Source organism: Gopherus evgoodei, chromosome 1, assembly GCF_007399415.2.
Source record: "Gopherus evgoodei ecotype Sinaloan lineage chromosome 1, rGopEvg1_v1.p, whole genome shotgun sequence".
NCBI lineage: Eukaryota > Metazoa > Chordata > Testudines > Testudinidae > Gopherus > Gopherus evgoodei.
The window spans coordinates 193,928,764-193,989,711 of record NC_044322.1 but is presented as its reverse complement, the minus strand read 5'-3'; the positions used below and the strand labels follow the sequence as shown (position 1 = coordinate 193,989,711).

The 60,948-nt window shown below is 43.9% G+C and overlaps 1 protein-coding gene across 1 annotated transcript; it reads left to right on the top strand.

Moving 5' to 3' along the window:
• The first annotated feature begins 22,423 nt into the window (after positions 1 to 22,423).
• On the top strand, positions 22,424 to 53,460 carry NSUN3 (NOP2/Sun RNA methyltransferase 3). The gene is made up of 6 exons (XM_030581646.1): positions 22,424 to 22,511; positions 29,690 to 29,793; positions 32,682 to 33,025; positions 35,257 to 35,411; positions 36,048 to 36,169; positions 52,386 to 53,460. The coding sequence occupies exons 1-6, from the start codon at positions 22,434 to 22,436 to the stop codon at positions 52,645 to 52,647; spliced, it is 1,065 nt and encodes a 354-aa protein (XP_030437506.1). The 5' UTR covers positions 22,424 to 22,433; the 3' UTR covers positions 52,648 to 53,460.
• Positions 53,461 to 60,948: the final 7,488 nt, after the last annotated feature.

Here is a 60,948-nt window from a genome sequence, read left to right as displayed (position 1 = left end):
TAAATCAATTTTACCCTGTGTAAAGCTTATACAGGGTAAACTCATAAACTGTTCTCCCTCTATAACACTGATAGAGATGAACTGTTGTTCCTCCCCCTTCCCGCCCCCGGTATTAATACATACTCTGGGTGAATAAGTAAAAAGTGATTTTATTAAATACAGAAAGTAGGATTTAAGTGGTTCCAGGTAGTAACAGACAGAACAAAGTGAATTGCCAAGTAAAATAAAATAAAACACGCAAATCTAAACCTAATACAGTAATAAAACTGAATACACATACAATCTCACTCTCAGAGATGTTTCAATATGTTTCTTTCACAGACTGGATTGTTCTGTTCCCACTTTATAACTTTTGCATAAGACGAGAATCCTTTGTCCCTCTGGGTTCCCACCCCTCCTTCTCAATGGAAAAACACCAGGTTAAAGATGGTTTCCAGTTCAAGTGACATGATCACATGTCCCTATAAGACTTCGGGCTTGGCTACACTGGAGAGTTGCAGCGCTGGTGGTGGCTTTACAGCGCTGTATCTCCCTGGCTACAGCACTGGTTGTACTCCACCTCAACCTGAGGAATAACGACTATAGTGCTGCTGATGTAGCGCTGCTGCGCCAATGTGGCCACCAAAAGCGCTGTTATTGGCCTCCAGAGGTATTCGGAGGTATCCCAGAATGCCTGTTCAGCCACTCTGCTCATCAGTTCGAACTCTACTGCCCTGTCCTCAGGTGACCAACCATCAGACCTGCCCTTTAAATGCCCCAGGAATTTTAAAAATCCCCTTCCTGTTTGCTCAGCCAGGTGTGGAGTGCAATCAGTGAATCTTTCCAGGTGCCCATACCTCCACGCGGCAAAAAAGCCCCAGCATGGAGCAATGGCGAGTTGCTGGACCTCATCAGTGTTTGAGGGGAGGAAGCTGTGCAGTCCCAGCTGCGCACCAGCCGTAGGAATTACGATAGCTTTGGGCAAGTATCAAAGGCCATGCTGGAAAGGGGCCATGACCAGGACGCCCTGCAGTGCAGGGTTAAAGTGAAGGAGCTGCGAAGTGCCTACTGCAAAGCCTGCAAGGGAAACCGCTGCTCCAGCGCTGCCCCCACGACCTGCCGTTTTTACAAAGAGCTGGATGTGATACTTGGGGGTGACCCCACCTCCACTTCAAGGACCATGATGGACACTTCAGAGCGGGGGGAGGAGGAGGAGGAGGAAAGCGAGTGTGAGGGTACTGGAGTGGGGGGAGACACCCCGGAGTCCCTGGAGGCATGCAGCCGGGAGCTCTTCTCAAGCCAGGAGGAAGGTAGCCAGTCGCAGCAGCCGGTACTTGGTGGAGGACAAACAGAGGAGGGGGTTCCCAGTAAGCAGCTTTTATTTTCAGGATGGAAATTTTTTGGGAGAGGAGGGAGGGTTAGGGCTGCAAGCATGTATGCCTAGATGCGGAACAGCGCATTGATGTGGTCTATCATGTCGCGGTAATCAGCCTTGGTAATTTCTTCAAAAGTTTCAGCCAGACCGTGGGCAATGTGCTTGCGCAAGTTTATTGAGAGAGCCACTGTGGTCCTTGTCCCAGTCAGGCTAACGCGGCCGCGCCACTGTGCTGCGAGGGGTGAGGGGACCATTGCAAGACACAGGCAAGCTGCATAGGGGCCAGGGCAGAATCCGCATTGCAGTAGAAGACCCTCCCGTGCTTCCCAGATGACTTGCAGCAGCGAGATATCTTCCAGGTTAACCTCCTGTGGAAAATGTTGAGATAGTGTTCAGAGTAGGTGCCCCCTGCAGCTGTTTGCTTTCCCCAATGCACAGAAACCCCAGTACAGCCCTGAACCAGTCCCCTTTACTCACCATTTCAGGGCTCCCGTGGGTTATGTGCGCTCTCTTTAGTATGGGAAAATTATGCTATTGTGAAGACTGTTACTGTGGGGGAATAACTCTGTTTGGTATAAACAATGCTGCCTCTGTTAAGTGTTGCATTTTGGCTTTACAGATGCAACCTTGAGATCTTGGCTGTCCGTGTTATCTCCAGCTGAGAGACTACAAAACTTCCGGAAGAAGCTGCGAAAAAGCAAAGAAGATATGCTGCAAGAAGTTATGCAGCAATCTCTCGCAGAGAATTAAAAAGCGCGGGACTGGAGGGAAAGGGAAAGCAGGACCTGCCAGAAAAACACAGTGAACAGGAAGAAAAGCACGAAGCAGCTGATAAGGATCCTGGAGGGCTAAGCGGACTCTATCCAGGTGCTCATAGCCATGCAGGTGGAGCACTACCGCGCCCGCCACCCCATCCCAAAGCTCTTTCCCTTCTGCCCCAATGTCTGCTCAAAACCCCCTTCCCCAGCATCCAGGTTCTTACCACCACCAGCTGCCTCCAACACTTGTACGTTCACCAACCAGCCCTGAGAACTATGACCCCTACCTTCTGCACTCAGCCCCCATCACCATGCAGTACAGGCATCCTGAAGTGCAGCAGTCATTGCACAGCAATAGGACATATTCAAGCCTGTGACTGTACAGTTCCCCACCGCACCCCCTTGCTCTTTTAGGTTCCCAAAAAGTTGTGTGTCTGTCAATAAAGTAATTTTCTTTTCAATAAATGAATTCTTGGCTTTGAAAACAGGCTTTATTATTGCAGAAAGTCAAAGATACCTTAGCCCAGGAAAAAAACAGGCACTGTAAATCAGCTTAGGAAACACAGATTCCTACTAACATTGTAACCACTGCACTTCACTCCCGTGCAAGGCACCAAACATTACTGTTGGTTTTCAGCCTCAAATTCCTCCCTCAAGGCATCCCTAATCCTTGCAGCCCTGTGCTGGGCCTCTCTAGTAGCCCTGTTCTCTGGCTGTGCAAATTCAGCCTCCAGGCGTTGAACCTCGGAGGTCCATGCCTGACTGATCTTTCACCCTTCCCTTCACAAATATTATGGAGGGTACAGCAAGCAGATATAACCGCAGGGATGCTGCTTTCTCCCAAGTCCATCTTCCCATACAGCGATCGCCAGCACCCTTTTAAATGGCCAAAAGCACATTCCAAAGTCATTCGGCACCGGCTCAGCCTGTAGTTGAACCAGTCCTTGCTGCTGTCAAGGCTCCTTGTGTACGGTTTCATGAGCCAGGGCATTAACGGGTAAGCAGGGTTTCCAAGGATCACAATGGGCATTTCGATGTCCCCTACTGTGATCTTCCGGTCTGGGAAAAAAGTCCTGGCCTGCAGCTTCCTGAAGAGGCCACTGTTCCAAAAGATGCGTGCATCATGCACCCTTCTGGGCCAGCCTGCGTGAATGTCAATGAAACGCCCACGGTGATCCACAAGCACCTGGAGAACCATAGAGAAATACCCCTTCGGATTAATGTACTCGGATGCTAGGTGGGTGGTACCAGAATAGAAATATGCGTCCCATCTATCGCTCCTCCACATTTGTGGAAAGCCATCCACAATGTCCTGCACATTCCCCAGAGTCACGCTTCTTCTTAGCAGGATGCGATTAATGGCCCTGCAAACTTGCATCAACACAATTCCAACGGTCGACTTTCCCACTCCAAACTGGTTCCCAACTGATTGATAGCTGTCTGGAGTTGCCAGCTTCCAGACTGCAATAGCCACCTGCTTCTCCACAGGCAGGGCAGCTCTCAATCTCGTGTCCTTGCACTGCAGGGTGGGGGTGAGCTCCTCACACAGTCCGATGAAAGTGGCTTTTCTCATCCGAAAGTTCTGCAGCCACTGCTCGTCATCCCAGACTTCCATGGCGATGTGATCCCACCACTCAGTGCTTGTTTCCCGAGCCCAAACGTGGCTTTCCATGGTGCTGAGCATGTCTGTGACTGCCACAAGCAATTTTGTGTCGTACGCATTATGTGACTCACTATCATCGTCGGACTCCTCTTTGTCATTTTGGATCTTAAGGAATAGCTCAACTGCCAAACATGATGTGCTGGCGAGACTCGTCAGCATATTCCTCAGCAGTTCGGGCTCCATTTCCCGCAGACCAAAATGGAACACAGAATCGCGCTGCACAGAAACCGTTGAAAGATGCAAGATGGTGCCAAACGAGGGAAAAGCAGGTATTGCTGGGATGTGAAGTGATGTATCACGAGGCATTGGGACAGGAAGCAGAATGACCCGCACCCTCCGCCCCCTTCCCACAACCCATGGCTCCAGAATAGGAAGAGGTGCTCTGTGGGATAGCTGCCCATAATGCACCACTCCCAACACCGCTGCAAATGTGGCCACACTGCAGCACTGGTAGCTGTCAGTGTGGCCACACTGCAGCGCTTTCCCTACATAGCTGTACGAACACAGCTTTAACTCCCAGCACTGCACACCTGCAAGTGTAGCCAAACCCTTCATTACGCACTTGCTAGCACACAGGTATACAGGAAGACTTCCAAGTAAAACACACCCATCTGCAGACAACTGTCCTGGTTAATGGGAGCCATCAAGATTCCAAACCACCATTAATGGCCCACACTTTGCATAATTACAATAGGCCCTCAGAGTTCTACTTTATATTTCTAGTTTCAGATACAAGAGGGATACATTTATGCAAATAGGGTGACCACACTCAGTAGATTATGAGCTTTGTAATGATACCTTTTGCATGAAGCGTATTCCAGTTACATTATTTTCATACTCGTTAGCATATTTTCATAAAATCATAGAGAGTGCAATGTCACAGTAAGATTCCAAAAAGCCTGTCTGTTTTTAAAAAGTTAATGTATTTTAACCAAACTGCCTTTCTGACATCCTGAGAACTGTGCTGCAGACTTCCTGGTGTTTGCCACAGTAAGTGACATCAGCACCATACACTAATGAACTGATACATGTTTAGAGTGAGATGGTTCTTGCAAAATGTTTATGGTATTTGTTTGACCAGTAAAGTAAACAGGAGATCAGTTCTCTTCTGGCAACAATCATTGACTTTAATGAAGTTACACTGCAGAGAACTTGGCCCTGTATGATGTTCTTCAAGTGATTGCTCATATGCATTCCAGTTAGGTGTGCGCGCGCCGCGTGCACGTTCATCGGAAGACTTTTTTACCTGTCAAAGTTAGAATCAGGACTCACAATTTGTCAGACCACTCTGTTTTATTAGCGCAGCGCTCCGCCAATAACACCCAGATAATGTGAGCACCATGCAAGACACAAACTATCTTATTTATACAGATAAAAGGGCGAGCACTTAACAAGATAACAAAAGAAGCAGAATCTGATACGTTTACCTGGGCTAGGTATGCATATCTTATTTCCTTACTAACTATTACCGATCTTCTGTTAATGTTTCGCCATTAGCACCTTTGTTTATGCCTAATGTTTCTTTTCCTGGCACCTGTATTTCAACATTTCTTATTTCTGCTTAAAGGTACATACAACATTTCTTTAATCCATTCTTATTTTTACAATTTAATTCATTCTACTTTCACAATCCCTCCTTTTGGTCAAGCTCACGCCATGACCAAAATTTTACTGGTTCCACAAATCAATCGTTCTTTATTTCTTCATCAGTGATATTTAAAATCATCATATTAGCACTCTGGTTTGAGGCAGCTATCTGTGTGGCATGTCTTACACCATTTTGGATGCAACAGGAGATTAACTGAAAGCATACAAAAATCACTAAGATTCCAAACAGGATAGTTAGGGCTCCCTGAAACAACTAGTTTCCTATGCCAGAGAAATTGAACAGGTTACTTAGCCACTTCCCTAAAGAACTCGACTCTTCATGGGGAAGATATGCGATTTGTTCTAAGCGGCTGTAGCGATCTATTACCTCATTGATATTGTATAAACACACAAGATTGTTTTCCAGTGAGAGCACAGGTCCCTCCTTTGGCCGCCAGCACTATGTCCAATGCCTGACGGTTTTGGAGGGGCACCTGTCCGATCGCCCCTGTTTCTTTGGCCAGGGCTCTTAAACTTTCTCTGGTTTTATTTGCCATTATTTTAACTACTGATTGTAACCTTAGGAGCCTTTTTGCCTGGTGTATTGCTCCCCCAAGTGGGATAAAGGAACTGCCAATAGCCTCTTCCCAGGTGTCATTACTGTTCCATATTGTGTTAAACGGACAAGGTCTTTCAGTGAAGTCTGGGGAATTGAGTGGGATAGCCAGGACAGGAACACCAGTTTGAGAGTGGGCTGGGATGTGGCTGCAGACCTAGCATTTAGAAATAATAAGGGTCTGAGCTATTTACACTTGCTGCTGGATAAAAGAATTGTCATTGTGGACTCCCCAGACCTTAAGACACCAGCAGCCGAAGAACAGGCACCACCAGAGGCGCATGTTGGAGGCAGGGCCCTTCTGCTTCTGACAACCTCAACTGAGGGAACTGCAGTCACAGTTTTATGTCCACCAGGCAGCAGGCGCTATGCTCACTACTGCTTCTTCTTGGGGCTTGCTTCTGGCAACCCTTACGAGAGTGTAGATTGTAAGGTATTGCAGGCTGTTCCTCTACGTCTTCTTCTGGAGTCAAAAAATTGACTCTGCGTGGTCCTGAGGTGGTGGTTGGTTCACTGGGGGTGGTGCATTCTTACACTGCGAAGCATGTATCCAGTCTGAGTTGCCAGACAGTTTAACAGCCGTCCCTTGACTCTGGCTATAACAATGGCCTTCACACCTTATCTTTTCCTGATGCATACATTCCTCATTCACACAAATAGATTGAGAATACAAACAGTAGTATTTTATATCAAACAAAAAAGCATTGCAAATTAAACCTTGCTAAGTTTTACAATTGATAACTGAGGGTATGTCTACATCTACAATTTTGTAGCGCTGGTTGTTACAGCTGTATTAGTACAGCTGTATAGGGCCAGCGCTGCAGAGTGGCCACACTTACAGCAACCAGCGCTGCAAGTGGTGTTAGATGTGGCCACACTGCAGCGCTGTTGGGCGGCTTCAAGGGGGGTTCGGGGAACGCGAGAGCAAACTGCGGGAAAGCAGATCTCCTTCCCCGGTTTTGCTCCAGTGTTCCCCGAACCCCCGAGCAAGCAGGTCTCCTTCCCCACGGTTTGCTCTCGCGTTCCCCGAACCCCCGTGCAAGCAGGTCTCCTTCCCAGCGGTTTGCTCTCGCGTTCCCCGAACCCCCGAGCAAGCAGATCTCCTTCCCTGCGGTTTGCTCTCGCGTTCCCCGAACCCCCCTGCAAACGGCGGGGAAGGAGACCTGCTTGCTCGGGGGTGCGGGGAAGGAGACCTGCTTGCACGGGGGTTCGGGGAATGCGAGAGCAAACTGGGGAAGGAGACCTGCTTCCCCGCGGTTTGCTCTCGCGTTCCCCGAACCCCCCTGCAAACCGCTGGGAAGGAGACCCGCTTGGGGGGGGGGGATTTGGAGAACACCGGAGCAAACCGCGGGGAAGGATACCTGCTTGATTACCAGAGAGGCTTCCTCAGGTATGCTGGGATACCTGCTTATTCCACGGAGGTCAAGAAAAGCGCTGGTAAGTGTCTACACTTGATTACCAGCGCTGGATCACCAGCGCTGGATCCTCTACACCTGAGACAAAACGGGAGTACGGCCAGCGCTGCAAACAGGGAGTTGCAGCGCTGGTGATGCCCTGCAGATGTGTACACCTCCTAAGTTGCAGCGCTGTAACCCCCTCACCAGCGCTGCAACTTTGTGATGTAGACAAGCCCTAAGACAATTTACATTGAGACCCAGGCCTTCAATGTTTCTCTAATTTACTTAACATAGACACAATAGAGAATCCTGTCTCTTACTACCTAAATCTTAAAACAAAGAGTTAGAGGGGGCCCAATTTGTAATGCATATGGGAAAACAGAATCTTATAGTCTCAGGGGGTCATTTCTTTCTGCTATTTAAAAAAAGTGGCTAGCAGGATGAAATCAAATTATACTTTAATTCGTATGGGACATTATAAAATCCTGCTCCTACATATCCCCTTTTTGACACTAAGATTATTAATCGCCAGTGTCACTTCTTATTTAGTCCATGTAATAGAAAATACTGGGAGGTGATTTGGGCCTGTGGCTTTAGCTTTGCACACATTTGTTTTATCCACCAGCACATTTTAAACATTTCAATTACACACATACAATTTAAAACCAAAAACACAATTAGGGGTAGTAACATTAGTATGCCAGTAGTTGTGGGAAACCATCCAGAAAATATGTTATACCAATGGTAAGCTGTTATGTTTTTCTGTAGTGGCAATTCTTAACACGTCCCCATTTGTGTGTATAATATGAATGGTCCAGTTTTCCACATCTTTTTTTTTTTTTTTTTTTAGGAACTATGTTACCTTTTTACCTTTTAACAGATGATTGGTAACTGTTTGCCATTCAATGCCAAGATTGATAGAGAACTCAGCTAAATCAGTGCTTACAGTAAGCTGAGACTTTCTTTTGTTGTTGTTGTGGCAAATAGTAAATGTGAGTATTGGTAAACACAGTACTTATATTATATTTACATTTGTCTTCTGGTGGGTTGCTAACACTTTTTTAAACACTTTTCCCCAAGAATTAACACATACACATAGCCCATTATACAGTACTTTGGATTATCTGAAAGACAAAAATAACATTTTTCTACCCCTTTTGGGGTGGCATTGATTATTACTTAAAAGATTCCTTTCTTTTACAAATACCCTTGCTGATTGCAGGCAAAACAGAGGAATTACCCCCATATTTTCTTGTGTTTTTTTTTTCTATAGGCAGGCCAGGTTTTAATGGCTTCTACTTTTTAAGGGTTATGCGGAAATTATTCCACTGTTTAGTTATTAAATTCATGAGGTGGTGTACCTCAAGTTTTTCCTCTTATATAGCAGACCAAGTTTGTAATGTTTTTCCTGCTATGTTAAGCTTTAAGTTTATTCACAGGTAATAGCTGAGAAGCATCATTACCATATTACTTTAAAGGATTTTTCCAAAAATCATACACACTACAAGTTGTTACAGGGGTACTTACTAACATTAAAGTTATTTTAATGTTTAATATTAACAGTAACAGTAGCATCAAATCTATTAAAGATATCTTGTTATACCATGCCTTTTATGTAGGCAATTTGTTTGTTTGCTGACCAGGTATGTTCTTTATTTGCAGCTTCTTTTGTGCTGGCAGTTCTCACCTTTCTTTATCAGTTAGGTAATTTGCATCAACACAGGCTTGGCTTTTGGATTCAAAGCCATCAGCAGAGCTCAGAGACTCTCCAGCCTATTGCGGCTCTTTTTGGAGCCCTAATAGGATTTTAATTCAGCAGCACATTTCATTTGCATTTTTTTACCCCTTTCTACAATATAGGCACATGTCCGAGGGAAAATGCCCATTCCTTCTGTACTGTAACTTTTTAAAAACATTAGCCATATCAATTTTTACATAAGGTGTAACTGTTTCTTTTGTTCTTACAGAGTTTTCATGTATCCTTATCAAAGTGACAGTCTGATTACACAGAGCCATTTTAAGGCTCAGTGTTTTTAACGTTGCTTCTTTTTGTTTTGTGCACCTCACCTCTGCTGTTGCTTCAGAGGGTCACTGTTAATTTCTTATTCTTTCATTACAGCTCTTATCTGCTATTGTTACAAAACAAACAAACAAACAAAAAGACTTCAGAATCTCTCCCTGTTCTCCTGATTTTGACTGCCCTATTGCAGCCATGACTTGGTCTTTATTTAAAAACATTTTAATTTTTGTAAACAATCAAGTTACCCCTTAAGGGTTAAATGCTAAATCCCAAAGCCAAACAACACTAATTACCTGTTTCTTGCAAAAAGGTCTGTCAGTTTTGCAACTTTGAATTAAAGAGTCAAATGAATTTGTAATGGCATTAAAAACAAAAACAAAATCAATTTATCTTACCCCTATAAAACAGGAGTTTTACAAACCAGATATGCTGGTTTAGATTCTTAGAACTTTACATATTTTCACAGACAAATAGATACATACACTTTCTTTTCCTTAACATTCCTTTACACTGCTTTGTTTTTACATAGCTCTATATATATATTTGGATCATTTACAGGCATTCTTCTGGAAAAGGGCCCATTTTCCCTTCAGAATGGCTGCAAAGAAACCAAGAATTCTCTCTTTAACATGGTCCTTTTTAACATTTTCCACAAAGTTTAACTGCTTAATTCTCTCCAGCCTCTGTAGAGTTAACTTTTCACTCTCTTCCCTTAAATCACTTGTTTATGTCCCAAAATGACATCTTTATCACCTCAGATTTCACCATTTTAAGTATTGTTCCAGGGGTTCATGCCTGCACTTACTGTTTTTCTTACTCCTGACACTATTCCCTTAGGGCTTTCAACCTGTTTCTTTATCTGTTGCTTGCCTGCTTGTCTGGGCCCGATCCTGCTTTTTCCAATGAACCGTTTGTGAGTGATATTGTGGTCATTTCACAATTTAAAAAGAAATGTTCAAGGAAAGGGACCAGGAAGGGTGGCGGCTAGTTGAGGAGCCCACCCTCCTTGCTGAATTGGTAGTGGAACACTAAAGAATCAGTTTTTGAGGCAGACAACAAAGGGGAACAGAACAAGGGGCTTTTTGGTCATTTTTACAATGAGATGGGAGTATGAAGGGGGTTGGATCGATCCGGGGTTTGGAGAACGGGGTAAAGGGGAACGCTCGGTCTAGTGGTGGGAGAGGAGGCTTTTAATAAAGCTTTTAACTTATTATTTGAATAATTGAGAGAGGCCAGTTTTGATTTTGTCCACCTATGATTTGCCTCTTGCCACTACTGCATGAAACAATTAACCTCTCCTTTAGCCAATTTAGTTTTAGGTTGGCCGAGTTTGTCCTTTAAGACGTCCACTCAGTCTTTGTTCCAAGATTTTAACAGTGGCCACTGAGTTTTGGGATCCCCCTGAGTTAGCCTAGACCATTTTTCCAGAAATTTACCGGAGTCTGGACCCTTTTTACAGGAGTCCGGACTCATCCTAAATACATAAAATGAGCCGGCTTTCATTTAGGGAACGGTCCCGACTTAGACGTCTGGTTACCAGTACAGGAGGACTTTCACACACCAATCACACAAGAAGGAAATTCAGGTTCGTCAGAGCGATGCCTGCTGCAACACACAAAAGGAGCCCACAGGCTACTGCCTCAATTGCCCTTGCTTTCACACCAGGGGTTTTACCCAAAGTGCAGTGCGGCTGCAATTGTGCAGATTCCACTCACTCAGACCGCGGGGACAGGAACCCCTTGGTCGGCCGATCCCCAGACAGAGACGGCACCCAGACTCAAACACTCCACAAGAGGACAGACAGACACAGAGACAGGACAGTCCTCAGTCTGGACAAAACACAGAAATAATTACCTGACCAGATTCCTGATGTCAGATCCCGGGATCCCTATCAGAACAGAGTGGGAACCAACAGGTTCGATGGCGTAGACTTCACTGTGGTTGTGCACCTTTCCGCCCTAGTGGAGGACCGCTCGGGCCAAAAGCCCAGGTGCTGGCTGCCACGGTCATCCTACAAAAACGGTCAGGAATCACACAGCCCCAGTGAAGACGGTTGCCATCTCGGTGGAACCTCCAAATTGTCAAAGTTAGAATCAGGACTCACAATTTGTCAGACCACTCTGTTTTATTAACACAGCGCTCCGCCAATAACACCCAGATAATGTGATCACCATGCAAGACACAAACTATCTTATTTATACAGATAAAAGGGCAAGCACTTAACAAGATAACAAAAGAAGCAGAATCTGATAAGTTTATCTGGACTAGGCATGCATATCTTATTTCTTTATTAACTATTACCGATCTTCTGTTAATGTTTTGCCATTAGCACCCTTGTTTATACCTAATGTTTCTTTTCCTGGCACCTGTATTTCAACATTTCTTATTTCTGCTTAAAGGTACATACAACATTTCTTTAATCCATTCTTATTTTTACAATTTAATTCATTCTACTTTCACATACCCTAGCAACACTCGGCGGGTCGGCTGGGTGCCCCCTGGAGTGGCGCCGCTATGGCACCGTATATATACCCCAGCCGACCCGGCCACCCTTCAGTTCCCTCTTACCGCCCGTGTCGGTCGTTGGAACAGTGGAGTGCGGCTTAGCTGACCTCCACCTTCCCTAGCTACTCGTAGTTCTCATCGTTATTGTGTATATAGTTATTGTTCTTATATATATATATAGATAAACTCAGTTATAAGTTCTTACTTAATAGTATAGTTAGTTTAGTATTACTTAGTGGGGTTTGGGGAGTAGCCCCTTCCCCACACCCGGCACCGGAGCTCATGCTCGGCTAACCGGGTTTCAAACCGTGCTTGGCCTGTCACAGACCGATGCCAACAGGAGACCCACATGACTCCTGTTTAAAGTACCTTGGGGAATCGCACTTAACAGCTAAGTGCCCTATTTGCAAAGCTTTCAAGCCGCACACTAAAAAGGAGCGGGACATCAGACTAAAACAGCTCCTCATGGAGGCGGCCTTGACACCGCCACCTTCGGCATCGAGCGCTGGTCAGTCGGTGAACAGAGGCACCCCACGGCACCGGATCGCACCGGTACGCCTAAGGACTCTCGGCACCGGCCGAAACCGGCACCGAAGTCGACTCCGCATAGCTCCCTCTCCCTGAGGTCGAAGAAGGCCAAGACTCCTGCTGCCTTGGCGCCAACTACATCAGAGAGCGCGCCCAGTTCGGACCGCCCGGCGCCGATACCCGCCGTAGCACCGACTAAATCGGCACTGTTGATTCCAGTCACGCAAGGGTCGTCGAGTCCGGTTCCTCATAACTCCCCGGCGCGTGCCACGGTAGAGCTCACCATGTCATCCACGCCTGAGGCGTATTCGGCGGCGAGAGACTTAATCGTCTTGATGGACACAGCACTGCCTCTACCCCCGGCACTGCCAGTGTGGGTAATCCAATCTTGGGGCAAGCCGACCCTGCTTAGACTACTGTCTGTCGGCACAGCGGACCTGCACCACTCAAGATCGCGGTCCCGTAGACGCTCCAGGTTGAGACAACGCTCCCGCTCTCGACGCCGCTTGCAGTCCCGGCATCATTCCCCTACACTGCACCGGTCGGACTCGCGGCACAGGTCAGACTCCCACTCTCCGCCTCACTATTTGCGGCACCGGTCCAGCTCTCGGCGTTGATCCAGGCACCGTACCTCTCGGAGCTGTTCACACCGCAGAGACTCGAGATCTCGGTCGACCTCCTGGCACTGGTCTGTTCGCAGGTCCCAATCTCGATCCCGGTACCACTATGCATACCAGCACCGGTCCCCATTAAAGAAGGGAGCAAGGTCCATCGGAACCTCAGCCCAAGGTTTCTCTGCTCCTCCATGGCCGTCCAGGCAGTCGTCTGTGTCCTCCCACACGGACAGTTACTACGACCAGGAGCGAGATACGGAAGTGCCTACCGGGGTCTTCCAGGAGGTCCGGTCTCAGGACCCGGGACCTCACCAGTGGTCCTTTTGGGCACCCTGGCCGTACCATCAGGCCCAGGGTGCCCCATTGCTCCAAACCCGCTCTGCTTCCCCAGAGCATCGAGCCCCAGAGGCCACCATTAGCTGTCCCCCTCCAGCTGGGACAGAGGAGCTGATATCCCATCCACCAGGTTCCCCGGTACCGCTGGAGCAGGAACCGACCCAGGAGCAGGAGGCCATCCAGGACTCCCTCATTCCCGGTCTATTGTCCTCTTCCTCCCCAGACAAGGCAGTGGCAGGGACCTCATCATCAGGGCCCCCGCCAATAGACCTCAGAGCCCATCAGGACCTACTTAGGAGAGTGGCACTCAACATCAATCTTCCCGTAGAGGAAGTCCCAGAGGTTGAGGACCCAGTGGTCAGCATCCTGTCGGGAGATACCCCCACTAGGGTGGCTTTGCCTTTCATCAAAACCATCCAGGCCACTGCTGACACCTTATGGCAGTCCCCAGCCTCCATTCCCCCTACGGCAAAGGGAGTTGAGAGAAAATACATGGTGCCCTCTAGGGGGTACGAGTATCTATATGTTCACCCTCCTCCCTCCTCGTTAGTTGTCCAATCGGTCAATGAGAGGGAACGCCACGGCCAACAGGCACCAGCCCCCAAATCAAAGGAGGCTAGGCGGATGGACCTACTGGGCTGCAAGGTGTATTCGGCAGGTGCCCTGCAGCTCAGGGTAGCCAACCAGCAGGCCCTCCTGAGCCGTTACAGCTACAACACCTGGGCGGAGGTGGGTAGATTCACAGATCTTCTACTGCCGGACTCTCGCCAGGAATTTGCTGCATTCCTTGAAGAAGGTGGCTAGAACCTCCCTCCAGGCTTCTCTCGATGCGGACGACTCGGCAGACAGAAGTCTGGCCTCAGGTATCACCATGAGATGTATTTCATGGCTACAGGTCTCCAACCTGCCACCTGAGCTCCAATATACCATCCAGGACTTACCCTTTGATGGCAAGGGTCTGTTCTCTGAAAAGACTGACCCTAGGTTGCAGAGTTTAAAGGACAACAGGGTCATCATGCACTCTTTGGGCATGCATACACCTGTGACCCAATGCAGACCCTTCCAGCCCCAACCTCACCGGCCTTACTCTGTGCCCCAGCACAGGCAAGACTTCAGCAGAAGGTGTGGGAGCGGTGGCCATAGGTGCCAGTCCGGACCCCAAGGGGGTCAGAACAACAGCCCCACAAAAGCACCTCCGGGTCCCAAGTCTACCTTTTGAAGGTACGCACGAGGACGGCGTACCAGTTTCAGGACAGGATCTTTCTCCTCCCTTCTCCAACTGCCTCTCCTACCTCCTCCCAGCGTGGTCCCAATTGACCTCAGACATCTGGGTCCTACGGACGGTGAAACAAGGATACCGCCTCCAATTTGTTTCATCCCCGCCTTCCCACCCCCCAACCCAGTCCCTCTTCAGGGACCCCTCTCACGAGCAAGTCCTCTTACAAGAGGTGCAGTCTCTCCTCGCCGCAGGAGCAATAGAGGAGGTACCACCAGACGAGAGGGGAAAAAGGTTTTACTCCCGTTACTTTCTGATACCCAAGTCCAAGGGAGGCCTCAGGCCCATCCTAGACCTGCGAGGCCTCAACAAATTTATGGTCAAGTTGAAGTTCCGCATGGTCTCCCTGGGGATTATTGTCCTGTCCTTGGATCCTGGAGACTGGTATACCGCCCTCGATATGAAGGATGCATACTTCCATATAGCCATCTTCCCTCCACACAGGAGATATCTTCGCTTTGTAGCCAGTCACCGGCACTTTTAATTAATGGTCCTCCCCTTTGGCCTCTCTACGGCCCCGAGGGTGTTTACGAAGCGCATGGCCGTCGTCGCTGCTCATCTCCGCTGGCAGCAGATCCATGTATTCCCGTATCTGGACGACTGGCTCGTCAAGGGAACCTCCCAGACTCAGGTCAGTCAGCACATGAACATAATCACGGACCTATTCTCTCGGTTGGGGCTGCTCCTCAATGCCGAAAAGTCCACACTGGTTCCCACACAAAGGCTGGACTTCATAGGGGCAACCCTGGACTCCACTCGAGCCAGAGCCTACCTACCTCAGCCACGCTTCCAGACACTGACGGCAATCATTCGAGGTCTGCAGAACTCCCCGGTCACCTCAGCTCGCACGTGCCTCCGCCTACTAGGCCACATGGCCGCCTGCACTTATGTGACCAAATATGCCAGGATCCGCCTCCGGCCCCTTCAAATGTGGCTCAACTTGGTCTACTGTCCGGGCAGGGACCCAATAGACACTCTGGTGACCGTTCCTCTGAGCACCTTACGCTCCCTCAACTGGTGGCTGACTCCCTCCCTGGTGTGTGCAGGGCTACCGTTTCATCCACCACAGCCCTCGCTGTCCCTAATGACAGATGTGTCATCTCTCGGTTGGGGGGCTCACCTTGGTCACATTCGCACCCAGGGCCTTTGGACATCACAGAAGCTGTCGCTCCACATAAACGTCCGGGAGCTGAGAGCAGTCCGCCTCGCATGCCAGACGTTTCAACAACGCCTTCATGGCCGTTGTGTTTCAGTGTTTACGGACAACACAACGGCCATGTATTATATTAACAAACAGGGAGGGACTTGCTCTTCTCCCCTGTGTCAAGAGGCCATTCGACTCTGGGACTTCTGTATAGCCCATTTGATAGACCTGGTAGCATCCTTTCTCTCAGGGGTTCGGAACACTCTAGCGGATCAGCTGAGCAGATCCTTCCTTTGTCACGAATGATCGATAAGACCAGACGTTATTCATTCGGTCTTCCGGAGGTGGGGCTTTCCCCTCATAGACCTGTTTGCCTCTCGCACCAACAGGAAATGCCAAGCGTTCTGCTCCTTCCAAGGTCTTTCGCCAGGATCGATCACGGACGCATTCCTCCTGCATGGGAGCACCATCTGCTCTACGCCTTTCCACCGTTACCTTTGGTTCACAAGGTCCTAATAAAACTCCGCAGGGACAGGGCGCATCTGATCCTGATCGCGCCAGCGTGGCCCAGAAAACACTGGTACGCCACACTGCTCAACCTGTCCCTGGACAGCACGATTACCCTACCTCTCCTTCCAGACCTCATAACGCAGGACCACGGCAGTCTTCGCCACCCAGACCTGCAAGCCCTTCACCTCACGGCATGGCTACTGCATGGCTAAACATATCGGAGTTCCGCTGTTCCTCTCCGGTACAGCATGTTCTCCTAAGCTGCAGAAAGCCTTCCACTCGATCTACGTACCTGGCCAAGTGGAAACGTTTCTCCTGCTGGTGTGCAACGCGGAATGTTGCTCCTTCTGAGGTCTCAATCCCCGCTGTTTTAGACTACGTCTGGTCTCTTAAGCAACAGGGCCTGGCAATATCTTCTCTGAGGGTGCACTTGGCGGCTATCTCTACATTCCATTCCGGAGAAAGTGGCCACTCCGTGTTTTTCCACCCCATAGTTTCTAGATTTCTTAACGGCCTGGAGCGCCTCTACCCCCCAGTATGTCGCCCTGCCCCCACCTGGGACTTCAGCTTAGTCCTAAGCAGACTTATGCATCCGCCCTTTGAGCCATTGGCGACTTGCTCGTTCCTACACCTGTCGTGGAAGACAGTCTTCCTGGTGGCCATTACATTGGCCAGAAGGGTCTCTGAACTCCGGGCGCTTACGGTGGACCCACCGTATACTGTCTTCCACAAGGACAAGGTACAGTTGCGACCTCATCCGGCGTTCCTCCCTAAAGTAGTGTCGGCTTTCCATACCAACCAGGACATCTTCCTCCCGGTCTTCTTTCCAAAGCCCCACTCTTCTCGACGGGAGCAACAGTTACACTTCTTAGATGTCCGTAGGGCGCTCACTTTTTATATTGAGCGGACAAAGCCCTTCCGGAAATCTCCCCAGCTGTTCGGGGCAGTAGCTGAATGGATGAAAGATCTACCCATCTCCTCCCAGAGGATCTCCTCCTGGGTAACGGCGTGCATACGCACGTGCTATGATCTGGCTCATGTCCCCTCGGGCCATCTCACGGCGCATTCTACCAGAGCTCAGGCTTCATCAGCCGCCTTCCTGGCCCACGTGCCTATCCAGGAGATACGTTGCACAGCGACCTGGTCATCGGTCCACACCTTTGCTTTGCACTATGCTCTGGTCCAACAGTCTAGAGATGATGCAGCCTTTGGCTCAGCAATTCTGCATGCTGCTACATCTCACCCCGACCCCTCCGCCTAGGTAAGGCTTGGGAATCACCTAACTGGAATGCATATGAGCAATCACTCGAAGAAGAAAAGACAGTTACTCACCTTTGTAACTGTTGTTCTTCGAGATGTGTTGCTCATATCCATTCCAAACCCACCCTCCTTCCCCACTGTCGGAGTAGCCAGCAAGAAGGAACTGAAGGGTGGCCGGGTTGGCTGGGGTATATATATGGTGCCATAGCGGCACCACTCCAGGGGACGCCCAGCTGCCCCGCCGAGTTTTGCTAGGGTAAAAAAGTCTTCCGACGAATGTGCACGCGGCGCACGCACACCTAACTGGAATGGATATGAGCAACACATCTCGAAGAACAACAGTTACAAAGCTGAGTAACCATCTTTTTCACCATGACTATTTTTATCCACGTTCAGTATCTTACAGAAGTTGATATTTAAAAAAAAAAAATCCCCAGACCTTTTGCAGTTGATATTTGAGAGTGTATATATAAAGCTTTATTTTGACTTCTGGCTCTTTCTCTGGGGTTTGGCTTGACTAATCTTAGACAAGCTTCTAAATGTGGTGACAGTATTTTGTAGGAGGCATGCTCTTAGTTTTTTTATAAAGCTAGTCTCCCTAATGAAAAAGATGAAAATAAAGGAATTTATTGCAAAAGTAATATATTTTGAAAGCCAGGTACTGTACCAGACTAATGCAGCTCTTTTAAATCAATCCTATCAATTTTTAGAGGAGTTGTTTAACCTGTACTATTTAATATTTTCATCTTGCTTGTTTTTGTTGGTTGGTTGACTTTTTTTTTCTGAGGCTGGATTACCTGAAAGCATCTTGGATTTTTATTTTTTTTTTTTTGGCGTGGTATGTGTAACCAGCACTCATTTTAATATACAGTAGAACCTCAGAGTTACAAACACATTGGGAATGGAGGATGTTCATAACTCTGAAATGTTTGTAACTCTGAAGTTTTGAGCAGGGGGTTGGACTAGATAGACTTATAGACTTTAAGTCAGAAGGGACCATTATGATCATCTAGTCTGACCTCCTGCACAATGCAGGCCACAGAATCTCACCCACACACTCCTGTAACAAACCCCTAACCTATGTCTGATTTATTGAAGTCCTCAAATTGTGGTTTGAAGACCTCAAGCTGCAGAGAATCCTGCAGCAAGTAACCCGTGCTCCATGCTGCAGAGGAAGGGGAAAAACCTCCAGGGCCTCTGCCAATCTGCCCTGGAGGAAAATTCCTTCCCGACCCCAAATATGTCAATCAGTTAAACCCTGAGCATGTGGGCAAGACTCACCAGCCAGCATTCAGGAAAGAATTCTCTATAGTAACTCAGATCCCAACCCATCTAACATCCCATCACAGACCACTGGACATACTTACCTGCTGATAATCAAAGATCAATTACTAAATTAATTGCCAAAATTAGGCTATCCCATCATACTATCCCCTCCATAAACTTATCAAGCTTAGTCTTAAAGCCAGATATGTGTTTTGCCCCCACTACTCCCCTTGAAAGGCTGTTCCAGAACTTCACTTCTCTTACGGTTAGAAACCTTTGTCTTATTTCAAGTCTAAACTTCCTAGTGTCCAGTTTATATCCATTTGTTCTTGTGTCCACATTGGTACTAAGCTTAAATAATTCCTCTCCGTCCCTGATATTAATCCCTCTGATATATTTATAAAGAACAATCATATCCCCCCTCAGCCTTCTTTTGGTTAGGCTAAACAAGCCAAGCTCTTTGAGTCTCTTTTCATAAGACAGGTTTTCCATTCCTCGGATCATCCTAGTAGCTCATCTCTGAACCTGTTCCAGTTTGAATTCATCCTTCTTAAACATGGAAGACCAGAACTGCACAGTATTCCAGATGAGGTCTCACCAGTGCTTTATATAACGGTACTAACACCTCCTTATCTTTGCTGGAAATACCTCGCCTGATGCATCCTAAAACCGCATTAGCTTTTTTAACGGCCATAGCACATTGGTGGCTCACAGTCATCCTGTGATCAACCAATACTCCAAGGTCCTTCTCCTCCTCTGTTACTTCCAAATGATGTCCCCAATTTATAACTAAAATTATTGTTATTAATCCCTAAATGCATGGCCTTGCACTTTTCACTATTAATTTTCATCCTATTTCTATTACTCCAGTTTACAAGGTCATCCAGATCTTCCTGTATGATATCCCGGTCCTTCTCCGTGTTAGCAATATCCCCCAGCTTTGTGTCATCCGCAAACTTTATTAGCACATTCCCGCTTTTTGTGCCAAGGTCAGTAATAAAAAGGTTAAATAAGATTGGTCCCAAAACTGATCCCTGAGAACTCCACTAGTAACCTCCTTCCAGCCTGACAGTTCACCTTTCACCTCCTGAGGTCCTTTCCAAGCCTGATATTCTATGAACAAGACGTCATAGTTCTTTCAAAAGTTTACAATGGAACGTTGACCTAATACAGCTTTGAAACTTTACTGTGCAGAAGAAAAATGCTGCTTTAGCTTTTTTGTTAGTAGTTTACATTTAATACAGTACTGTAGTGTTTTTGCTTTTTCATTTATTTTTGTCTGCTGCCCAATTGTATACTTCTGGTTCCAAATGAGGTGTGTGGTCAGTTCATAACTCTGAGGTTCTGTTGTACACCACATCATGAAACACGAGAAATAGAAGCTGAACAGCTGCAGTGTGAGGCCAGAAATCTCAAATGGCTAGGAGCTTTCCTAGCTCTGATTGTCCATGAGATAAGGCCTCAACCTCACATTTTTCTGTTTACACCCTTGCCTTCGCTGCTTGCACCATTACAATTTAGAATAGTAGTGGCCACTTATTTTTGGAAGAGACAGCTCTGTAAAGCTATAGGGCTGAGGTTGCCACCATGAACCCCCAGTCACTAGGATTGCTGATGAAGGGCCCTGTGTTCCCAAGAGGATCTGCTGCTAATAAGGGAATCAACCAAAGCAGACACAAACGAAGCTATTCAGAGAGACACCACAGACCGAGAGCCAGGTTCCAGCCAGGTTATAGGAGGAGCACCCTGTGGGAGGCATATTGTGGGAAGACGTGTTACCAAGTTACCTATTTTGTCACTAGATTTAGTGACTTTTTGGTTTCCCTAGTGAGAAAATTAGTGTCAAAGTGATCACTGACAAATCTAGTAACTTTTACTGCCCATTACAGTGACACTCAGAGAAAGAAGTCACCAATATGTATAGTTACAAAATCATTCACAAGCAGCTCAATAGTGTTAATAAAATACATTCCATGCTCTTCTTACTACATTCTGTTGCACATCCAGCCATTGTCATTACATCTCGAGCGAGCATGTCCTCAGAAGGAAGCACGTTCTAGGGCTTCTTGGGCTGAGATCACTATAATCTACAGATGAGGAAAAGAAGTTTGTGGAGGCTAATTAAATATTTTGCTAAAGCCAGGTGCACTTTGGAGAGAGCAGCACATGAGCTGGGGCTTGTTTTCACCTAGTGTAAAAGCAGCAAAGAGTCCTGTGGCACCTGTGACAGATGAATTGGAGCATGAGCTTTTGTGGGTGAATACCCACTTCATCGGATGCATGTAGTAGAAAAACCAGATCCAGACTAACACGGCTACCTCTCTGATATTTACCCAATGTGTTCTTTTTCACTGCGCCATAGTAGATGGCACAACCTGTGATGCAGAGAAAGATGGCTAATGAAGCAGTCTGGGTGGGGGAAGCAGGTTAGCCAGAAAGGAGAGCCACATGGAGGGAAGATGGGTTGGGATGAGACAGGGCCATGTGCCTCAGTGGGGGGCGGGGGGCACCATGCCCCCAGGAATTAAGCCCTTACTGCAGGATCAAAGGTGGAGCTAGCTTGATTTCAGTTCCCCTTTCCTCGGCTTGGCCTGGGTTACCTGCCCAGCTGTTTTCAGAAATGAAACCCTGGAAGCAGGGCGGGGGGTGGGGTCCAGCTAGCAAATTCTTGTTTTTAAATCTACTTTCTTGGCTCCCTACAGAGCTGAGCTCAGGTCAGGCGACTGTCCTTTTACTCCTGGCTTGGGCCCTTCCTTTCACTAACCTGTCTACTCAAATCCAGGCTGGCAAGAAAGGGAGGCTCAGCTGAAATGAACCAACTGCGGCCTCAGTCAATCTGGGCAGTAGTGTACAGAGTGCCCTTCCCAATGAGCAGAGGGCTGCAGTTTTCTTCACGCAACAGAATATAGTAAGAAGAGCATAATAGATACTAACACTGTTGACCTTCTTGTGAATGATTTTGTGACTATACTTGGATGTGTGTATGTTGAATTCTCTGGAAGCTTTGTTCGGTGACATTTTTGACTTTCTTTGAGTGCTTAAACAGCTACATCTTGTGACCTTTCAGGGTTTACCTGGTGCCTTCATGCTATGTGGAGTTGGCAGCCGGGACTGAGAGGTCAATTGATTGTAGTGGTGGAGAGGGAAGATGTTTGCATGCTGGGTGGGGAATTCCTCTTCCTGTGAGTTTGGAGGGTGAGGGGAAATTGCCCTGTGAAAGTGAGTGTGGCAGACAGATTTTGACAGCAGGAATGAGAATTCAGTTGTGCTGCTTCCTGCAAGCAAGGACAGTAGCTTGGCCAGGGATGATGACACACCACCGGGCAGCTGCGTGTGCAAGGGCGCCAGGAGGGGAGGTGCTCAGTGAGATGCTCTGTCAGTCAGCTTCGGCACTTGGTGCCCCAGCCGGATCAGTGCATCACCGCTGCCTTTCTCCTGGGCAGAGGCCACGCGGCCCGTGCTCCGCAGCGCCCTTGACCGAGCTCAGCTGAGCCCCGCCCCGGCCCGCCTCTCCCCCTACGTGGGGGCGGCTCTGGTTGGCTCTGAGCCCCTCCCCCGAGCTGCTGCGCACACGCCGGCGGCCCCGGCGCCCCTTCGCCATGTGGCTGCTGCGCGCTGCAGCCCGGCTCGCTGCCTCCTGTGGGCTGCGTGGGGGCCCTTCCCTGGCGCAGGAGCAGGTGAGAGGCGGGGGGCCGGGCCGGGCCGGGCCGGGCCTTGTGCAGCCAGCAGAGACAGGAACAGCCGGCCTCCTCCGGAGCAGCTGCTGCGCGGGGCGGTAGCGAAAGCTATTGGCTGGCAGTAGACAAACAGCCCAGGAGATTGGGGAGGGACCCAGGCCCCCTGGCCATTGGGAAAGAGCCTTTCTTCCTGACCCACTGCTGCTGCCCCATTGCAACCCTAGGCTGGCAGGGGACACCGTCTCCTCTCTGCAAAGAAGCGCAAAAGAGCCAAGAGTCAGGAGTGAATTGGGGGGGAGGGGGGTAGAAATCACTCAACCCAGGGAGATGTTCGTGGGGTTCAAGAGAGGAGAGCAGCAGGAGGGCACAACACCACTTCTCCCCCTGACTTTATCCACCTTTCCCCTCTTCTCCATGATTGCTGTAGTGAGAGCTCCTTCCCAGGGTTGCCATCTCCACTGCCAGACTTGCAGAATATTTGGTGGTTTGTTTTATTTTTAAAGTGCCAGATCCTGGGGTTGACACAACTTTGATGTTCATTTCAGTTTTTTTTTCACGGCCTTCATGGTTAGGGCCCAGCCAAATTCACGGCTATGAAAAATGCATTAGGGACTGTGAAATCCAGTCTTTTTTGTTGTTTGAAATGGTTGTGGGTTTGGTAGGCCACTTTGATGATTTTTTAGAGGTTGACTCATGATTTTTGAATGCTGTATGTTGGCAGTGCTACACCGGGTAAAGGTAGCTGTCTTAAACATCACATGATTTTGCTCACAGTTTTCCTGTGAGCGGTGGTTCCCAACCGTAGGGACTAATCTGGGGTTAGTGGGGGTGATATCACTCAGTTTGAGAACTGCTGCTATAGTTACAGACTCAGACTTAAGGTCAGAAGGGATCACCATGATCATCTAGTCTGACCTGCACACTGCAGGCCTCAGAACGTCATCTGTCCATTCATGTAATAGACCCCTAACCTCTGGCTGAGTTATTGAAGTCCTCAAATCATGGCTTAAAGACTACAGTTACACAGAATCCAGAGTTACTGTCATACAGAATACACCATTTACCAATGTAATTCCCTGGGTGGTATTCTTCTTGCAGAAAAAGAATGTCCACACAGAAAGTCATAATGGTATAATTATTATAGGTATGCTGGAAAATTTCCCTGTGTAGAGAAGCCCTGAGAAAGGAGGTGGAGAAAAAGCTACTTGAAACTAGTGGTTCATTATTTTTTAAGACAGTTTTATGGCTTTGGAGGGCCCTGACTTTTGACTCCTGAAGGAATTCTGCGCCAAAAAAATAAAAATGATGCGTACAATATTTTAAAGTTCTGCAAAGTTCTGCAAATTTTATTTGTCAATAAATAAATATGGAGGCTCCAGCATGGCAGTGGGGAGCACTGATCACTGGCTGCACTGAGGTGAGAGAGCGCCCTGAAGGCCCCACATCCCCCTGCACAGGAATTCGGCAGTGGGGCTGCACCCAACCCTAACATAATGCAAGGGCTGAGCCTTCCCCAGAAACACCCCTCGGCTCTGCCGCTCTGTGCCAGGTGCAACAGGTGCAGGTGGGCAGGCTCAGCCCAGCAGGATACAAGTGTGGAGGGGCTTAGTGGGGGAGGATCCAGGTGTGGGGTGAGAGGTTTCTGTGTGGGGCAGTCTGGATGTGGGCAGCTCAGTAGGACATCTGGATGCACAGGGGCTTGTTGGGGGGGGTTCTCGGTGTAGAGGCAATGGGACTCTGCAGGGGATCCAAGTGAAGGTGGTTGGGGCTCAGCAGAGGGGTCTGGGTGTGGGGAGATGGGGCTCAGCGGGTGGGGGGTAGGTGGTCTGAGTGCTAGAGGAGTGGGGTGTGATTGGGTGGGGGTTCAACTGCAGCTGGTGAGGGCTCAGCATGGGGTGTGTGGGGAGATGGGGCTCAGCGGCTGGGTCTGGGTGCTGGGGAAGTGGGGTTTGATTGGGTGGGGGTCCAGGTGTAGCTGGTTGGGGCTCAGTGGGGAGGGGATTGGAAGAGGGGAGCCCATTGTGGGAGGGGGTCCTGTATAGGGAGGTAGGGTTTGTCAGGGTCAGGGTTCAATGGGCCTTCTTAACAGGGGAGCCCCAGGTGCTGCCAAGGGGACGCAGCATGCTGGGCTCCTGCTTCCCCCTGAGATGCCCCTATCACCTTCCCATCCCCTTCCCCTCACTCCCACATTTCCCTCCCTGCCCTATTCCACTCCCTCTTCCTTCCCCACTGCCTCTTCCCCCCAGCCCCTAAATTAGCTGTTACCACTCAAGAGAGAGATCTTAGTCATTGTGGATAGTTCTCTGAAAACATCCACTCAATGTGCAGCGACAGTCAAAAAAGCGAACAGAACATTGGCAATCATTAAGAAAGGGATAGATAATATCATATTGCCTCTATATAAATCCATGGTATGCCCACGTCTTGAATACAGTGTGCAGATGTGGTCTCCCCATCTCAAAAAAGATATATTGAAATTGGAAAAGGTTCAGAAAAGAGCAGCAAAAATGAGAGGTATGGCTTCCATATGAGGAGCGATTAATAAGACTCGGACTTTTCAGCTTGGAAAAGAGATGATGGGTGATACAATAGAGATCTATAAAATCATGATGGTGTGGAGAAAGTAAATAAGGAAGTGTTATTTACTCCTCGTAACACAAAAACTAGGGTCACCAAATGAAATTAATAGGCAGCAGGTTTAAATCAAACAAAAGAAAGTATTTTTTCACACAATACACAGTCAACCTGTGGAACTCTTTGCCAGAGGGTGTTGTGAAGGCCAAGATTATAACAGTGTTCGAAAAAGAAATAGATACATTCAGGGAGGATAGGTCCATCAATGGCTATTAGCCAGAATGGGCAGGATGGTGTCCCTAGCCTCTGTTTGCCAGAAGCTGGGAATGGGCAACAGGGGTGGATCACTTGATGATTACCTGTTCTGTTCATTGCCTCTGGGGCACCTGGCATTGGCCACTGTCGAAAGCCAGGATACTGGGCTAGATGGACCTTTGGTCTGACCCAGTATGGGGCAGGCCCGCAGAATTTCCTCAGGAGTAGATTTTTGAATGCTTGGGGTTGGCAGTACTGAGAAGTGCAAGAAGATTAAAAAAACAGCAGAAGCAGTGAAAGTAAACTACTCATTTGTGGACTTTTTAAATGTAAGATATTATTAGTTAGCCTTCTAGGTTCTATTTTTATGTGTAATTTTTGTTTATTTTTACTTTGATAATGCCTATAAGTATTCGACAATACAAACAGAAGTCATCTGGCTTTATTCTCTCTCTCAATCCACCCCCACTCCCCTTCCATTTTTAATAGTTGGCCAGAAAATAGAAAAGGTGGTCTTGACAGGTTTTGGTCATCTAAACTTCTGTGTGCTGTCAAAAATATTCCAATCAGCTCTGATGTTGTGGGTCCCATATCTGCATAGAGCACCCTGTGGACAGACCCACATTGACTTCAGAGGCACTGTGTAGGCCCTGTGGTCCACCCACATGCAGGACTGGGGCCTTAAGCTCTAACACCACAGAACTAGCAGGTTAAGAAATACAGTAGGTGTATCCCAGCTCCTGTGGGTATCAGGGCACTTCTCTCTACCTGCAATTTGGCCCTAAATTATAGCATCTAAAATCTAATCCAGCCCACTGGGTACAAAGATTTGCAAACGGTAGCCAGTTATTATAAACCAATTTTGAGGATTTCAATAACTCAGTCCTGGGTTAGGGTTGTTATAAAAGTGGATGGGTAGGGTTCTGTGGCCTGCCTTGTGCAGGAGGTCAGACTAGATGATCATATTGGTCCCTTCTGACCTATGAGTCTATGAGTAAATGATTGTGTTTTTATTCTCCTTGTTCAGTACTTCAGGGCTCCTATGCTTGGTTTTCATTGGGTACTTATAAGTACATTTCTACCCTGAAAAGTGACATAATAAAAATGGTTTCAGAGTAGCAGCTGTGTTAGTCTGTAGCCGCAAAAAGAACAAGAGTACTTGTGGCACCTTAGAGACTAACAAATTTATTTGAGCATAACCATATGCAGTATGCCACCCTGATTTTAAATAAGACTTAGTATGCAAGTAATTTTTTCTCCCGACATGCCAGTCCCACATAGGTACTTTATGTTCTGAGGAAGAAAAATCTGTAACAGTTTTCCCATAAAAATATAATTGCATCATTCCTGGAAACAAGTAAAACCCTTTCTAGTGTCGATAAATAGCCTGACACTCAAACTATGCTCTTTTGTATTATCACCAGTGATAGAGATTCTGCTGGCCTAATTATGTTCTCAGCTATATTTGTTAACTTCAGATTATATTTTCAGTGATGCATGTGCAGCCCCAATACCTTTCTCTGTAAAATAATAATAATCTGAAAAATTTGGTTAGGGTAGTTCCATGGTTCTGTCACTTTTCCCACTTAAAGATGATCTACAAAGTGTGTGCGGGGAGGGGAGGCCGGAAAAAGAATATGTTGGTGCTGATTTTTATTTTTGTATCTTTATGAGATATGAAGAAGACCTGGAAAAAATGAATTTTTTTCTTCAGTTTATTTTCTTGGCTTTTTTTGTGCCTTAGAAGTATCAAGTTTTGCTTTCTCGCTTTTTGCTGGAGGTCTCCTTGCTGAGCTGCAGAACTGGAAAGAGAAGTTTTCATATCTGTTAATTGAAGGCGCAGGAGTATTGACACTTTCGCCAAGAGATTTTTCCTCCTAATTATGTGTTAGATGTTTTTGTTAACACACATGCTTAATGAAGGTCCACAAACAAAAGCAACATTATAAACAAGCTGTCTAAAAATCCCTTCTCCTTTCAATTGCTCAAGCATCATTGCCATCATAGGTTTAATTTACTAATCCAACTAGTTCTCCAGTCATCTGTAGTCTTCCAAGTGAAATGGAACACAAGACCTATTTTAAAAAAACAAAGAATTCCACCAATCCTTCCTCTTTTAAAAGCACTTTTCCTTCCAACCTTTTAGTCCACCTCTTTATATAGCCTAAAGAATACTTCAGGGGGGAATTCTGCACCAGAATTCATGTCCCTGGCACATTTCTTTGCTTCCCCACATAAAAATGCTGGGGAAGCAAAGGGAAGCTGTAAGAGTGCTCATGCACCCCGCCCCCCCCAGCAGTGTGGGCATCTAGTTTCATGCCCCTGGACCAGCCCGTGTAGAGGTAAATCACTGCAGAGAAGGGCTCATCTACTTGTCCCAGCTGGGCTTGGGGTATGGTAGGATGGGACTTCCTCTTCCCCTGCAAGGAGTGGCCGAGGAAACCTCCCCCAGCTGCAGGAAGCTCCGTATACCCCCTCCCCCGCTTCCTGCCCCCATCGCTCCTAAACTGCAGGGGGAGGAGTCACTGTATGGGGATCTGCTCTCCCATCTGCCCAACCCCCATGCATCTGGACCCCTGCATACCCAGACCCCCACAACAAACCTCAACCCCTCACACCCAGAATCCCCCCACCAAGTCCCCCAGCCACATACTCCATCTAGCCAAACCCCATGCTCCCGGACCTGCTCTGCCCCCGGCCTGTCCCCACCCCACCCCCGCTGAGCCCAAACCCCTGCATCCAGAGCCCTGTCAAGCCCTTTCTCCCTGCATCCAGACCCCCAGCACTTCACCCAGACCATTCCCCGCTGAGCCCCCAGAACCTGAACCCCCATCCCGACAAGTCCCACTCTCCTGCACCTGGCCCACCCCAACAAGCATCCCACACCTGAACCCCCACCCCATTGAGCCCCACCCAGCTGCACCCGAACCTCCTCACTAAGCCCCGAGCACCTGGACCAGGTACTGAGCCCCTTCCCAACAGACCTCCCCTGCTGAGCCCCAGCCACCTTTTCTTCGACCCCCCTCGCAGAGTCCCATTGCCCCATGCATCCAGAACCCCACAATGAGTCCCTGTGCATTAGGGTTGCCAATTTTGGTTGGCTGTATTCTAGGAGGTTTCATCACAGGACATAATTTTTAATTAAAGATTAATCTTTTAATTCCTGCAGACTGCAGGACAGTCCTGGAGGGTTGGCAACTCTACTGTGCATCCTGATCTTGCCACCTCCCCCACCCCCCAATGAGCTACCCACATCTAGATTGCCCCACACAGAACCATCTCACCCCACACTTGGACCCCCCCCACACACTAAGCTCCTCCACACTTGGTTCCTGCTAGGCTGAGCCTGCCTGCCCCATACTTGGATCGGGGGCCAGGGCTGGGCATGCGTGTGAGATTCTGTCCCTCTCGCTTGCTACCTTGGTGCACCTGGTGCAGAGGGACAGGGCCCCAGGTGCTTCTGGGGCAGGCCCAGCTCTTGCACTATGTCAGGGTTCGGTGCAGTCTCACCTCCGATTCCGTGTCTTGGAGGGCGAGGGCTGCAGGGTGGTCACCCACCTTCATGCAGCCAGTGGCCTGTGCTCTTCACTGCCATGCTGGAGCCTCCACATTTATTTATTCATGAATAAAATATGCAGATTTTTTATTGTTTTGGCACAGAATTACCCAAAAAAGCAAAGAAGAGCACAAACCCAGTGTTTTCCTTTGCAGATCTTCTTTAAATAACTTAATCTGGTATAGAAGCCCAAATATCTGTCTCAGTGGATTGTTTCTGCAGAATTAGTCCCTAAATATTGCTAGGAATTTCCTTTGTGTATGTAAGTAAAACAAACAAAACATATAGTTGAATTAATTCTATCGTTCTTATTCACTCCCAGAAGAAAGCAGTTGCTATAACTCTTCAAAGCGGGATAGGATTCCATATGACTTGCAGAAGGATACACTTTAACTTCTATCTTTTAGTTAGATACATTGAGAGGGATTCCTTTGCAGACTCGCTAATTTTCTAGGGCTATAATCTCCTTAATGATGGTTTGTTTATTTTGCTCCTGGTATGTTGGTGGCCCAGGATCCTTTTAATGTATTTAGTAGTCACAGGGAGGGAGCATCATGAGCATACAGTTTGGATGATTTGCTCACAGGTCAGGAGAGATAGTATTCACACATCTTATTTTACAGAGGTCTCCAAATTTCCTGTTGCCAGCCCCGAAAACATGTATACTATGCCCATCAGTGGGGTACCCGAGCACCTTAATGTCATTAATCCAAACACATGTCTTTAAAATCTGATGTACTGCAATCTTTGGCTAATAGTTTTTCATGGCGACTTTTGCCCCCCTCTCTCTCAGGTGAAATCAGAAGGGAAGCGTCAAAAACAGATCTGCCAAGTTGTTCTGGATCACTTTGAGAAGCAATACACGCAGGAGCTGGGAGAGGCATGGAGCACAGTCAGGTTATTTTTTCTCTTTTCATTACCCCATAAAATAACTGCAAAGAACTGTATAGAATTCATACAAACTGGACATTGTGCTTTTGATTATTTTATGGATAAACTAAGATAACAGGAATGATAGATGAGCACTGTCTTCAATAATTCCAGTTAAGCATCTGGGAAATGAGGGAATGTGCAGGAAAGATCACATTGCCTGATGTAGAAACACAGTTTAGGTGACATGCCTCTTTTATTAACATATGGAATCTTATCTTTTCATTCTTGATGGGACATTATCCCACTTGGACAGACCCCTCAAGGAATTGAAAATATAAAGGCTGGATGTCTTCTCCATAACCGTAACTCACTCAGTTTCCACTTAGTTGTGGAAAGAAAAAGAGACAACGTTATGAGCTGAAAGATAAGTATTAGTCATAGCCTTGAATTGCTTCATCAGTGAGTGTCATGATGATCTTCAAGTCAGACTTACAAACTGGAAAAACAGTTAAAATGAGGGAATATTTCATAACAAAATAGCTTTTATTATTTTTATTTTTAGGGGTTTTAACATGTCTGAATAATGTCAAAAAAGCAAAACAATTGTGAATACAGCCAGTTTTAAGAAAAATAAGACAAACAAATCCTTAGTCTCTGTAACATTCCACGATAAGTAAAGAGAAACATATTTTTTCCGTTTCTCCTCCTCCCTCCTGATTTCCTTTCTTCTTTCTGTTCTTTCTTCCTCACAATACTTAGGGCCAAATTATGGTCTGGCTGAAGTCAATGGGATTTTTGTTTTGACTCCAGTAGCACTGGGATTTGGCCTATGGAAAGCCTTTAGGGTTAAAGGAGGGGAGGTGCATCAGTGAGTTTCATATTTTATATTTCCTGTAGCCGTTTATTGAAAAATGAGGAAACAATAATTATATCAGAGACAGTAACCAAAAAAAGATCAAATGAACTTCAGAAGTATTCACAGTATAAAGGAGAAATCACTCCATTTACAGAACAAACAGTAGCTTGATTTACCATTAATTATACAACTCTACCCCGATATAACACTGTCCTCGGGAGCCAAAAAATCTTACCGTGTTATAGGTGAATTTGCTTTGATCCGTGGAGCGCGTCCCCCCAGAGCACTGCTTTACCATGTTATATCCGAATTCGTGTTATATTGAGGTAGAGGTGTATTTATTTCCCTGGGTACTTTTCTAAGCTCTGCTTGATTACAATAACATTCTCTCACTATTCAGCTTCTTCTCCTGCTACATCCTTGGGTGAGATCATTATCCCTATCTTACAAACGGGGAAACGGAGTCACATAGAAATTACGTGACATCTCCAAGATATTTCAACAGAGCTTTCACAGTTTACACAACTGAAGATCTGCCCCTTAGAGTTGGAGAACATTATTTTCTAAATTGGCAGGATGGTAATAGTTCCCATTAGATAGTTTTCTAGTAGCGTGTGGGCAGGACCAAACCATGATGGGATAGAGCTGCAAAATATTTTAGAGTAAGTCGGACCCTGTTATCAAACATTTCATTTTCAAACACTTCAAACTCTCTGTCCTCATTGGCTAGTCAAATTGTTAAAACACAGATCCTTCTGAATTGTTTTCTAACTGTTTCAAAGAATATTGGGGAACCTAATAAATAAACAGATTTGAATCTGATTTGTTTGGTAACTTTCCCTAGTATTAAAAGACCATCTGTAATGTTTATTTTTTGTTTTGTTTGCTTGTTTATTTTCAGAAAGCTTCTTCAAAGAAGATTGTAGTGGATGTTGGATTAAGTGTGTTTATTTTGGTGCCCATTTGATCTGCTCTTGGAGTCACTTTTTAGTTTTATGGATTCAGTTAGTCAGTATCAGTCAGATGAGCCCATGGTGTGACTTACATCTCCCAAAATGTAAATGCTAACAAAGCCCTGTTGGGTTTATTTTTTCAAAGACTGCAAAAAGGGATTCCAAATCAGCAAATACTGTTATCCTTTTCAAAGAAAACCAAACACATTAAACTCCTCTTCCTCCCCCAGTCCCCGATTTCAGACATGAAAATTTACAGAGACCATTTACCATGTGATAAGTTTTATATGCAGTAAAATACCTTTTATTTCTGAGGCCAAGTCCAGACTAGGTATTAAAATCGATTTTAGATACGCAACTTCAGCTACGGGAATAACGTAGCTGAAGTCGAATTTCTAAAATCGAGGTACTCACCCATCTGGACGGCGCAGCATCGATGTCCAGGGCTCTCCGTGTCGATTCCGGAACTCCGTTCGGGTTGATGGAGTTCCGGAATCGATGTAAGCGCACTCGGGGATCGATACATCGCGTCCAGACTAGACGCGATATATCGATCCCCGAGCAATCGATTTTAACCTGCCGATGCCGCGGGTTAGTCTGGACGTGGGTGAGAATCACAGTATTATATAATGATTATTGAAGAATACATGAAGGGTTGATTTAAAAGAGCAAGGTGAAAGATTAATTGGGAGCAGCGTTTTTTTGTTTTGTTTGTTTCTCTCTTTTTTACAAATGAGTTCACAGCTTCTGTATGTTTGTATGCTCCTGAGTTCCTGTATATAAAAATAGTGGAGGTGAACCAAGTGTTCCCTCTTACCCTTTCTCTTGACACGAGAACAAAGGGATATTTCATGAAATTGAAAAGTAACACATTTAAAACTATAGAAGAAAATACTCTATTACATAATTCATAATTAACCTGTGGAAACAGACTCAAACCACTAGAATACACTTAAAATATCATAACTGGGCGAGCACAAAACCTAGCGGTGGTGTTTGCTTTAATTCCCTGAGATGACTGGCTTGCTACATTATGGAGACTTAACTGTAACTACCACTTATTAAATATAACTCTTATTTGTTTTTCCTTTTTAAACCTCCAGGGAGGTGCTCACATCACCATTGTGCTGGCAATATGCTGTTCTGCTTAATAAATTCAGCTATTCCTCTGAACTGGAGAACAACTTGCATTTGAAGGGGTATCGTATTCTCTTTCAGGAAACCTTACCCTATCTCCCAGGATCATTAAAATGTTACATTAGTAGAACTCCTGGGAGATTCCCTGCACAAAAACACCAGATCGGTAAACTCAAGAAGTATTATCTGCTGAATGCTGCTTCCCTTCTGTCAGTGCTGGCACTGGAAATAAAGGATGGGGAAAGGGTTTTGGATATGTGTGCTGCTCCAGGCGGTAAATCAATAGCAATGCTGCAGTGTGCTTGGCCAGGTAATGTATTTTATTGTTATGCAATTAAAATACAGAAATCAGGTTCTAGATGCAGTTATCAAAGTTATTTGAAGGCATGTTTGTGTCTGTCATGATATTAAAATTCAGTTTAAAGGGGACACTGTACTGAGTAGAGTCAGTTTGTCTTAGTATTAGTGAGGACAAAAATCTGGACTTGTTAATATGTAAATTGGCTTCATATTAAAGCAGATTAAAAAAACATAAACTGAGTGGTACTGCTTTTTCTTCCTCTCTAGAATGCACTCCATGTATCGTGTACTGCTGCCAAGCATGTTACTGTAACTGTAAATTAATCACAGAGCTCTTAGCACAGGAAAACAAGCTTTTTCCAAGTGTCAAATATTTTTACCCCTTTGTGATAATACGATATGTTAATTGCACAGAGTTGGCTAGACAAGAACATAAAGCAACCTCAGGATGTGTAGATGGTGCATAAAAGGGATGGGCCCAGGTTCATTAAGCAGAGTGAGAATCTTTAGAGAAGGGAGTACCTGTGCCAGGGGGTTGTTCTACACCTTAGCTGTGAGGGGATCAAATTGTTGGCAAAGGAAATGAATAAGCTTTAGGAGGATGATTTCAATCAAAAGAGAGTGACTGTTATGGTATACATAGGTCATATACACAGCCCGCTATGGTTCTTGTGGTGTCAGGAGGTCCTAAAGGCAAGGAAAATGAATGGGAGTGTCATAAACAGATAGTTAAGGGTTAATGTCTCTTTTACCTGTTAAGGGTTAAGAAGCTCAGTAAACCTGGCTGACACCTGACCAGAGGACCAATAGGGGGATAAGATACTTTCAAATCTTGGTAGAGGGAAGTCTTTCTTTGTGCTTTTTTGTGGTGTTGTTCGCTCTTGGGACTAAGAGGGACCAAACGTTCATCCAGGCTCTTCAAATCTTTCTGAATCAGTCTGTCATGTTTCAAACTTGTAAGTAATCAGCCAGGCAAGGCATGTTAGTCTTATGTTTGTTTTCTCAACTTGTAAATGTTTCTTTTTGCTGGAAGGATTTTTACCTCTGTTTGCTGTAACTTTGAACCTAAGGCTAGAGGGGGTTTCCTCTGGGCTCTTTGAATCAGAGTACCCTGTAAAGTATTTTCCATCCTGATTTTACAGAGACGATTTTTACCTTTTCTTTCTTTAATTAAAAGCTTCTTTTTTTTTTTAAGAACCTGATTGATTTTTCCTTGTTTTAAGATCCAAGGGGATTGGATCTGGACTCACCAGGGATTGGTAGGGGAAAAGGAGGGGGGATGGTTAATTCCTCCTTGGTTTAAGATCCAAGGGGTTTGGATCTGTGTTCACCAGGGAATTGGTGAAGCCTCCCAAGGCAACCCAGGGAGGGGAAAGTTTGAGGGGGACAGGGAGTGCGCCAGACACTGAATTTCTGGCTGGTAGCAGTGTTACCAGATCTAAGCTAGTAATTCATCTTAGAAGTGTTCATGCAGGTCCCCACATTTGTCCTCTAAAGTTCAAAGTGGGGGGGAAAGTCTTGACAGGGAGTATTGAGTATCTAAGGGCAAGAGCAGGAGGAAAATGAGATGCTGTTGCTTGGACCATTTATGGATCATCTTTTAGGAGCATTGTGACATTTTATTAAGGTTTATAAAAATCCATTAGAATTGTAAAATGTGCAGTAACATAAGCACATACATTATAATCTCTGACAATCCCAGGGAAATACTGAAACGTCTGTAATTGTAACTTCTTTACATAGCAAGGTTTAATCTAAATGGGTAATTGTCATGGGCATAGTGCTAAAAATAAAAAGAGCAAGTGTGTTTATGTCAATACTAGTAGGTTACAGCCTCTGGTAGGCGAGGAATTGAAAAGCTTTGGGAACATAAGATGAAGACCAAGCTTGTGATGAATTAAAAAATGACATGTACATTATCCTTATAGCAGTAGAAAGATCTCAGAAAAATACTCATACCACTGCTCCTTGAATATGGGTTACTGTTTTAAGTTTGTTTTACTGTGAAAGTTTTTCACTCTGTAGGTACTTATTACTAAATATTTATGGATCATCTTTTAGGAGCATTGTGACATTTTACTAGGGTTTATAAAAATCCATTAGAATTGTAAAATGTGCAGTAACATAAGCACATACATTATAATCTCTGACAATCCCAGGGAAATACTGAAATGTCTGTAATTGTAACTTCTAATATTTATAGAAATGTAAGAGCACTGATTCTAAGTAATTTGTATTTAGGTCATCTTCACTGTAATGAGTATGATAGTCTGAGATCAAAGTGGTTGAAACAGACACTAGAATCCTTCATCCCAGAGCCCCTGATGAATTTAATTACTCTCTCTGAACTGGATGGGAGACAGATTGGAGACCTCCATCCTGAATTGTATGACAAGGTAGCACCATTATGTGTTGGCAAGCTGATGGAATTAAAGTGATACTTTTATTGTTCTCCTCCTTCCTTTCCTACTGTAACCTGACCTGGTCTGTAGCTATTTGACCATATCCTGTGAAATGCTCATGAAGTGAAGATGAAACTTTTTATTTTAATGTTAAAACTTATTCTCCATTTGATAGTCCTTCTGATTTGTCTGGGAGGAGTCTACTGAGCTGACCACATGTTTTCTGCATACTTTAATCTTGAACTGAGACTTTGTGCATACGTTACATGATGTTGCTTATTGACTCATCCCACTGAATTATGAATAATACACAGCAGTTAGTACTCTAACATTTAAATAGGTGAATAAGCAAGAGGGATCAAGGGTGGGAGTTATTCAAATGGATGAGAATTATTATAATATTGATGGTATTCATGGTGCAGTAATATAGGGGTGGGGGGTTTCTGAGAAATGCACAAAACAGTAAACATTTTAAATTGTTTTTTTTCATGCATCTAAAAAGCAAAAAATGATGCTTTAAATTTCTACAGAAATTATTTTCCAATACTTTCCAATCAGGTGCATTGCACAGATAGTTAACTTCTTTACAGTTAAAACTTTTGTTCATTCTTTTACTCATTGGCTGTACAGGTACTGCTGGATGCTCCGTGTTCAAATGACAGAAGTTGGTTATTCTCTTCTGATATTCGGCAGGCTACACTTAGACTCATCCAAAGGAAGGAGTTATCTGCCCTACAGGTACAGCTACTAAGGTGAGAAGTGGAAAGAAAAGCTGTTGAAGCCTTCTCATGATTAAATTAAATAATATTGTGGCAAGATTTGGTAACAACCAAATCCAAGTTTCATATACAGTACTCCTTCCACTCGGTAAGTGCAGAATGTAGCATTGTTAAATTTAAAGGTACGTAAGAGTTAATGTAGAGCTATTTAAATGAGAACTGCAATATAAACACCAAGGTTCAATTCTCAATTGACATACAGCCATGCCACTCCTGTTGACTTCATTAAGAGTGCATCTTCATGTAATAATTGGCCTCAATTGCAGAATGATTCAAAACATCCTGCTATGATACAGAAACAAACACAGGGAGCACCTTAAAAGTTCATTGTGGCTTTAGAGGTATTTTTGATTCTGGCCGTATTCCACATTTTAAGCGGAGGTTTGAGTTTGGTTTATAATTGTTTTTAAAAAACATTTTCTAAAGCCTGTGTACCCTGCAAGAATCCCTTTCAGTGAAGTGGTCCGTACCCATGTCCAATAGTGGAAGTTCTGATCAGGCATTTTTCTCTGTTACTTTTCAGCAGAATTATCACTTGAAGTTCACTTTTAGGCTAATTTGATGACAAAAATGGCAGTCAGTGATGGTTACCACTAGAGTTGTCACAATAGATCTAAGATTGTTCTGCCTCTCTGTGTTATTTGGACTGTTTCCAGGAGGAGCGTAAGGGCCCAGTGTTGTCCACACTTACGCACACTAACTCTGTAGCTTTACCCATGTGAGCAAGTGTGTTTGCAGGATTGAACCATAAGTTTGTAGCTGTCTGTGTTGCTGCTGCAGAATTGTTACAGCTTTGCAGTGTTTGAGGCATATGCCTATAAATCAGAGGTTAAGCAGCAATACAAATGGTAGTGTTTATCACAATTTAATCCAAATCAGGCTTGTTATATATTTTACTTGAAAAGGAATTTCATTCCTGTACAAGGTTCTAGGTCAGCAGTATTTAAAACTGAAGCCCGTTCTTTTTCCAGAGCATGCGAAACAGCAATGCAAGCTTCCCCACAATACCTGTGATACATGGGGGGTGGGAGGGGCGGTGGTAGCTCCCTTTGATGGACACCCACCCAGCCAGTTAGTTGTAAAATCCCTCCTGGTCTGTTCTCTGCTTGCTTTACCCACAGTTAAAGAAAAGGAGTGGGCACCTGACCAAAAGAGCCAATGGGAAGGTAGAACTTTTTAAAATTGGGAAAGAAACTTTCCCTTTGTCTGTGGATCTCTGGGCTTCAGGGACATGGAGCAGTAATGCTGTAAGAAGCTTTAAGCCAAGTATGCTTATAGATTTTCAGTTCATACCTGGAACCTACTTATCTGGAGCCTCGGATATGTAAAAAAATTAGGGAATGTCTAAAAAGACGCAATTAGGGTTATTTCTTATTGACTTGTGGATTTCTCTGTACTAACCCCAGATGCTTTTGTTTGCTTATAACCTTTAAGATGAACCTCCAAGAAAACTAGTTTGAGTGCTTGATTTTCGGAATTGCTCTTTTAAAATCTATCAATAGCCTAAGTTCCAGATGTATTTTCTTTCTTTTTGTTTTTAATAAAATTTACCTTTTTTAAGAACAGGATTGGATTTTTGGTGTCCTAAGAGGTTTGTGCATATGTTGTTTGATTAGCTGGTAGCAACACCTAATTTCCTTTGTTTTCTTTCTCAGCTCTTCCCGGTGGGGTGGGGTGTGTGTCTGAAAGGGCTTGAGGGTACCCCACAGGGAGGAATTCCCAAGTGCTCCTTCCTGGGTCCAAGGGTGTTGGGTTTTTTTGCATTTAGGTGGTGGCAGCGTTTACCAACTCAAGGTCTGAGAAAAGCTGTAATCTTGGGAGTTAATACAAGCCCAGAGTGGCAAGTATTAATTTTTAGAATCCTTGCTGGCCCCCACTTTCTGCACTCCAGGTGACAGAGTGGGGATTCAGCCTTGACAATACCTTTCAGATTCGGTTTGACTATATTTTGTTGAAAAAGAAATAGTGTTGAAAGTTTATTATTTAGTTTTTGCCTCCAACCACATGAAAATTAGTATTTTTTTTCTATTAAAGCCTTTTGGTTTACTATTAATACAACTGTTGTCCTTGTATATGTGTTATAGAAAATAATTTTTAAAAGTTGGAACAAACAATTAAATAATGCAATACGGTATAATAAATGAACATGTTTTTGGAGATGGGTTAAAGAAGAATTATTTTTCTTTCCAAAAAATAGTTTCTGCAGCTGTATGTTGTTTTATAACTATTGAGCAAACACTAAACTTTTAAATGCGCACAATGATTCGCTTCAGAAGTATCCAGCTGTCAAGGCAAATTGAGAGAGGAATAAAGTAATGTTTTTTTTTAAAGAGTGTTTTTTATGGAAGGCTCCATAGGAACAGTGTAAAATACTTTTGCATGACTTCCAGAGAAAAAAGGCCTCCCAGAAACCTATGATTGATAACAGAAATATGAGTGTCTTATTGCAGTAATGCATCATGTCACCCATTTCCTTTGAAGAAATCAGTCACATTTGAAACACTGACCTCCTTCAGTTTTCTCTTTTCAATATTTGACATGTAAAATCTAATTTGTGAACTTCTAGCAAAAGGAAGCATACATCATTCACTAAAATTTTCCAGATTTGTATAAATCATTCTGGATTATAATCCTGATGTAGGAAACTCTTGACAGCAGGAACCTGGTTTTTAAAAAGGCAAGCCAAAAAAGTGCCTGTCACCCCAAATAATATTTAATACAATTATCCTTAAATCTAGAAGAGAAAAACATCACATCTGCTGAGTGTGCGGTGAACTAGCCTCAAACAGTAGAAGCAACAAAAATTTGGATTTGTGAGGACAATATATTTTTGATCTGAATGTAATATAGCTTTCCTTCCAATGGGCTCAATAAGACTGTAAATTCAACAACGTATGCGCTGTAATTTTTCACTTGTCTGGATTTTGGAATTTAGGGAGTAAATCGTTTTTATTAGGCTCCTGTTGTCAGGAGTATGTCAAGGATTAAGATTCAGCGATGTATTTAAGCATGTGCATAGTCCCAATGAGTTCAGTAAATGGTTTAATAATGCTTTGGATTTCTGTAGTATCTTTTATCTCAGGATGCTTTACAAACACGAATTCTCACAACACCTCATCAAGAAAAAGGATGAAACAGTGTCAGGGAGAAGCTAAGTGACTTGTGCAAGGTGGGTCAGCAATTCAGTGGCAGCAATAATAATAGAATACAATTCTACTCACTGTCAGTTACTGCTCTGATGGCCTGTACGTGGTAAGATTGAGGAACATAAGAATAGCCATTCTGGGTCAGACCAAAGGTCCATCCAGCCCAGTATCTTGTCTGCCGACAGTGGCCAATGCCAGGTGCCCCAGAGGAAGTGATCTCTCTCCTGCCATCCATCTCCATCCTCTGACAAACAGAGGCTAGGGACACCATTCCTTACCCATCCTGGCAAATAGCCATTAATGGATTTAACCTCCATGAATTTATCTAGTTCTTTTTTAAACCATGTTATAGTCCTAGCCTTCACAACCTCCTCAGGCAAGGAGTTCCACAGGTTGACTGTGCGCTTTGTGAAGAAGAACTTCCTTTTATTTGTTTTAACTGAGTTCAAATCATGGCTCTAACAGAGATTTTACCATTGATCTTGAGCAACTTGTTTAAAGTGTCTACCTCAGCTTCCCTAACTGTAAAACAGGGATAAATACCTATCTACTTCAGAGATTTTATTAGGATTAATTAGTTCTTTGTAAAGGCTGAACGTTTACTTTGTTTAGCTGTAATTCTTAGATATAGAAGGAAAGAGAATAACAACAAAATGGATGAAATGCAAATGAAATAAATTAATATTGTCAGTCAAATTTGGCCCAAAATTTGTGATTTAAAAAAAAATCAACTTTCAAGTTAAGGTATAGAAATGCAGAACCAAACAATTGTAATTCCTCCTTGTAGTAACAATTGTGATGACTGTACAATTATGATTACTGTATAATAGTGTTTGCAGGCCCAGATTAGATTGAACTGGTTTTTTAAAGGCAAATTTGATATTTTTCCCTCTTTTTTGCTTTATGATGTCATTGCACAGCAGAGCTAAGGTGGTTTGGACCAAAATTGATTGGTAATACTTTAAAAAATGTAGCCAGTGCTCAGGATTTCAGTGCATTTTAACTAGATCGGACGCGTGAAGAGTCTGCATTATTCTGATGGTTTGATACAGAAAAACGTTTTGACACAGAATGCTAAATTTCTTAAAGGCCTTATTTTAATTTTAAGTCACTCATTGATTTATTTGTAAACTTTTGGAATATTCATCTTTTACTCAGAGTAAGAGGTGAAATTTTGGAGAGTACACACTGTATTCTTTGTATGTAATGAAGGGCTTGAATTGTTGTACGCAATTCAACCTTAACTATGGAGCTGTGACAGGTACTCCATAATATGTATTTTTATTATTACTGTTGTGCAACTGAAGTGCTCTACTGCAGTATTGTGTATGTGCTTGTGTGTATATATAACTTCAATTTTGCTATGAATATTGGTAATAATACGGTAATTGAAATGGTTTCGGTTAGCATCTCTTTTTGTAAGCCAGGAGGCTTATAAAAAAATAATAAAAATGAGTAAGTGAATTCAGAAAAATAGGGAATTAATAGCATTAGTTAAACCCAGGTGCAAATAGGTAGCTGCTGCACAAGCTTCCTCAGAAAGCTTCTGGTCCATGTTACTCTTGCTGCTTCAGTCCTAGGCTTCTCCTGAGCAGAAATTGCTGATCATGCAGCCGCACTACATGATGGCTTAGAGATCTACACAAATGGGTGGACTAGGATGAGCTCACCATTTGCCCTTGTGTCATAAGATAGGCTTTTCAGCGCAGTTCTCCAGGTGACTAGCTAATACGGTAACCTAATATGCCACCTAACCTGCACTGTCCCCTTGAGTCCAGCCTTTTGAAAATATTCCAGAGAGTGAACAGACTACTGCTTGTCAAAACACAGCTATTATATGTTTATCTACTTTCGCCAGCCGTTGAAAAATAGTGATGTGGTCTCACTAAAGAATTGATTCATTTTTAATGAAAAATGGCATTTAATATGTAGTAAATGTTGTACATTACCAGATATATTTCCCCCTCAAAATTTCTAGGTTATTTGCACATTTCCATTGAGGTGGTGAATATGCTTAACCTGATTGGAAATAAACTGCAGTGCTTCTTTCCATTCATTTTCATTTTTTTATCATGATTTCCTTTCAGACAAAGGAGAGATGGATTTTCTGTCTCTATGTGAATAGGTAAAATACCTTATTTTTTACTAGAGCAGCATCCAGTAATGCAGAAAAGACTGTTTTAATTTCTTACCTTTTTTTCTGGGAGTTATAGTTCACTCATTTTATTGCTTTGGGCAGTACAAGGTACACAGATCACTATACAAGGTCCTAACCCAGGTGAATTTTCTCTTGATGCTTTCTTTAAACTTAAGAGAAAAACAAGACTCTTTTTTTCACTTTCACATTTTTTTTTGAAAGCCTCTTGTTTAAAAAAAGAAGTCTTGCTATTTATTGCTGCCTTCTGGTGTTTTCAAAGACAGATTGAACTCTTCTTCCATATGTTGCTAAAGAGGGTCTGATTTCTCTGATTACATGTTCAGTAGTACAGTAGAACCTCAGCATTATGAATGCCTTGGGAATGGAGGCTGTTTGTAACTGAAATATTCTTTCCAAAGTTTACAACTGAAGATTGACTTAATACAGGTTTGAAACTGCCATGCAGAAGAAAAATGCTGCTTTTAACAATCTTAATTTAAATGAAACAAGCACAGAAATCGTTTCCTTGTCTTGTCAAATGTTTTTTTAAACTTTTCCTTTATTTTTTTAGTAGTTTATGTTTTACACAGTACTGTACTGTATTTGCTTTTTTTTAATCTCTGCTGCTGCCTGATTGTGTATTCTTGGTTCCAAATGGGGTGTGTGGTTGATTGGTCAGTTTGTAACTCTGGTGTTCATTAACTCTGCGGGCCTACTGTATCCACTTCACACAAACCTTTCCTCGCAGTTATTTGTCCCTCTTTAGTCAGATGATGGCTGTGGTCCTCATACACTAAGACACTTAAGCATGTCCTTCATTTTAAGCAAATGAGTAGTCCCCTTGAAGTCACCTTTCATTCAGTTAACCAGATAAGGTCTTATCGCCAGTGGGGATTTGCTCTTATTTTAGCCATCAGCAGCAACCTGTCATCAGTGTGTTTGCACCAGCAGAAACCCCAGTGTAGCCAGGGTAAAACTCCTATAAGTAACAATTAACAGTAGTGAATTTACTCCAGAAAATAAATGTATTTCACAAAGTCTGTATCTCAGTGGTCTGAGTAGCTCAAGAGAGCAGCAGTTGGATACAGGGCTCTTCACCTTTAGCTCTTCCATTCAAGTCCAGCTGAAGTCAGTAGTGACCGTACACCGCTACCTCGATATAACGCCACCCGATATAACACGAGTTTGAATATAACGCGGTAAAGCAGTACTCCAAGGGGGCGGGGCTGCGCACTCTGGTGCATCAAAGCAAGTTCGATATAACGGTTTCACCTAGAACGTGGTAAGATTTTTTGGCTCCCAAGGACAGTGTTATATCGAGGTAGAGGTATATTACTATATAAAGACCTCAGTGATGTGCGTAAATAGGAATTGGTTAATTCCCTAACGAACAAGTGTGTGTTTATGTCACAAAAATATCGTACTTGGCATTAATTTGACACTGTTGTTAGTCTCAGCAGAGAGGCCAAGAACTGGGGAGTGAACAAAATTTATGGGGTATGTCTACATAATTAAAAGCTCGGGGACCCTCCGACCTCGCAGGGTTCTAGAGGCCAGGTTTCAGCTCAAGCCTGAATATCTATACCACAGTTAAAGAGCCCATGAGCCCGAGTCAGCCAGCAGGTGCCAGCTGCAGGTTTTTAATTGCCATGTTGACATACCTGTGGTTGTCAGCGGTGGTGTTTCAGTGCACGGATAGGGCACATGGGCAGGATTGTACTGTGGAGTTTTCAGTCTTCTGGGGTGTCAGTTTGCTGCTTTTCACCAGTCCTACGTTTAGTAGAAAAAGAGAAAAGAATGGAAGGTTAGCATCTTTGTTTTTCAGTATGAAAAGACTGAAAAATCTAGTTTATCTTTATAAACCGTAACTTTCACTGTAAGTGAAAACTGACTGCATAGCTAAGTGGTTACATATGAAATTTTCTTATAGAAAACCGTAACATCCATCATTATAGAGTGGGGTTTTCAAAGGCCCTTATGTGACTTAGAAGCATAAATAACAAGTAGATTTGGTCAAGAGTCGGCATTTCTCATCTGTGGGAAATTCGAAAGGGGAAAACTCATTTCATTTTGGAACAAAGGGTAAAAAAATTAAAAATATCTGATGGAAGGGAAAATTCCCCCAAATTTCATTTTGAAATAATTAAAACTGTTTCAAAAATTTCTAAACAAAATTGACCCTCGGCGCCCAAGCTCAGATTTCTGACTCAGCTGCTGTTCTCAGGGCTTCTGTGCTCCAGTAGAGGTGCCATGGAGCAGGGAGCCTGGAAGACCTGTGGTCCCTGAGTCCAGGGAAGTCCATATGGCAGGACTACCTGGAGCTGGGGACCCTGGCAAGAAATCAGACAAGTTTGTGGCAGAGCCCTGCGCGTGTTTCATTAGAATTTCATTGAAATTGATGTTTCTGTGAAATATTTTGTTTTTGACAAATTGTCATTTTCTGAGGAAAATCTGTTTTGTCAGAAAATTCCTAACCAGCTCTAACTCCCTTTGGGGCTTTTTAATATCCCACCTGTAGTACTGCCTGGGATAATTAGGGCTGCAGGATGAAGTCCTTAGGAGATTTTGAGAGTCTTTTGTTCTCCCTTCCCTCGTAGAGGAAGTGCTGCTTGGACTGTAGACAAACATGGTGTTTTTTAATTAGTGAACTAAGTTGTTGGCATAAAAAAGAACATTCATTCAGCTCAGGCATTTGCAAGTTTGCAAGAGAAGAAGCCATTTCCATTACGATTACATGACTAGAGTATTTAAGTTTTGTGACTGCGGCATATGTGGAATGCCTCCTGCTGGTGGAGTGTGTCTTGCTAAAAATAGCATTGCCACTTGTAATAATGGCAGCATGGAAACTCAGAGTGGGAACTTGCAAACCAGGTGCAACATTTAATATGGAAATAAAATATATCTGAATGTTACACAGCTGATTGTTACAATTCTGATGGCTAAGCCATCATGGGAACAAGAAGGAAACTGGTAATAGCTTCTGTATTTCTGGTGTTGTAAATGACATACAGTAGGTCTCTGTTAGCAAGAGGATCATCCCCAGGTCTTGCCTCACAGTAAGAGGGGCCTGTTGTCTTTCAAAGTGTTCAGGCTGCAGGGGAAAGCAAAACAGGTGAGATTTTCCTTTAAAAAAATTGCTTGATATAACTCCTTTTTTAAAATCTTAATTATTGTTTGGACTGACATTGTCTCTGTATGACAAGAAAGCTCACTATGATAGGGAGAGAGGAAAGCATAATGCTTGGAACACAGAGAGAATATTTGTACTGATGTCACACCATCCCCATGCCATGCTGTCATCACAATATATTGTGAATTAGGTATTGTAGACACAGGGAATTCCCCTCACCTTGACAGCTTGATTTTGGACATGACTCTGGGATGACTGGGCTCAGTCTGATTTTTAAAGAAGGGGAGGGGGAATTCCATGATCTAATTCATCTCAAATGAGAAGAGGTGTGGATGAAAGTAAATGTGACTTCAGATTCTTTGCTGCATGAATGCTTTAGAAAGTTTGCTTTTTTTTCCGGATCAAATCCAGAAAAATCCATTTTCTGCTTAGTAACCAAAAGATGGCACTGTTGAAATGTTACATTTGTTTTGTAACTTGCCCTGAAACCCATATAATCTTTCTTTTAACACTGAAAATGGTTAAATTAGTGATATAATTAATGCTGACCCTTCCAAAAAGATGTAGAACATATAATCATGCACATAAAGAGCCGTCTGGGGACGTGGGATTGGTAATACGAAATACTATACCGGTATTGTTTTGATATCCACTTATATGTCTGTTTTATAAAAGGCTGGGTTTGTAATGCCACTTTTTAAAAAAGGGATAAAATGGCAACCTATCATGTTGTTTAATTTACTTTTACTGTGCAATACCCACTTTTTGGCATTAGTTAACTCCAAAGTTTTTGTGACATTTAAGTGTTTCAAAGTCATTGAATGCATGTCTGTACAACAGATCTTTTTATTTTTTGAGATACTGAAGTAATCTTATTGCTCTGTTTTTCTTTTTCATTTCTAATTTAATTTTTAAGTGTCAGTTTCCTCTCCTGTTACATTTAATGTGACTCTTGAGACTTCAAACAAAGAAAACATTAAGTATGTGTTAGAATACGTTGTAGTTTTTCAAAATCACATCCAACAACCCTGCCTGGCAGGGGGTCAGATTAGATGACCTTAATAGGACTTTTCCACCTCTGACTGCTGTAATTCAATATGCATGTTAGTAAATCTGTTCCCAAAGAGATATTCAGTAAAAAATGAGTGATAATGAATTCTTTGTAAATGCATAATTTCTGCTATAGGGAAATTTACACGCCTCTTAATTGCATTAGAGTTGTATCTGGGTTTGCTAAACATTCATCTGAAAAATGGTATACAGCTATGCCCTGACTATTACATATGTCTGTCTTGGAAATATTTTAATTATTTAAAGATGAATTTAATTATCCAAAAGTGTTGATATCATTATTTAAGCCATGCATAGTGTGGGCAAACATCATGCAAACTTCCACAGACATATCTACCAGTCCCCCTCAAATCTAATTTGCCATGTCCCAGTCCTTTAGTGATTGAAAACATTATTAAACAGTTGTGAGTATTTGATATCACAGTGAATCCCATAAATTGTACTAATCCGATATCTCGTAAAGTACCACATGACACCCAGGGAAGGATTTATTTTTGCTTTTGAACATTTTATTTTCTTTCTCAGTGCCTCTCTTCCCTTCCTTCTTGCCTCATCCTCTTCCTGTTATAAAACCTAATGGCATTTTTTGCAGCTTCTTTTCCTATACACATACAGATGTGCATTATCTGCCTGAAAGTCCTAGCTACCTGGAAGAGGATATCTCGAAATAGGCCTGGAAATTGTGAATGAAGCCTGTTAATGGATAAAATCGAGCCTCAGCAACTTACCATACTACTTTTTTTTAGCATCCTAAATATAGGTACATTTCCATGCTCAACAGCTTGTTAGCCTGTGAAGCCCCCAAAACCTGATTCTTCTGAAGCGGTGTAATTATTTTAGGCACCTACTTGGCAAACAGGGAAGCTTCTTTTGCAGGCTGCTGTGCAGGTCATCTTTTGATAGCAGTGATTTGTTAGTAGGCATTTTAATGTTAGTACTACTAACAGTTTCTCATGTCTATAAAACAAAAATGGGGATTATGTGCATCAAAAGTACTACAGAGTCTCCCGTTAACAATTGCCCATACTTGTTAATAAGCAGTCACAGGTGTCTTTCTTATGACTTTTTAAACAAATAGTCTTACAGGAATGTATATTGGATTACTTTAAAGTTTAGGTCAAAATAAGGCTTAAAGTATCAGTTGCTCCTGTACTGACCTAGGGCTTCAATATAAAGAAGTAAAGCTTTAATTCCAAACCATTTCAATTGTGTGCAAATTACTACTACTTTTAATCCAGTATGGTGAATACATGAACTTGGATTTAAATTTTTGAAAACACATTTAGTGTAACTAGTTTTATCTTTTAATAGTTAAGTTTTACTGAAGATTGACTTATGATGCATTAAGAAATATAATTAAAGGAAATTGCGTTGCTAGGAACAAATATGGTCACAGTTTGATGTTTTAAAGCAATGTACTTCAGTTTCATTTTCACCAAAGTATTTTTAGGGCCCTTCAGACACTGTTTCCATTTTAATCAGACATATTTTGAAATAAGTAGTAGATGTATAAGTGAACTATGCTATTACGTTTGTAGATATAGAGCCCATTTCTTAAATGTGCAGAGCACCTCATGACAAGTGACAAGTGCCGTCAGTGCCTTATTTTTGATCAGCCATCGATTGTATCAGGAGTTGAGGGCACTGAGCATCTGACAGGACTGGATTTTTAATGACTGAGTTCTACGTGAGCAATTATAGGCTGTATCAATCTCCCTTTAACCTTATGGTGTAAAGAAATCCTTTTAGATTCTTGAACCTAGATCATGATGTAAGAATTAAAAAACTTTATTTATTTTGCAGTTTGACCACCAATCCTGTCAAAATTCAGAAGCTAAGAGTGCTCAAAGCTGGTTTGTTTTTGATGTGAGATTTCCAAGACTTGCTGCGGGAGGTTATGTTGGTCATTCCAAAGGTGCTGCTCTTTCCTTTGAATCATCTTTGAATCACTGCTGCAGCCTAATATTCTAGGGGCACTGTGCTTTTTGGCAAGGTCCTGACCATTTGCACTTGTGAAAGGTGTTATGGGATCTTTAATAAGCATAGTAGTGGTAACCCTGTAGTTATGGCCAAATCCCTATTTGATATTTGTGTTTTATCTACTGTAAATTCTTCCTGCAATTTCAGCCACTTATGTTTTTTCCTTTCCTAAATTGCAGTGTAGTGTTCTTGCTGTACTGTTAACAGCTGGTGTCATCCCCTCATAGCTGTCTGCATTTCTGTGCTGGGTGAAGAGATTTCTGCATATTTAAAGTTAGTGAGTCACTTTGGGATTCTCTAGGAAGAGAGGTGCTATATAAACGTAAGAGACCCTGTATGTTTAGCAATGAAAACTCATACATTTGTGGCTTGATGATCATCTGAGTCACGTGGCTTTGCACATCTGGAAAGCTTTGTCGGGGAGAGGGGATATCTACTTCTGTGAAATTGGGTACAGTAGATACTTTTTTCAAGATGAGGGGAATGTTTCCCAACGTATACTGCCTCCCCAGTCAGAACTTCGCCCTTTCTTTCCGTTTTAGAGGTTTAAAGATATGTTGGTAAACAAAACACCCATGAGAGGAAAGTATGGTTTTGTGATTAAGGCACTGGAGTGGGATTCAGGAGACCTGGATTCAGTTCCCAGCTCTGCCAGAGACTGACTGTTTACCTTTGGCAAGTTGTTTAATCTCTCGGACTTAGTTCCTCATGTGTAAGAAAGGGGGCGTACTACTTCCTTTCTTTCCTGTGTCTGCCTGGTCTATTTATAGTGTAAACTCTTTGGTGCACAGACTGTCTCTGACAATGTGTTTTGGTACAGCACCCAGCGTAATGGGGCCCTGATCTTGGTTGGAACCTCTAAGCACTACTGTAATATAAGTAAGAAGTTTTTGTACTTTGCATGGCATAACCCCAAATCTCAGCATTTTCCTGAACCCTGTAAATAGTGATAGTTACAGTACTGTATATAATTCTGTTTATATGCTAATATGCAGGTGATGAATCCTCTCCGGTTCCTGTTTATATAGGGACTGCATTCATGAATTCTTCAGTATCTCCAAGTTCTAGCCAATCAGAAGTGACCTAAATTCAGGACATAATGTTGATCACAGCATAAGGCTTATCCTTCAATTTTTTTTCAGTATTATAATATTTTCATTATCTACAAAAACTCCCTCAACAGAAGCAAAACTGGCCATTTAAGTAGGCTGTGCTATCCCCTCTCAAAATACTGTGCTGTAGTGTCAGACATTAGCCTGAATTCTGAGGAGACACTCTACCACAAAGTCTTTTGGATTAGAAAACAGTCCTGCCAATTGAGCCTTAACTAACTAATTTCAGAAAGATAAATTGCAAATGCTAGAATGAAAACAAAGCAGAACAGGCAGCACACAGAGGCACTAAAGCACCTGGTCTAACTTGTCCTTAAGCAGGAAAGAATATTACTTAATTTACAGCACTTCCCTCAACGTGCTTACTCGTGAAGTCAAGTATGTGTTGCTGGCTAGCTGCCCTGCTTTCCTGTCAATTGTGCTCTACTAGTCCAGGTGCACTCAAGTGGCTTGTCTGGTCTAAACATCGCCCCATTTCTTTTACAAACAATAGGACGGTGAGAGAATGGAGACAAATGCAGAGAGAAAAGGAGGGTGAAGAGGCAAATGGGTCGGGTGAGAGAGAAAGGGCAGAGAAGTCGCAGTGTGTTTGGTGCCAGCACTGGTGCGTCATGTCCCTATTTTCCTCCTGAGAATGATGTGCAGAAATGGCAGGTTTGAGGTTAGCTACCCAAATATGTGTGTGCTAGCACTGCATTAGATTAAACTATAGGAAGGCATGTGTTCATTCTGGTAACAAAGCTAAATCGGATTTGTGGGAGGATATTGCACTCTGAACAGAAAGGAGGGTTGGCAGAAATACGCAGCAACACCCACTCACTTGGGAAGCTGAACAGAACTTTACTGTAATAACAATTACTGAAAAAGTTACTCTCTCTGGTGCCTCCTTAGCTTCCTTGAGCAGGGCTTTCCTTTCCATGCAGAGCTCCTCCAATCCTTGACTTATCCTGAACCCGGCTTGGACTGGGCTTCTCTTCACTGAGGTTTCATCAATAAAGGGGGAAACTCCCCCAATCACGTTGAAAGAGCCCATTCTTTTCTTCAATGTCCACTTTCCTTCCTCCACCTGTTCTCATTGCGAAGTGGCATTACTTACCTGCCAAGTGGGTGCTGCGCTGAACAGTTCCCTCCATTGGTCTAGAGTGAAATTACAACTCACATTTTAACTTTCTCTTCAAACAACGCATCCTGCTGAATAGTCTTTTAATTATGCTCCTAGGATATAAATACCATTACGTTTTGTATGAAAAGCCAGTACCAAAAATAGGACTTTATTCCTCCATGACACTACAAGAGCAGTATTTTAAAAAAGAAAAGTTTGAACCCCTTTTTCCCATGTTATCATAACTCTTTCTTTGAGACATCATACATCACTTACTCTCACTTTTTCCAAATATCTTCTGCTGATTAAATATATATTCTAATATGACCTGTCCCATCAGATCTCAAAAGTGAAGCATGGTCTGGTTAAGCTAGTTTTGCGTGAGATCTCTGTAAGGTGGTGGCAGCATTTTTCCTACTGGATCACTGCTGAACCAGTGGGCGAGCATGGTCCTAGAAAGTGCTGTCTCTGTAGGTGCAGTCTTCCAGAGGAGATATAAAACTGGGTCCTGACCACTCGAATGCATTAATATTTGTGTAGTCCTTAGAAAACATTGAGTTTTTTATTCCTAATTGAGTAATTGCATTCAACTGCCTTTTCAAATGAGAGGGGTATGCTTGCATTTAGTATTGCCAACTACTGAAGTGGGCACGTTTCAACCAGAGGTGGCCATATTCCAGTAGTGAGTGAAGTGATCTATTTACATATCAGTTTATAAATCATTCTTAGGAGCCTTCAGGGTGAAAATTGCTAGAAGAGACATTGTTTTAGGACAACAGCTTTACCAACAGGAGTAACTCTTTTAAACATTTAATGATGCTACGTATGAAGAATACTACAGTGTTGGCAAAAAATAGGTTGTATTGTATCGTGGCTTTTTTCCCCTTGCTCCCATAACATTTCATCTGTGATAGTTGAATGTGCCTTACAGATCTCCTTTCAGCGTTTTAAGAACGTATTTGGCTGTTTCCCCCCACCCCTTAATAAGTTGTCTGCTTTAATTGAAAGCAAACTGTGTCCCTGTTTCTTTTTCTTTTGTTTGGAGGTTGAGGAAAAATAACAGATGCCATTTGTAACATTGAGACTGTATGTAATTGCTGTGGTTTTATTTTTGTAAACAGAGCGGTTGTGCATTTTAACGTTTAGCTTTCATGCGGTTAGAGACATTTGATTAGACAAAGCATTTGCTGATTAAGGGCCCAATCCTGCAGCGGTTAAATAAATGGAAAAGCTTTTGGATCAGTCCCAAAATATATGTTACTAAACAGTCAGAGTTATTGACCCATCATAGGGAGATAGTAAGATAATACAGTAGTAGGGTACCTTTCAAGTAAGCAGTAAGTCTGATTTGCAGAAATGCATGTCAAACTGCAAGCCTAAGAATTCTGTGCTGTTACAGCAATTGCACGTTCATTTTGGTGTTTGCATGTGCAAATGGCCAGCTAGGTATTTAGCTGGCCATTTTTATGTTCTATCACCGAGTTTGTATGCACAATCACAACACTTCCATGTGCCAATTAGGCATGCAGTTGTGCATGCCCATATTTGAAAATCAGGTCCAAAGAGTACTGGTTAAACGTTGGTAAGATGATCATTCTGAAGTACAGTTGGAATCATTGTGACAGACCCAAACCAGTAGAGTACAGGAGTCTGGTAGAGGGCAAATATTCTGATCACTGGATTCTGTAGTTTTTTGTTCCCTGATTGACCAGAGCAGGGGCTGCACTAGAGTAATCAGGAACCTGCTAGAACCAATTAAGACAGACAGGCTGATTAGAACACCTGCAGCCAATCAAGGCAGGCTAATCAGGGCACCTGGGTTTAAAAAGGAGCTCACTCCAGTCAGGGAAGGAGGAGCCAGAGGAGAGGAAGTGCATGTGAGGAGCTGGGATCAAGAGGCACAAGGAGCTGAGAGTGAGAGGGTGTGCTGCTGGAGGACTGAGGAGTACAAGCGTTATCAGACACCAGGAAGAAGGTCCTGTGGTGAGGATAAAGAAGGTGTTTGGAGGAGGCCATGGGGAAGTAGCCCAGGGAGTTGTAGCTGTCATGCAGCTGTTACAGGAGGCACTATAGACAGCTGCAATCCACAGGGCCCTGGGCTGGAACACAGAGTAGAGGGCGGGCCCAGGTTCTCCCAAACCTCCCAACTCCTGATCAGACACAGGAGGAGTTGATCCAGACTGTGGGGAAGATCACTGAGGTGAGCAAATCTGCCAATAAGCGCAGGACCCACTAAGGTAGAGGAGGAACTTTGTCACATCTATATATTAAAATGCTACTTGTAAATTGTTATATGCCTTGAAGAATATCATAGGGTAGTTTGAAAATACACACTTAAATGAGATAGCTGAACATAACACAGGTAATTCCCTGCATATCAATGAAATGCTCAGTTGTGACAATTTGATGAAGGTTTATTTCCTGTGGGTGTGTTTTGTTTGTTTGTTTTTTTGCCATTTGGTTATGTTTAATAACTCTGACTGATCTAAATTTGGGTTTTTTTGGTTACAGGTCTGCCATTAAAGCCTTGTGTCCTGGAGGATCTGTGATTTATTCTACGTGCACTCTCTCGAAGGCAGAAAATAGTGATGTAATCAGTCACATCCTAAACTCCTACAATAACGTTCTGCCTGTAGATATAAGTGAACTGGCCAGTGTCATTTCCGATGAGTTCTCTCTGGTTGCTGGTGTCCAGCCACATGAACTTTTAGTACTTCCAGCGAAGGGGAAAGCATGGGGGCCTATGTATGTAGCTAAATTAAAGAAAACGTAGTCTGGGTGGCATTATTAGGCTTTTGTAAGTCATATTGACAGATTTTTATTTATGTTAATACGCTGTATGCATATGCAGTCTGTGCCAAATATTTGTCCAAATAGCCTGGATTTAGAGTTGTGAACTGGTATATCAGATGCTGTCAAATGATCATTACATTTGAGATTTAATTTGTAAATAGACAATATCTAGTATGGCCTAAGCCTGCAGTTGGATCAGCTGGCACAAACCTCTGGCATCTGGACCCATGTGGAGCCCATTAATGTATAAGTCTGCAGAGGCAATGTATTCCAGATTCCATAATATCTTGAGGAGCCCAAACGCACTTAACCTTCTATACAGCAGCATGGCAGAAATGCATCTGCTTTTGGGGTGAAGGGCAGTAACCAGCTCGCACAGACCTTGCTGTACAGTGAGGAAGAGAGGCTCTTCAGTGTCTGCCTGAGGTGGACAGGACGTTCGCCATGGTCTCATCTGACTGACCTGCACAAAATAAACCTGCACAGAACTTAACTACTCTTTCACAAGAGGATGCAGAGTTGCATCACCTCTGCTGGGTTTGAAGTCGTCCCAAGGAGTCAGTATGTCAAACTTGATACTCTCACATTCCTGCTAATGGCACAAAAAGAAACACAAGTTGCTTTGTTAAAAAAAAATAATCCTAAAATACTTTCATAATGAAAATTTGTTGACAGGAAGACAGCTATGCAAAGTAATGATTTAGTCTACAGAGACATTTTGTACATCAGGGCAGCAGTCAAAGTACAATGCACACGTTTTATATTGTTTTCTATAAAGGAAATGTCAATCTTTTGCCTTTTGCTTATGAATAACTGTTTGGGGTGGGAGTGGGGGTGAGAGAACCTTGAAGAAAGGAAAAATTATCCTTAGTGTTTTCTTGCACTAGAGTATGATGGAGAGTAAACAAGGGTAAACTGGATGTCTTGGGGCATGAAGGAAGCAGATGAGTGTGCCACATGTTACGCTCTGTAGGACAGGATATGAGACCCTGGCCCAGAAGATGCTTATTCCTAGATTCCAAGGCCAAAAAGGGCCATTGTGCTCATCGGTCTGTATAAATTTCTGTATAACACAGACAGGGCTGAGCACAGCCTCCACTTTCTCATAGTGGAAGAAGGAGCTGGCAGACTGCTAGAACCTAAGTGAGATACTAGAAATCAGGCTAAGCACTCAAGACTTGGGTTAATCTTTTAAATACTTGCTAATCCCCAGGTGCTTAACATCATGAGGACCGACCTGTTCACTCAGTCTCTGGCCTAAATGACACTCTGAGAGTGAGTGAGTGTGCACGCACAAGCATGAAAATGATTCGATAGCCTGGTGACTAAAGGACTCACCAGGATGTGGGGGATCCAGTTCCCCTGCTCCAATGGGTATGTATCCGGAGTGCAACAGGAGAGACTGACCCCTCATGTCAGAATATCCTATGTCCCAGCGGTAAGAGCACTGACCGGAGAGGTGACCAATCTCAGTTCAGATCCCTTCTCCCCCTCAAGCAGAGGGAGACTTTAGCTGGGGATCTCCCACATCCTGGAAGAGTACCCTACCACTGGGTGATAAAACTTGTGAGGGAAGAGGCCCTCCTCCTCTGGTCATTTTGTGCAGGCTTGCCTAAATGGGATCCGATTTGATAGGCAGCCTCTGAGTTCGCTTACTGGATTAGGCCCTGCACACTACTTAAGCAGCCAAATGCTTATTGTCTCCTGGTTGGTGAATCATTCTGGTACTTAGGTGGGAGATAGACACCTGGACGCCTAGAGGGAGGCAGCACTGCACATGCCCAGAGGCAGTAACTTAGGCACCTAGGGAACTTTTACTGCAAAAACTTAGGTGCCAAGTGTGTTTAGGCACCTACAAGGTTGAGGGGGTAGGAGGGTTGTGTATCACAATGGTGCCAAAACCAGGACTTAGGTGCCTAAACTAGGCACTTAGGCATCTAACTTATTTTGTGCATTTAACTCAAGAAGTACAAAGGAACTTTATGTAGGAAGCAGGATGCTGTTGGTGTACTGGGAGCAAGTGGCTGCTCAGCAGCATGGGTCTATGGAGATGGGATGAGTCTTATTCAGGAGAAGGGTGGGGGAGACAGAGGTCCCAGTGCATGGGAGAGGTGAAGCAAAAGGAACAGAAGTGAATTTACTTTGCCCAGATTCCTAACATGGAGTAGCCTATCATGGGGCTTGAAGCATTGGAAAGAGTCTTCTCCCTATTACCCCAGCAGGGGCTACTTTTGTCCATGGCTTATCTGGTAGTCAGCCACTGTCATGAGTATCTGTTACTTCCACCTATTCACTGCTCTAAAAAAAAACTATTGCAGAACTGTGAGTGTGAATGAAGGAGCCAGTGCCCCAGGAAAACCCAGTGCTGTCCGGGTGGAGATGGAGGTGACAGGGAACACCCCCACCCGACCCCGTCCATGGTCTAAAACATCTTCCAGATGCTGAGATAGGCGGTGAGGAGTCCTGTGGCAAAGAAGGTGATAGTCTGCCAGGTGGGAGAACCAAAGTAGGAGAGCAAGCCTTTCTGGAGGGAGAGGAGAGTGGAAGCGATCACTAGGAAGCAGTGTGGGGGAAATGTCTTTGAACTATCATGTCCATACGGCTAATATGTGGCTGGCTGTGGGTGACACTGCACAACTGGTTGAGCGTTATATGGAGGCTGCATGGTCTAGTGGTTTGGACACTGGGCCGGGAGACAGGACACCTGTGTTCCTTCCTCAGCTCTGGGAAGGAACATGGATTAGTGTGTTAGAGCAGCAGCAGGCCTGGGAGTCAGGACTTCTGGGTTTGAACCCTCTGCTCTGGAGAAGCTGCAGGAAGTGGAAGGCTCGCATGAGGGTAAATATGCAAATGATCCTGCCCATTCACTGTCTATGTAAATTAGGACATTACCTCAGTTTGCTTACCTCTTCCAGGTGGCTGGTGGCTATCCAGGGGGAAGGAAGGGTCTGGACACACCCATCCTCCCTGTGCCTGTATCCAGGCCAGCACATGCTCCCAGATGTACTTCATGGTCCAGCCCGTGATAGTGCACACCAGCTCTGGGACCTTGGCACAGAGAGCCTGGGGGTAGAGCCCTGCACGGATACCCACAGATATCCACAAATTGGTGAGGCTCTAGATACGAAATTTGGATCCTCATCCAATCCATGATCTTCAAAAAATGATCCACGGGTATCTGTGCATGTGGATACCCATGGATATAAAGTGGATATCTGTGGATTTGCAGGGATTTACCCAGGGGAAACAAGGGGTGGGGTTAGGGCGACTGGAAGGGCAGCTGGGGGGGAAGTATTTCCCATTGTTTGTTGATTAGTTTTTTCTTTCTTTAAAATAATACGTATTTTTAAGTAAACTGCTTTGAAAAATATTCTACTCGGTAATGGTTAGTTTTAAAGGTCCTTTTCCAAGGTCTCTTCACTCCTGCCTTTTTTATTTTCAAATCAGTCCAGAAATCGCTGATTTTCTGCAAGATCTGATTTGTATGCAGAGACCGTCGTCTTAAGCAGGGACTATTCCAAGCTCTGGCGAAACAGGTTTCTTATTTGCCAAGTTGTTTACTGGTAAGAACTGTCTTCTGTTTACTGCAAAGGTCAGTGACTATATTGACATGAGCTTCTCATCTTTTTTTTTCCCCCCAGATTATCAGAATATGAATTGAAAGGGTAAATTATGATGAAAGGCTCTTAAAACAGTAGACTCACAGACATGTCATTTAGCTCTGACATTCAGTTTGTGGCATAATGCAGTCTATCCACCATGCTATAATGCAAGTAATTGAAACAAAACCAGAATGATTAATAACTGCAATAACTGCATGCTGTTCAGCGTTTTGTTACATAATTGCAGTCATAATGAGCACTACAGACAATCTGGAGAAGTGGTTTATTCACTGGGTTATGAAATGTTATGTGAATTAGTGATGTCATATCTGGTATGTAGGAAGAGAGGATCCCAGTGTTATGCCATGCTGTATATACCAGTTTCACAAGGCTCTAAAATTAATGAGCAATGACTTTAATACATAATATTTAACTATTCTGAATGTAAAGGGACAAAGTCAACTTGCTATTATTGAAAAATAACTCAAGAACAGTTTTTAGTGCTGCACCCCCATGAATTCCCCTACCAGTTTTAGTGGTTTTACAATTATGTATTCCTATTTTTTAAAATGTTTTTTCTCTCCCCCATTGCCTTGTGAAAGACCATGCAAACAGGGGAACCTAGGTGACTCTACAGGGACAAGAGTAAAACTGACTGTACACAGTGCGCCATCAGATGCGCCAAGTAAACAAATTGGAAAACACAGGGAAATCTTTTTCCTCCTAAAATTGTTATTGCAAACTTAATTACAGTTACAATTGCAATGCTAAAGCATCATAGTTTTGGCAGAAAACTGAAGTTGCCTTTCTTCTTTTTTAGGTTCTTAGTGATGTATTTTGTAATTAGTGACAGCTCTGAATTCTCGTTCTATTCTCCTGTCAGTTTTAGGGCTGGTCTACACTAGGGGGTGGGTTTGAACTAAGATAAGCAACTTCAGCTACGCTATTCACGTAGCTGAAGTTGAAGTATCTTAGTTCGACTTACCTAGCTGTCCTCACAGCGGTGAGTTGACTGCCACGGCTCCCCTGTCAACTGCGGTTAGTCCTCCTGCTGAGGTGGATTACGGGCGTCGATTAGCAGATCAATTTATCACGTCCAGACGAGATGCGATAAATCGATCCCTGATACATTGAACACTACCTGCCGATCCTGCGAGTAGTGTAGATGTACCCTTAGAGTCATAGAGCTTAAGGCCAGAGGGAACCACTAGGTCTTCTAGTCTGACCTCCTGTATATCACAGAACACCACCCAGCGCTTGCAAACTAAACTCAACAACTGAAATTAGACCAAAATATTAAAATGTATGTGCCACAGGCAGAGAATAGGATGGATTGAGGTGCACCAGTGCCTGAGGAGCCTTCGATAGCAGGGAAATAATTGAGATATACCCAGTTAATCCTGACAAGTGACATGTCCTGACATGCTGCTGAGGAAGGTGGAAAAATCCTGAGTCACTGCCACTCTGACCTGGGGGAAAATTCCTTCCCAACCTGATGTATGATGATCAGTTAGACCTTGAGCATGTGAGCAAGAACCAGCTAGTCAAGCACTTGAGAGAGAGAATGCTCAATGGCACCTCACAATCCTGGCCCACTCCACTCAGTGTTCCATCTCCAGCTGTGCTCATGGCTGATGCTTCAGAGGAAGGAGATTAAAAAAAAAAACCAACCCTCACTAAATACAAACTTTTGGAGGGTCCCTTCCTGACCCCGGCAGGTGTCGGCTGAAACATGGAAGCATGAGCTTTTCTGAATGTAAACCAGAAGTGAGCCCTAGGGCTGTTGAGCCCTGCCCCCTACCATCACAAGCAACTCCATCTTACGATCACCCTCATATATTTGTCCAGCTCGATCTTAAAACTAATTGAGTTGCGTGCCCCCATAGCTCCTACCAGGAGGCTATTCCAGAACTTCACCTCTCTGATGGTTAGAAACCTAATTTCCAGCCTGAATTTTTTCATGGACAGTTTACATCCATTTGTTCTTGTGCCAACATTGTGCTTTAGCTTACCTAGCTCTTCAACATCCTTAGTATTTACTCTCCTAGTATATTTGTAAAGAGCAATCATATCCCTCTCAGCTTTCTTTTTGTTAAACAAACCAAGTTCTTCCAGTCTTCTGTTATGAAATAGTTTCTCCATTCCCATGATCATCCTAGGATCTCTTCTCTGCATCTGTTCCAGTTTAAATTCATCTTTCTTGAATGTGGGTGATCAAAATTGTACACAGTATTCCTGTTGAGGTCTTACCGTTGCCTTGTACAATGGCATTAATACTTTTCTACTAGACATGTCTCACCTAGGATTGCATTTATAAATACAGCAACAAATTTGTGGCCATCTAGCACATCACCGCTGTTACTGTGCTGCACACTTTGGCTGCTTTGAACTCCTGAGACCAGCAGGGATAGAATTCAGATCTCTGTGCTTAGAAGGACAGCACTTGAAGTATAAGATACCTTGGTCAGCAGTATAAAGCTTTTGACAATTGATTGGACATCTCTGATTCTATCTAGTAGAGGGTAATAGTTCACACTTACATAAGAGCAGCCATACTAGGTCACACTAAAGGTCCATCTAGCCCAGTACCCTGCCTTCCAACAGAGGCCAATGCCAGGTACCCTAGAGGGAATGAACAGAACAGGAAATCATCAAATGATCCATCCTGTCTCTCATTCCCAGATTCTGGCAAACAGGGGCTTGGGACACCATTCCTGCCCATCCTGGCTAATAGCCATTGATGGCCCTATCCTCCATGAATTTATCTAGTTCTTTTTTTAACCCAGTTATAGTCTTGGCCTTCATAACATCCTCTGGCAAAGAGTTCCACAGGCTGATTGTGTGTTGTGTGAAGAAATACTTGCTTTTATTTGTTTTAAATGAGCTGCCTATTAATTTCATTTGGTGACCCCCAGTTCTTGTGTTATGAGGAGTAAATAACATTTCCTTATTTACTTCACACTTCTATCATATCCCCCCTTAGTCGTCTCTTTTCCAAGCTGAAAAATCCCACTCTTATTAATCGCTCCTCATATGGAAGCTGTTCCATACCCCTAATCATTTTTATGCCCTTTTCTGAACCTTTTCCAATTCCAATATATCCTTTTTGAAATGGAGTGACCATATCTGTATGCAGTATTACAAGAGCTAGTTCGGTGGGTCTCAAACTTTTTTTACTGGCAACTCCTTTCACACAGCAAACCTATGTGTGTGACCACCCTCATAAATTAAACATTTTTTAATATATTTAACACCATTATAAATGCTGGAGGCAAGCAAGGTTTGGGGTGGAAGTTGACAGCTCGTGACCCCCCATGTAATAACCTCATGACCCCCTGAGGGGTCCCAATCCCCAGTTTGAGAACCCTTGAGCTAGTTCATTATTAATAGGGCCCTACCAAACTCATGGCCATGAAAAACACATCACAGGCTGTGAAATCAGACTTCCTCCATAAAATCTAGCTGTTGGAGGGGCAGGACTGGGGGCTCCTACTGTTCACCAGGGTCCAGCTGCTAGTCCACAAGGCTGGAGAGGGAAGGACTACTTCTTCCCCTGCATGGCTGGTCTCGAGGGGAGATCAGACCCATCTCCACCTACAGGAATCTCCCCGGCTGCAGGAAGCTCCACAGCTGCACTGCTTTCAGAGGCCAGCTCTGAAGGCAGCAGCTGTGGAGCTTCCTGCAGCCAGAGGAGGTACCTGGAGATGGGTCTGATCTCCCCCCGAGAGCAGCTGTGCAGGGGAAGAAGTCCCATCCCTCCCTAGCCCAGCTAGCAAGTAAGGGCCTCTGGTAGGGACATTCCCAGCAGCATGAGGGAGATAAGACCCACCTCCAGGTATCTCCCCCAGTTGCAGGAAGCTCCACAGATGCTGCCTTCAGAACCCGGCAGTGAGGGTGGCAATCCTGCAACCCCCACCCCCTTCACATTAGCTGTGTGACCTCCTTTTGGGTTGGGACCCCCACAGTTAAAACACCATGAAATTTCAGATGAAAACATCTGAAAATGTGACATTGACCAATTTTAGAACCCTCTGGCCATGAAATTGATCAAAATGGACCCTGAATTTGTTAAGGCTCTAATGGTTATATATTACCCTGCTGGGGTTCCCAAGCTTTTTCATAGCATGGTCCATATAGCAATGCAAAGGTTGTCCCCTCCTTTTTACAATATCCCTGTGGCAACAATAGTAATTTCATATGTAGAAGATTAATTAGTGTCTTTTAAACTTGGTTTAATGCAATTTAGCAGCTAGAAAGTAAGAGGTGAGTCAGGCACCAAAAGACCAGCCAGCTCTGCACGGACTCCAGTTTAGGAATCTCATTATGATTGGAAAATATTTTATAGAAACATGGCATGTTTATGTAAGTAGTAAAGTTTTTCAAAACTCACCTTTTGTAATCCCAATAAGATTCTCTGGGTGAAAGTGCTGTGCACACACGCCTAGCTCTGATGGTGGAGTCCAGCCTTCAGTCCTATGTAGGCAGAATGGAATTAATCTAGCACAGTTCACACCCTGTCGTTCCCCATTGCCTGTGGCTATGGATGAAGGGGCAGCAGTTTGGCATTGGAATGGACAAGGTATCCCAGTGGAGTCTGTCAGCCACCTTTGCCCTGTGAATCCCAGCCTGCGTAGCCTGAACTTGAAGCTGTCCCCCAGTCATACTTAGCAAGAAATAAT

Bases quoted from the DNA above. Each gene is read 5' to 3' on its own strand.
- NSUN3 (XM_030581646.1), top strand. From the start codon at position 22,434: ATGTGGCTGCTGCGCGCTGCAGCCCGGCTCGCTGCCTCCTGTGGGCTG. The intron at 29,794-32,681 runs GTTATTTTTTCT...TTAAACCTCCAG, and splicing joins GAGGCATGGAGCACAGTCAG to GGAGGTGCTCACATCACCAT. The intron at 35,412-36,047 runs GTAGCACCATTA...TTGGCTGTACAG, and splicing joins ATCCTGAATTGTATGACAAG to GTACTGCTGGATGCTCCGTG.